The following is a 60,948-nucleotide window of genomic DNA, read 5'->3' as shown; positions in this document are numbered from 1 at the left end:
CCTAGAAGGACAAGGGCAGCAGATACATGGAAACACCACCCTCTGAGCCACTCACCATCCTGACTTGGAAATATATCACCGTTCTTTCACTGTCGCTGGGTCAAAATCCTGGAACTCCCTCCCTAACAGCACTGTGGGTGCACCTACACCACATGGACTGCAGCGGTTCAAGAAGGCATCTCACCACCACCTTCTCAAGCACAATTAGGAATGGGCAATAAATGTTGAACTTGCCAGCGACCTTCGTATCCCATGAACAATTAAAGTAAAAATCAGTCAACTTAATTAGATTGAAGTAAAATATGTAGCAATCTGTTATGGTAACAGGTACAACAGTTAATAAGTTAATGATCACAATGATGCTCATAAAGAACATTTATTTACAGCTGAGTCAAAGTCCTGATCAGGGAAAAATTCTATTGCAACAAATATTTTGCATAATCAGAACAGTACGTTAACATCAGGATGTTGGAAGTTAATGTTCGAAGGTTTGTGAAGACATTGGCAGTGATTCCGCAAGTTACATGTGAACTGCATCACTCCCGATCATTCCCATCACCAGGCAGGAAGAATCACATCACACTCCATGGTAACCTTCATCCTGAGGGTGAGTTTCGTCATTCCTGATCCTTCTCTTCACCGTGTGTGATAACATAGCACAGGTTTTTATAGTCGAGATTACCAGAAACATCAGGAGGGAAGGCAGAAAACATCTGCTCGCACTAGAGATACAAAAGTGAAAAGGAGAGCATGATATTCACACTAATCACAGGCTGAACCACTAGAACATTAGCTAGGTCACTGAAATTGAAACCTTCCAAGTCCAATGTGGCTTAGAATTAATTTTACCAGGTGGAGATTCACAATTGAATCTTGTATCATGAACTCACTACATCAGTGCCTCATTGTCATTCTGCCCATCAAATCCAGCTCATCACAGAGCAATCCAGTCAACCACACCCCCCATTCTATCCCTATAGCCCTGCAAGTTTATTTCCCTCAAGTGCCCATTCAATTTCCTTTTGAAATTATTGATCATCTCCGCTTCCACCACCTCGTAGGCAGAGTTCCAGGTCATTACCACTCGCTGCTTAAAAATTGCTCTTCACATCCCTCCAGCATCTCTTACCCAAAACCTTAAATCTGTGTCCCCTACTCCAATGGGAACAGCTTTTCCTTGTCTACCTTATCTAAACTTGCCATAAAGTTGTACACTTCTATCAAAGACAGCAAAGTCGGATACTGCAAAAGCTATGGGCCCTGACAACATTCCGGCAATAGTACTGAAGACTTGTGCTCCAGAACTTGCCGTGCCCCTAGCCAAGCTGTTCCAGTACAGCTACAACACTGGCATCTACCCAGCTATGTGGAAAATTGCCCAAGTATGTCCTGTACACAAAAGCAGGACAAGTCCAACCCGACCAATTAACACCCCATCAGCCTACTCTCCATCAACAGTGCTACCAAACAGTACTTGCTTCTTAGGGGAGGCAGTGGAATAGTGGTATTGTCACTGGACAATTAGTATTCCAGGGACCCAGGATCACCTGGGGACTAGATTTCAAATCCCACCATGGCAGATGGTGAAATTTGAATTTTTAAAAAAAATCTGGAATTCAAAGTCTGATGATGACCAAGAAATCATTGCTGATTGTTGTAAAAGTCCATCTGATTCACTAATCCTCTTTAGGGAAGGAAATGTGCTGCCTTTACCTGGTCTGGCCTACAGACCTACAGCAATGTGGTTGACTCTTAAAAATGCCATCTGAACAAGTGCAATTAAGGATAAATGTCAGTCTAGCCAGTGATGCCCACATCCCAGGAATGAATATTTAAAAAAAACTGCTCACTGACGCTCAGTTTGGGTTCTGCCATTCAGCTCCTGATCTCAAACACAGACAAAAGAACTGAACTCCTGAGGTGAGAGTGACTGCCCTTGACAATAAGGCAGCATTTGACTGAGCATCAAGGAGCCCTAGCAAAACTGGAATCAGGGGGAAAACTCCCCACTGGTTGGAGTCATACCTAGCACTAAGGAAGGTAGTTGTTGGAGGTCAATCATCTCAGCTCCAGGACATCACTGCAGGAGTTCCTCAGGGTAGCGTCCTCGGCCCAACCATCTTCAGCTGCTTCATCAATGACCTTCCTTCCATCAAGCCTATGTCTTTATCGATCGAGGCATAGATTACAAAAGTAGGGAGGTCATGTTGGAGTTGTATGGAACCTTGGTGAGGCCACAGCTGGAGTACTGTGTGCAGTTCTGGTCGCCACATTATAGGAAGGATGTGATTGCACTGGAGGGGGTGCAGAGGAGATTCACCAGGATGTTGCCTGGGATGAAACATTTAAGTTATGAAGAGAGGTTGGATAGACTTGGGTTGTTTTCGTTGGAGCAGAGAAGACTGAGGGGCGACCTGATCGAGATGTACAAGATTATGAGGGGCATGGACAGGGTGGATAGGGAGCAGCTGTTCCCCTTAGTTGAAGGGTCAGTCACAAGGGGGCGTAAGCTCAAGGTGAGGGGCAGGAGGTTTAGGGGGGATGTGAGGAAAAACGTTTTTACCCAGAGGGTGGTGACGGTCTGGAATGCACTGCCTGGGAGGGCGGTGGAGGCAGGTTGCCTCACATCCTTTAAAAAATACCTGGATAAGCACTTGGCACGTCGTAACATTCAAGGCTATGGGCCAAGTACTGGTAAATGGGATTAGGTAGGTAGGTCAGGCGTTTCTCACGTGTCGGTGCAGACTCGATGGGCCGAAGGGCCTCTTCTGCACTGTGTGATTCTGTGATTCTGTGACCATAAGGTCAGAAGTGGGGATGTTCACAGATAATTGCACAATGTTCAGCACTATTCATGACTCCTCAGATACTAAATCAGTCTATGTCCAAATGCAGTGAGACCTGGACAATATCCAGGCTTGGGCTGACAGATAGCAAGAAACATTCATGCCACACAAGTGTCAGGCAATGGCCATCTCCAACAAGAGAAAATCTAATCATTTCCCCTTGACATTCAATGGTATTACCATTGCTGAATCCCTCACTATGAACATCCTGTGGGTTACCATTGACCAGAAACTGAACTGGACTAGCCATATAAATACTGTGGCTACAAGAGCAGGTCAGAGGCTAAGAATCTTGCGATGAGTAACTCACCTCCTGACTCCCCAAAGTTTGTCTATCATCTACAAGACACAAGTTCAGGAGTGTGATGGAATACTCTACACTTGCCTGGATGAGTGCAGGTCCAACAACACTCAAGAAACTTGACACCATCCAGGCCAAAGCAACCCACTTGATTGGCACCACATCCACAAACATTCACTCCTTCCACCACCGACACACAGTAGCAGCAGTGTGTTTACCATCTACAAGATGCACTGCAGAAACTCACCAAGGCTCCTTAGACAGCACCTTCCAAATCCATGACCACTACCATCTAGAAGGACAAGGGCAGCAGGTGCATGGGAACACCACCACCTGGAAGTTCCCTTCCAAGCTACTCACCATCCCAACTTGAAAATATATCGCCGTTCCTTCACTGTGGCAGGGTCAAAATCCTGGAACTCCCTCCCTAACAGCACTGTGGATGTAAATACACCACATGGACAGCAGCAGTTCAAGAAGACAGCTCACCATCACCTTCTCAAGGGCAATTAGGGTGGGCAATAAATGCTGGTCCAGCCAGCAACGCCCATATCACGTGAATGAATGAAAAAAAAATTCCTCTCAATCTCCTTTGCTCCAAGGAGAACAACCACAGCTTCTTGAATAAGCTCTGACCTCTGAATAAAATCCCTCAGTGCTGGAACCAGGTAAAGTCTCCATTTATTGTCCATCCCTAAGTGCCCTTGAGAAAGTGATGGTTAGCCACCTTCTTGAATACAACTGGGTCGCTTGCTCAGTATTTCAGAGGGCAGTTAAGAGTCTATCACATTGCTGAAGGTCTTGACCCTCCCATCTTTCCTAAAGTGTGGTGACCAGAACTGCACACAATACTCTAGCTGGGGAACCAGAGCTTTATAAAGATTCAGCATAACTTCCTTACTTCTGTACTCAATGCCTCTATTTATGAAGCCAAAATCCCATATGCTTTGGTAACCATCCACTCAATATGTCCTGTCACCTTCAAGGATCTGTGCGCATGCAGCCCCAGGTCCCTCTGTTCCTGCGCACTCTTTAGAACTGGGCCAATAAGTCTATATTGCCTCTCCCTATCCTGTCTGCCAAAATGCATCACCTCACACTTCTCTGTATTACATTCCATCTGCCACTTCTCTGCCCATTCTGCTGGCCTATTCCCGTTGCAGTCGATTGGTATCATCCTCACTGTCTGCCACAGGTCAAATTATGTGGCAGACTGTGAAGATGAGAGTATATGATAATAATGAGAGATGAGAGTATATAACGATAATGAGAGATGACAGTATATTGCGCTGGGTAAATTAAGGGTGGCACCAACCCTGGTCAAACACCTTGCCCAAAACAGATTGGCCTAGAGGTTCTATCAACCCATGTGCCAAAATGGGGCACACCTGATATTGGGTGGCAGGGCCTCTGTTAAAATCGACAGTGAACTTGGGGAAGGAGTGATTGCAGGAGGGGTTGATTGGGGGGGAGGGGGATGATTAGAGGAGTGGGGTGATTGAGGGAGGGGGATGAGGTGATGAGGGATGATTGGGGAGGATGGGTGATTGGGGAGCGAGGGGTGATTGGGGGAGGAGGGGTGGTGATTGGGGATGGGGGATGGGGAGGGTGTGATTGCAGGAGGGGGATGCTTGGGGAAGGGGGTTGATTGGGGAAGGAATGATTGGGGAAGGGGGTGATTGGGGGATGGGGGTGATTGTGGGAGAGGGTGATTGGGGAAGGGGGTAATTGGGGGAGGGGTGTGATTGGGGGAGGGGTGTGATTGGGGGAAGGTTGTGATTGGGGAAGGGGTGGGATTGGGGGAGGGGTGTGATTGGGGGACGGATGTGATTGGGGGGTGAGGGGTGATTGGGGGATGAGAGGTGTTTGGGGGAGGGGTGTGATTGGGGGAGGGGTTTGATTGGGGGAGAGGTGTGATTGGGGGATGAGGTGTGATTGGGGGAGGGGTGTAATTGGGGGAGGGGTGTGATTGGGGGAGGGGTGTGATTGTGGGAGGGGTGTGATTGGGGGAGGGGTGTGATTGGGGGATGAGGGGTGATTGGGGGATGAGGGGTGATTGGGGGATGAGGGGTGATTGGGGGATGAGGGGTGATTGGGAGATGAGGGGTGTGATTGGGGGATGAGGGGTGATTGGGGAGGGGGCAGGAGGGATGATTTGGGGATGGGGGTGTTGCAGAAAGGGGTTACTGGGGAAGGGGGTAATTGGGGGAGGGCTGTGATTGGGGGATGAGGGGTGTCGGGGAGGGGGGTGATTGGGGGACAGGGTGTGTTGCAGGAGGGGGTGATTGTGGGAGGGGCGATTGGGAAAGTGGGTGATTGGGGAAGGGGAGTGATTGGGGGAGGTTTGATTGACAGAAGGGGTGATTGTGAGAGGGGTTGCTTGGGGGAGGGATGACTTCGTGGTGGCTGGTACAGCCTGGAGTTTCAATGTGGGGTCAGATGGAGGACTCTTTCTCCTACCAGCTCCACATTCAGCTGCTCCACTGGTTAGGCCAAATGTAAACATGGATTTCCTGAATGCAGACTGCCAAGTGCCTGCTGTGTTCAGGGCAATCCAACTTTACAAAGAGGGCCTCAGACAGGAGTTAGGCCCCTTATTTCCATACGAACTAACCCCTGGCCCCTGATTGTCCTTTTTTGATCTACACCAAAATGGCAGGCTTCATGTCCGCCATCTTGGAGGCTTAGACACTCTGAAACCTGAGTGAGGAGCCATCAAATTTCTAAACCATTAACTTCTATCATCAGGAAATGTGCATGAGCATGAACTGACCCCAACTCTCCAATCTGACTCCCTTGCTGTATCAGGAGGAGAGACAGGGAATCGGTGTAGGAGCAGTTGTGTTATTTGTGCTATATCAGTTCTTACTTTGTTATCAAACTGTGAGATGACCTGATTGCCAATCGAAGAGGGTTGATTGTTGCCAGTCCTTGGTCACTTAATGTTATACTGTTAGTGGTTTTGTCTGGGAATTGGGTTGTAACTGAATAATTTCATTTAATATAAAACCCTCACAGCCCTCATCAAGAATCTTATCCAAAGAAGTGAAATGACTGAGGATTGACTAAAATTCTGATGTAGTTACTGCCCAGTGATTCTCTGAGTAGGTATTCGGCAATCAGCGACATGAGGAGACAATAATGCTGCTTTGATCACTGCTGATGTTTGCCTTTCCAATGACACTGCTGCATCACTCACTGAGCTCACTCCACAGGATTCAGTTCACAGGAACTTTTAATCCTTTGGAGCTGCTGCTGAATGGCAGAAGGGAAAGTGGTCAGAGTTTCAATCAAAAAGGCCACAGTTAGGGAGTGTTCAGGTCAATAAATGATACCAGTAGAAGGGATGCCTCATTGTAAATTTTGCTGTAAATTTAGAAAATGTAGATGATAATGTACAATGACCAGTGCTATGACCAAAATAAACCTGAGCAACAACATTAAATCATTACCTCTTCTACATTAAATCTGTCAGCTTGGGTCATCAGCATAGTCTTGATGCTGAAACAGAAAAGAGATATGTTAGAATAAATGGATGGACAGATAGAAGGATGGATGGATAGACAGGTGGATAGATGAACGGATAGACGGATGGATAGATGGACACAGGGATGGACAGATAGACAGATGGATGGACGGATGGACAGATGGTTGAATGGATGGACGGGCAGATGGTTAGGTGTTGAATGACAATCCATATTCCACAATTTTAGAGCTGTTGAATATCTGTAAAGAAACAAGGCATCTGGAATGAGCTAGAGAATACCAGATCACCAGAACTGTGCTTGAAGGGATTTAGAGAGTGGTTTTAAAGAGTTTTTGACAAAATTGAAAGCCCCCCACATGTTAACAACCTTCTAATACATTTCTGAGTGATCCTGGTTACAACATAGAATTCATGAAAGTACCTTTAGAACTTTCTCTTTTCCATATTTCCCACATGGTCATTTTCCATTAGATCAGAAAAAGCTGTGTAGCATTGCTCGGTAACAGTAACAACTGCTGAGCCGCTTTCCTCATGGCTAGATTTTTTACACTCCTCCGGGCCCGAGCCCTCACACTCCCCCAGGCCCGAGCACTCACACTCCCCCAGGCCTGAGCCCTCACACTCCCCCAGGCCTGAGCCCTCACACTCCCCCGGGCCCGAGCCCTCACACTCCCCTGGGCCCGAGCCCTCACACTCCCCCAGGCCCGAGCACTCACACTCCCCCGGGCCCGAGCACTCACACTCCCCCGGGCCCGAGCACTCACACCCCTCCGGGCCCGAGCACTCACACCCCTCCGGGCCCGAGCCCTCACACTCCCCCGGGCCCGAGCCCTCACACTCCCCCGGGCCCGAGCACTCACACCCCTCCGGGCCCGAGCACTCACACCCCTCCGGGCCCGAGCCCTCACACTCCCCCGGGCCCGAGCCCTCACACTCCCCCGGGCCCGAGCTCTCACACTCCCCTGGCCCGAGCCCTCACACTCCCCCGGCCCCGACCCTCACACTCCTCTGGGCCCGAGCCCGCACACTTGTCCATCCCGAGCCCTCACACTCCTCCAGGCCCGAGCCCTCACACTCCCCCGGGCCCTCACACTCCCCCAGGCCCGAGCCCTCACACTCCCCCAGGCCCGAGCCCTCACACTCGTCCGTCCCGAGCCCTCACGCTCCTCCAGGCCAGAGCCCTCACGCTCCTCCAGGCCAGAGCCCTCTTGCTTATCTTGACCAGATCCAACTCAATCCTCTTGGCCAGATACTCCCTGAACTTCTTGGTTAGATTCCTCTCACTCCACTTAACCAGGTCCCTCCCAATAATCTTGGCCAGATCTTTCCAGCTCCTTTTGGCTAGATCCTCCTTGACTGGATCCCTCTCACTCCTCTTGGCAGATACCTCATGATCCTCTTAACCAGATCCATCCACCTCCTCTTGGCCAGATCCCTTATGTTCCTCTTGGCCTGATCCCTCATACATCTTCTTGGCCAAATCCTTCCTGCTCCTCTTGGTCAAATCTAACCAGTTCATTACCTCTTACCTTCTTCTTGGCCACTTTATTTCACCCAGTTAGGCAGGATAGTTTCACAGAGTAATGATCACCAGTAAAATAAATCTGGCCTGAATTCCAGTCAGGGTAGAACTGGCACACCTTCCACCTCCTCCGCCCATATTTTGTCAGGAAGTTCAGGGATCACCTAGTAATTCCACCTTTTACATTAACACAGCCAAGACCTGGCACAGATCCATTCCTAGGCTTTAGGAAGTCCCAAGACTCCCCTAAACAAAGCTAGCTGTAGAATTATTAAATCATACAGCATAGAGAGAGAAGCCATTCAGCACATTGTACCTGTGCCAGCTCTTTGATTAATTAATCATTCCCATAGCAGTACAGTAACCTTCAAACTGATGGCTGCTTTTTGCAACTTCCTGAAAATATTTCCTCCTTTTTGCCTTCTGGCCTTTCCGGGCAGGGATTTAAGTACTGAAGGCACTGTTAACTGTACATTAGCTGAATTTAATTGTTTGCAGATGGTGGACATTATCTGGGGGTTTGTGTGCACCTCAGTGTAAAGACAGAGACTGAAAATATGATTGTTGCATTAGGAAGCATACGCTTGTACTGTGTAAAGCTGTAAATAAAAGCGTTAAAGATTGGCCCCAGTTTTATCTTTCACCAATTGGCTTTCTGGGGTATAACATGGTAGCAGAGAATGGTCACCTAAAGATAAAGATTGGAAATTAAGAAAAATTGTTTCAAACAGAAGACTGCAATCCTGGGGGCAGAAAGCAAGTGTAAATTGTTGGGGTGTCATTATCCTCCGATGTTCTTGGAGTCTGAACCTTATGACCAGTGGAAGAATGAAGTGGAATTGTGGGCACGGGTTACATCCCCATGAAAGAGGAAACGAGGTGTGGCCTTGGCATTGTCACCTCCCAAAAGATGTAAAATCAGAGGTGCAATCTTTTGTGAGCTGAATGCTGGTCAATTAGATACTGATGAATGTTTGGAACTTCTATTAGAATTCTTGGATGAGATTTACAAGGGAGATGATTTGTTAATCTCAATGAGATCTGATTAGATTTTGGTAGATTTTGGGAAACAGCTGGTCAAACTATGGAAGAATGTATCATAGACTTTGACGATTATGTAAAAGATTAAACATTTTAATTTGGGGATCCCTGGATCAGTTCTAGTATTCTAATTGCTGGATTGTGCTAACATGTCTGTTGGGACTGGCTACAGGTTCTAACTGGTGTCTGGTCCTCTAAGAGGGAGGTCCTGGTGAATCAGGTGGCTATTGCCTTAAAAACAATTCCTGGGGTAACAGTCATTCCCTTTAGCCATCTTGAAACAAATGGGACATTCTGTGGTGACACAAAGAATCATTACCAGATTTCAAAATTGTTCAAATACTGAATACAGGCGTCAATACATTGTAAGGATTGAAGACATTAGAGAATGATGATGAAAGTACCTTTAGCAGATCTGACTATTACAGCAGAAGACAGAAATGGACCAGGAATAATAGAATGTCCAAGGAACAGTTAATAGGTGCTTCAGGTGTGATTCAAAGTATTATTATGCAACAAACTGCCCAAAATGAAGAAGCAAGGACCTCACAATGACATATTGAAGCAAAAAACCATAGAATCATAGAATTGTTACAGCAATGAATGAGGCCATTCGATCCACCGTGTCTGTGCCAGCCAGCTCTCTGTGAAAACAATTTACTTAATGCCACTCCTCTGCCTATATCCTTGTAGCCCTGCAAACATTTCTTCTCCAGATAATAATCCAATTCCCTCTTAAATGCCTTGATTGACCCTGCCCCTGCCACACTCTCAGGCAGTGCATTCCAGATCCTAACCACTTGCTGCATAAAAAAGTTTTCCTCATGTCGCCATTGCTTCTTTTGCCAATTATTTATATCTGTGACTTCTGGTTCTTGATCCTTCCACCAATGGGAACAGTTTCTCCCTATCGACTCTGTCCATATTTCTCACGATTTTAAAAACCTTTATCAAATCTCCTCTCAGCCTTCTCTTCTCCAAGGAAATCAGTCCTAACTTCTCCTATCTATCTATGTAACTGAAGTTCTTCATCCCTGGAACCATTCTCCTGAATCTTTTCTGCACCCTGTCTAATGCCTCACATCCTTCCTAAAGTGAGGCACCCAGAACTGGACACAATACTCCAGCTGAGGCCAAACAAGTGTTTTTATACAGGTTTAACGTAATGTCCTTGCTTTTGTACTTTATGCCACTATTTACAAAGCCCAGGATACTGTATGCTATATTAACTGCACTCTCAACCTGTCCTACCACCTTCAATAATTTGTGCACATATACACCCAGGTCCCTTTGCTCCTGCAACCCAGTTAGAATTCTATTCTTTCTTCTATAATGTCTCTCCATATTCTTCCTACCAAAATTAATCACTTCACACTTCTCTACATTAAATTTCATCTACCACTTCTCCATCCATTCCACCAACCTGTCTCTGTCCTTCAGAAGTTCTGCACTATCTTCCTCACAATTCACAATACTTCCGAGTTTCATGTCATTTGCAAATTTTGAAATTGTGCCCTATACACCAAGGTCTAGGTCATTAATATATATCAGGAAGAGCAAGAGTCCTAACAACGATCCCTGGGGAGCTCCATTGTAAACCTTCCTCCAGTCTGAAAAACTATTCACGAATGCTCACCATTTCCTGCCACCCAGCCAATTTCAAATCCATGTTGCTACTGTCTCTTTTATTTCATGAGCTCTAACTTTGCTCACAAGTCTGTTGTGCACATTGTATCGAATGCCTTTTGGAAGTCCATGTACACCACATCAACAGCATTACCCTCATCAACCTACTCTGTTACCTCTTCAAAAAACTCCAGCAAGTTAGTTAAACATGATTTTCCCTTAATAAATCCATCCTGGCCTTCCTTAATTAATGTACATTTACCCAAGTGACTTAATTTTGTCCTGAATTATTGTTTCTAAAAGCTTTCCCATCAACCAGATTAAACTAACCAGCCTGTGGTTGCTGGGTTTACCCTTACACTCTTCTTTGAACAAGGGTGTAACATTTGCAATTCTCCCATCCTCTGGTGCCACTCCCATGTCTAAGGAGGACTGGAATATGATAGCCAGTGCCTTCACAATTTCCACCCTTACTTCCCTTAGTATCCTCGGATATACCTGATCTGGCCGTGGTGACTTAGCAACTTTAAGTTTAGACAGCCTATCCAGTAGTTCCTCCTTACTGATTTCAAACCACCAAGTGTCTTGACTGTCTTCTATTTCACCATGGTCTGGACAGCCTCTCCTTCCTTGGTAACTTACTTAGACTTTGTTCCTCTGGTCTCATGCGGGATAATGGGCAGCAAGACTCCGCCCCCTTCCCCAGTCCATCGCAATCTCTTTCACTCCAGCCCAGCTGGTGTCCCACTCTTGAAGGTCCTCCTTAAATGTAGCTCACCAGGTCTTCTTTGGCCGGCCCCATCTTCTCCTTCCTTCTGGTGGGGCGTCTGGGAGGTGAAGGACATGTCCTGCCAATCTCGGTCGTCTCTTCATCACAATGTCCTGCAGGTGCCTCTGACCAGTCTTCTGCAGCACTTCTCCATTTTTGATGATGTCTCTTCATGTGATGCCCAGGATCTTACATAGGCAGCATTGGTGAAAGACATCCAACTTATGTGAACCTTTGCTGTTCTCTTCCATGTCTCGCTGGCACAGATTGCAGTTGGCATTGCATATGGACACGTAGAGTCGCAGCTTCATGGCCATGTTGATGGTGTTGGCTGCCCAGACTGTGTGGAGTCGCTGGAAGACTGATGTTACTTTGTCTTGTGTGGGCATCGGTCTCCCTGGAGATGTTGATTCCTCGTTAAGGGGAGTGGTTGACATCCTTGATGTTCTGTTACCTGATGATGATGGGAGGGGCTTGTTGCTGTCCAATCATCATTGTCTTCCTTGGTAAAGACAGATACAAAGTAAGACCTAATATCTCAGCCATGCCTCCTGCTTCCATGCAGAAATCCTGTAATTGACCCCACTCCTCCTTTCACCACTCTTTTATTACTTACATGCCTGTACAAGATTTTGGGATTCACTTTAATGTTGGCTGCCAGTCTCCTCTCATACTCTCTCTTTGCTTCTCTTATCCATTTTTTAAATTCCCCTCTGAACTTTCTATGTTGATCCTGGTTCTCAATTGTAGTATCCACCTGTCATCTGTCGCCCATGGAACTCTGGATTTGTTTTCTCTTCCTCTCCCCCTCTTGGGAATGTACCTTGACTGTATACAAAGTATTTCTTCTTTAAAAGCTGCCCATTGTTGTGTTACAGCTTTTCCTGCCAATCTTCCAGTTAGACAAGTATTTATGGTATCAAAGAGAAAAAAAGAATCAAATTGTCTTAAAGTCCCAAAGACAATTTGCTCCCCGACTTGTCAAAGGTTAAAAATCTGGCAAAATGATGCAGGTGTTGATGATGAAGAGTGTTTGAGGCTCATTGGAGGGATTAATGAGAAGTGTGAAATCTATAAAAGCTATTGGAGGGCACCAGCATGTCCTCTTGTAAGCTTTCCATTAGCATGTGACTTTAATGTCATGGATCTAAACGTATGGGATATGAATGTCTTCATTCTATATTTTGTAGACCTGGCAACCAGATTTAGTCTTTTCTACTATGAATACATAGGCACAGGTTCTCATCCCGGGTCGGCTTCGCAGAGTTGGGAGATTTCCCTGCTCAACAAGCCAGACATAGAAACATGCCCCGCTGGTTGGAGTTTTGCTTTTGGGGAGTTGGAGGGGGAGGGCAGGGATTGGGTGGGGTGGCAGTGGGCTGAAACAGGAGTAGGGACAGGTGATCCCAGAACAATGGCAGAAGCTGTCGGTCCCAGAGGCAGGCTGGGTGCAAGGCCTGGCTCTCTGCCCTGGCACTGTGTTTAAATAAGTAAAAAATAATAAAACAAAAGAATCCCTCCAGCCCTCAGCCGCCATACACTCCCTATGCCTCATCCACGCCAACCTATGCCAACCCATGCTCCCCACCCATGTCCTCTCACACACCTTTGCCAACTTAGTGTCTGTCTACCCAACCTTCATTGTCTTTATACCCTCTGTGCCAACTTAGTGTCCCTCTACCCACCCCCCAGTGCCCCTTACCCCATGCCAACTCATGCCAATGCATGCCCCACAACCACATTCCTTTGCCTTTACCCCCTCCATGCAATCTCACCCAGTATCCTTGGACAGTTCCTTGACAGGTTTGACACTTCCTAGATAGCTTTGAACAGTTTTAACACTGGATGGACAGGTTTGACAAGATTGACAGCTGGACAGCTCTTTAATAATGTGACCCCATCTCTTTAACAGTTCCTTGACAGTTGGACAGTTCCTTAGTAAATGGACAGTTCCTTGACAGCTGGACAGTTCCAATGATTTTGTGCGTAAAAAGTGGATAATTATGTTCACTTATAACAATCCCAAAGGGTGCCTTACCTCTCCCAAAGGTGTCCCAGTAGCCTATTCAAAGGGGTACCCTGGCTATCCAAATGAATCCACCAAGTTCAGACCTCCTCTTACCTGTTCTGATCTGTATACTCTGGGTTCCACACTCCTGTTCTTCCAAAGTCCCACTTCGGTGGAGGCAGCTGGTGACTTAAATGGTCCGCTGCCTCTGCGAATCACACATGCGTGAACCCGGCCTGACTCCAGTCCCACCCCCGTGAATATCAAAATGCTTGGACTTAGAATTTTTGGCCATTTCTGGGATTTTCTCCACAATGGAGAGGTTCTCCACCATGGCAAAAATCCGGGCCATAGTCAGGAAAAAAGTGCTGAATGTAGACAAAACCATGGAGAAATGAAGAGAGGCTGGATTGAGGACAGCAGTGAGGTTTCTGAATGAAAATAGAGGGGAATTTTCCAATGACGTGTGAAAATACAAACATCATGATCATGAACATTATACCTGATAGACCTTTCAGCAATGGACTCTGTGAAAGGAATCACATGGTGATCGATGAAACGCTGCATAAAATCTTAGCAGATTAGTCAAACTCCAAGTTGACAACTGCACTGGCATGGGCGGTTCAAGCAAAGAATTCACTTCAGATGGATGGAGTAAATAGTCCCTAGGAATTTATGGACAAAATCCCAAATTGCTCTCTATGCTGTGTGATGATCTCCTGCTCTAGATGGGATTTGATAAAGTGCCACATCAGAGGTTATTGCGTAAAATAAAAGCTCATGGTGTAGGGGGTAACATATTGGCATGGATAGAAGATTGGCTGGCTAACAGGAAGCAGAGAGTTGGCATAAATGGGTCTTTTTCAGGTTGGCAAGATGTAACGAGTGGTGTGCCACAGGGATCAGTGCTGGGACCTCAACTGTTACAATTTATATAAATGACTTGGATGAAGGGATGGATGGGATTGTTGCCAAATTTGCTGATGACACAAAGATAGGTAGAAAAGTAAATTGTGAAGAGGACATAAGGAGGCTACAAAAATATATAGATAGTTTTAGTGAGTGGGCAAAGATCTGACAGATGGGGAAAATGTGAAATTGTCTATTTTGGCAGGAAGAATAAAAGAGAAGCTTATTATCTAAATGTTGAGAGATTGCAGAGCTCCGAGGTGCAGCGGGATCTTCCAGAACTAGGAGGCACTGTTTTAAAATTAGGGGTCGCCCTTTTAGGACAGAGATGAGGAGAATTTTTTTCTCTGAGGGTTGTGCGACTTTGGAACACTCTGCCTCAGATGATGGTGGAGGCGGGGTCACTGAATACTTAATGGCACAGGTAGATAGATTCTTGTTAGGCAAGGGAATCAAAAGTTATCAGGGTTAGATGGGAATGTGGAATTCGAAACACAGAAGATCAGCCATGATCTTATTGAATGGCGGAGCAGGCTCGAGGGGCTGAATAGTCTACTCCTGTTCCTATTTCTTATGTGCTTATGATCTGGGTGTCTTAGTGCATGAATCGCAAAAGTTTAGTATGTAGGTACAGCAAGTAATTAGGAGAGTTAACAGAATGTTATCATTTATTTGAGGGAAATTGAATACAAAAGTAGGGAGGTTATGCTTCAGTCATACCAAGCACTAGTGAGACCACATCTGGAGTACTGTGTACAGTACCTTATCTCCTTCTTATAAAGAAAGGTGTAAATGCATTAGAAGCAGTTCAGAGAGGTTTACCAGACTAATACCTGGAATGGGTGGGTTGTCTTATGAGGAAAGGTTGGACAGACTAGACTTGTATCCACTGGAGCTTAGAATATTAAGAGGCAACTTGATTGAAATATATAAGATCCTGAGGGGTCTTGACAGGGTGGATGTGGAGAGGATGTTTCCTCTTGTGGGAGAATCTAGAACTCCGTCACTGTTTAAAAATAAGTGTCACCCAATTAGACAGAGAAGAAGAAAATATTTTTCTTTCACAGGGTTGTGAGACTTTGGAATTCTCTTCCTCAAAAGGTGAGCGAGGCAGAGTCTTTGAATATTTTTAAGGTAAAACTAGATAGATTCTTGATTAACAAGAGGGTGAAAGGTTATCGGGGGTAGACAGAATGTGGAGTTGAGGTTACTTTCAGATCAGCCATGATCTTACTGAATAGCAGAACCTGTTCCTAATTCATATGTTTGCATGTAACACAGGTTCACAGAGGGAGACACAGGACCACACAGAGGGAGACACAGGACCACACAGAGCGAGACACAGGACCACACAGAGCGAGACACAGGACCACACAGAGCGAGACACAGGACCACACAGAGCGAGACACAGGACCACACAGAGCGAGACACAGGATCACACAGAGCGAGACACAGGACCACACAGAGGGGGACACAGGACCACACAGAGGGAGACACAGGACCACACAGAGGGAGACACAGGACCACACAGAGGGAAACACAGGACCACACAGAGCGAGACACAGGACCACACAGAGGGGGACACAGGACCACACAGAGGGAGACACAGGACCACACAGAGGGAGACACAGGACCACATAGAGGGAAACACAGGACCACACAGAGGGAAACACAGGACCACACAGAGGCAGACACAGGACCACACAGAGGCAGACACAGGACCACACAGAGCGAGACACAGGATCACACAGAGGGAGACACAGGATCACACAGAGGGAGACACAGGACCACACAGAGGGAGACACAGGACCACACAGAGGGGGACACAGGACCACACAGAGGGAGACACAGGACCACACAGAGGGAGACACAGGACCACACAGAGCGAGACACAGGACCACACAGAGCGAGACACAGGACCACACAGAGGGGGACACAGGACCACACAGAGGGGGACACAGGACCACACAGAGGGGGACACAGGACCATAAAGAGGGAGACACAGGACCACACAGAGGGAGACACAGGACCACACAGAGCGAGACACAGGACCACACAGAGCGAGACACAGGACCACACAGAGGGGGACACAGGACCATAAAGAGGAAGACACAGGACCACACAGAGGGAGACACAGGACCACACAGAGCGAGACACAGGACCACACAGAGGGGGACACAGGACCATAAAGAGGGAGACACAGGACCACACAGAGCGAGACACAGGACCACACAGAGCGAGACACAGGAGCACACAGAGGGAAACACCGGAGCACACAGAGGGAGACACAGGACCACACAGAGCGAGACACAGGACCACACAGAGGGAGACACAGGATCACACAGAGCGAGACACAGGACCACACAGAGCGAGACACAGGACCACACAGAGGGAAACACCGGAGCACACAAAGGGAGACACGGGACCACACAGAGGGAAACACGGGACCACACAGAGGGAAACACGGGACCACACAGAGGGAAACACGGGACCACACAGAGGGCAACACGGGACCACACAGAGGGAAACACAGGACCACACAGAGGGAAACACAGGACCACACAGAGGGAAACACAGGACCACATAGAGGGAAACACAGGACCACACAGAGGGAAACACAGGACCACACAGAGGGAAACACAGGACCACACAGAGGGAAACACAGGACCACACAGAGGGAAACACAGAACTCCATAGAAAAAGAGGATTACGCTGAGGAATAAAGATGTTTGTAGAGAAAGTAAAAAACGTTAATATTCTGGAGACTTTGATTATATGGTGTGGATAATCCCCTCTGTTTTCATCTACATCAAGCAGAAAGAACAGAATGTTTATTTTATACTTACTAGTCTGCTTTGATATATCCGTTGGCGTCTGGGTCAAAAATCTTGAAAGCATTTAGAATTGTTTCTTCAGGGTCAGCACCTGGAGAAAACCACAGGAACCAATAGATCACTCACTGTTATGTTTGGGTGTCAGGGTACTAAATGTAATGTTGTGGTTATTACTTACTTTTGGCTTAAATTTGAATATTGTTTTCATGCTTCCCTCTACATGAGATCATTCACTTACAAGTATTCAGTGGTATTCCAAATTGAGAGAATTAGGAGAGGTATCCAATGGCATGGATGAATTGCCCATTTTGCAGATGCATTTGAAAATGAAGAGAAATGTAACAAAGTGATGACCTTCACTTGAACAAAGTGGAAGCTACACTTAAAGCTCTGGATGAAGCCATCCCTGTTTCCCACTGCATGGGGTGAGAAAGCATCACACTGCTGCTCTGGGCCAATAACCCCGAAGGCACCAAGTAAGGTCAAGAATTCTGTGTGGGAACAATCATGGGCACATGATAGAAACATAGAAATTTTACAGCACAGGAGGCCATTCGACCCATTCTGTGTGTGCTAGCCAAAAAATGAACCAACCCAATCCCACTTTCCAGCTCTTATTATTTTTGCCAAAATGTATCTGTAGATGGTTTTATTTTAACACTACTTCTCAAAGTCTTCCTCACTCTCCCACATCATATCCCATTCTCCAGTTGAGATAGTATCCAGCTGAATTCCCATCATACTTTTAATGAGTTTGTTGTCTATCTAGTAATGAGGATCTGCTGTGGAGTACACTGAGTGACTCCTTGGGCGGAATCATTCCAGATTTGCACTAAGTGCGGTAGTGGGCGGGAAAAAGGACATTTCACCCACTGGCCGCAATGGTGACTTATCGCGCCACATCGTCCCAATCCTGCCTCATTAATCATGCATTCCTGGGAAACACGCCAGGTCAATGGCAGAATGGCCTCTCATTCACCTGTCCTGCCATGACAGTAAACTGGTCACCATATTTAAAGGCTGCCCCTGCACAGAGCTAGCACTCTTCAAAGGACAGGAAGCTGTGAGCTGATGGCTGCCAAATGGAGGAAACATGCTGCCCCCAGATTTAGGGATGCCTCCCTCGAGTGCCTACTGGATGTAGTGGAGGCCCCCCACGATGTCCTCTACCCCCGCTCTGGGCAAAGACCAGCAAGCAAAGTCACCTCCCAGCACGGGAGGTGGTGGCAGCAGTGGTCAGCGCCAATGCCCTGCAAAAGAGGACAGCCACCCAGTGCCGCAAGGGGATCAATGGTCTCATCCGTTCCACCAGGGCAACTCATTCTTCTCATCACTCTCAACTCACACACTCACAAACCCATCACACATCCACAGAGACCTCACACCTCAAGGGACAACACCACTGACTCTCACACACACCCTCACATCTTTCTCAGGCTCATATCCTCTCGAGCTCACATCCTCATCCTGTCCATGGCTCCACTCACCACACAAACATTCCATCGAGTGCCATGTGTCCTGCCCACACACTCCCTCCATCTGTTTTCATGCAGGAGACGCTGACACAAATCAGCAGAGAGAAGTCCCAGACTGTGGGTGGAGTGGCCCACATTAGGCCCCTCACTCACTTTGAGGAGTGTGCCATTGCGCTGACGGGTGAGGACATGGACTGTACCAGCAGCGACAGTGAGGTCAATGGCAAACACCCACCTGAGGATCCTGCACCACATCATCCCTCTCTCAACACAACTGGTACTGCTCCCTCTCCTGTTTTAGACTCTGCTGCCATGCACTAATTATCTCTATTTCGGTTCACAGGGAGCTCTGCCAAGTGACCGACATCCTCAGCCAGCCAGTCCCTCAGCTCCATCCACATCCTCACCTCCAGCCAAGAGGACACCTCCTCCATTGAAGAGCTGGAAATAAGCAGCTGGAAGACCAGTTACAGCGCTTACCCACACCCTCCACCAGCGCAGAGACACACACCTCGGTGGGACCTAGATCTAGAGCAGACTCAGGTTCACAATCTGGTGGTGACCGCACGGACACGTGTTCGCAGCAGGAGGAGGCAGGTTCATGTGAATTCCGGGCACTCGGAGGACTGCTGGGGAAGAGGCACCTGTGACGTCCGAGTCAGATGATGAGCCTCTGGATTCGGCCTTCCAACTCAGAAGGCGGGGGAACATCACACAGAGCTGTTGGAAGCCCTCAACAGAGTTGCACGAGTCAGAGGAGTGCGTCCGCCTGCTCTCTGATGAACTGGTGCCCACATGTACGTGTATGGAGGTCTCCATGGGGAGGACGGCGGACACCATGCAGACCCTGGTCCAACAGAACGTGGAGATATGCGCAGACCTGCACTCCATTGTGGGAACCATGGGTAAGTTCCTGCAGTGGCAACGCGAGAGAAAAACGGGAAACCTCGACATCCCTCCAGGTGCTCCTTCCCCTCAAGGAGTCAGGCCGAAGCCCTCAAGCACCTGAAGGGAGGAGCAGCAGATGGACACCCCTGGGTCATCCGCTCAGGAATCTCAGATGCTGTCCACTCCCTCCAAGTCCTCTTTGCCAGTGACCTCCTCAACCTCATCCTCTGTCACTGCAGAGGGAGTAACCGGCCCACAGGAGGACCACCAAAGCAAACCGGGGCCCCCAAGGCCTCAGCTCTCCGGAGGACCCACATCGAAACATCAGAGGCAACAGGGCCAACCATTGCACAGGCTGTCTCCACCCCTGCTGCAGATGTCAGGGTAGCACCTAGAAGCCTAAGGCCTAGAAAATGTAAGAATTTCTGATCACAAATGGCTGCACGGGTGAACACAATTTGTTACTTAATAATCTGAAAATATATTTACTCTCATTGAATAATGTGTAATGGTGTCTTTCAGCTTCATTGACAGACATCATGAGTCCTCCCCCTACATCCCCCCCATCCTCCCTCCCCCCCCCCCACCTCCCCCTTCACCTCCCCCCACCACTAGCAGTTCAGTTGCACGTAGCTGGCCCACGGGTGATTCTGGAGGGAGGGGTGTGTGTTTGGCAGGGTCTTTCGGAGCCTCGTGCAATCACACTCCCACAGACGCGGATCCTTCCCGCATTACACTCATCTCACTGTCCCGAGCATTTTCAATGCTGCCTGCTGGGGTTCTCGTTCAATTGTCCATCTGAGCTGCATCTCCGCCCACCCACTGATCACACTCCCATGCAGCACCTGTTCCCACCCAGCACGAGGCTCCGCTCACTTTCGATTTTAGAAACATGGTCGTAGGCAGATTTTGGCTCAATTCCCCATCCTTTCCCCTCCCCCAGTCACCCATGTCCCTTCCCCTATCACCCCTCTGGCATCACCTTCCACCTCCCCATTGTCATCTTCCAACCAGAACCCTTTTCTTTCCAGGATGTCCAGGTGAATGTGCACGTTCCCTAGCTTCCTGGGAATCCCAATCCCATCCACACGGACCACCCCAACTGTCTCCTTCCCACCCCGAGGGTCCGTATCTGCCTCTGAATCCCACCAGCCACCCTCGCTGCCCCTTCTACCGCTACTGTCGCACCCTCAGCCTCCCACCCTATCGGCTCACTCTGCCCTCGGTCATTCTGACCATTCCATCCTACCACACCCACCCTCAGTTCGCTCCCCAGGAGGCAGTCATTGAATACACAGACTCCTCCCTTGCACATTCACCTGGACACCCTCCTACACCCCTCTGAACGCCTTCCCTTACACCTTCCTCACCCCCCCCCCACCTTAAACCTACCTTCCCAGTTGCTGCATTCTCCCCATCATACCCTCTTCCCTCTGTGCTTGTTTCCTCCCCCAAATCCCTGGTACACCTTCCCCTCCCAGTCAAACCTATACCTTCCTCTCCACCCCCTCGACAATCATCTGTAGCAGACCACGGCCAAGACACTGATGACCCGAAGCAGACCCTCAATGGTGACCTCCCACCTTCCATGAGCTGCATCGTGGTGGAGCCATGTCCATGAGAATCCACCCAGCAGGTGATGCACGTGTTCCTCCAGGGTCCAGTAGCTGCTGGGCTCTAGCATCTTCTGCTCTCCGGACGTCCGCGATGTGAGCAAGGCCCTGACGGAAAGTCCCGACTTTTGCACGTTACGCTTGTCAAAATGTTTTCTGCACTAATGTTTTCCCACCAACATGGGTGGTGAATTTGACATGGGGGGGATGATTCTGGCAAGCAGGTGTATTACAAATGGAGGTTGCCAACGTGCAGTGGTGGGAATGCAGCCATTGATGGGCGGAGCAGACATTTGCAAACGTGTTTCAGAATGGCATGAAACTGATTTCTGGCCTTCCCACCATATTGTCCGCTCACACCCATCCTGACTCCTGACGCCTGACACCAGCGGGCACGGAAAATTCTAACCCTTGTCTGTCAGGACATAACTGCCCATTGCTCATTTGCCCTATTCCTCTCCAATGTCAATTTTCCACCAAAATTCCTCCATTTTCACAAATAAAATATTTGATAAAATACTCATCACTCACCTGAATAAGTGCAGACACAAGAAAGTTGACAATATCCAGGAGAAAGCAGTCCACTTGCTGAGCGCCCTGCCACTGAAGTCAATTTCTAATCCCACACCACATACACTGCAGCTGCCAGTATGAACAAGATGCACTGCAGCAAAACCTAGGAAGTTATTCCCTCACCAAATACAGCAGTTCACATAGTATTGGGCAGACTTTCCCTCCCCAGTAATCTCTAACACTGAGAAGGACAAAGGCAGCATCATCATGGGAACACCTCCAGGTTCCCCTCCAAGTCACACAGCAACCTGACCTGTACATATATCATTGTTCCTTCATCATCGCTGAGTCAAAGTCCTGCAATTCTCTATTGAACAGCACTGTGGCAGTCCCATCACCTTGTGGCCTGCAGTGACCCAAGGAGAAATCCCATCACAGCTTTCTCGAGGTAACTAGGAATGGGAAATAAATGTGGTCTTGTCAACATTACCCATCCAGGAAACCAAGAAAGAAATAAACTCAATGAGAGCAGGTTGAATTGATGTCACAAGTGTGCAATTTGTTTGTAAACTGGTGATTACCTCTAAAGATATTGAAGTATTATGTGATTCTCATGTAGAAACACTTTGGTTTGATACTGCGATAAAGAGGAGCTGGTCAAAATATAAGCCAGGCTGATTCTTCAATCAAAGCCATTATTCAAGAATAGAATCCATGTTCAGATATTCATCCATCAGCAGTTTGATCTCCTTAGCATGTAGCCTTTTTTACAGAATTCACCCTGAAAACATTTGGCTTCATAAATTAGTTTCTGGGAAAACAGGTTGTGCCTGACAAATCCTGACTGACTTTCCTGAGGAGGTAACAAGGAGAGGCAATGAGGACGGCACAGTTAATGTAGTCCACATGGATTTAAGCAAGGCTTTTGACAAGATCCAGCATGGCAGACTGATTTGAAAAGTAAAAGCTCATGTAAAGTAAAGCTCATAAAAAGTAAAAGAGCAAATGTCAAGTTGGATCCAAAATTAGCTCCAGTTGTTTTCTTTGAAGCAGAGGCAGGTTGATTGTTCATTTTATTCCTTTGATCATCTTACCCAGAGATATTTATCCCAAAAGCCTCTCATATTCTAAGACTGTGATTGAAATATAGAGGAGTTGCTAAGAGCCATCTATCTGCTAAAGATCAGATCGTGATCTGCAATAAGTTTCATTAAAACATCAGGCCCTCTTTCTACTTAGAAGTATTTTACTCTTTGTTAAGAGAGATTTTGATATTTTATTTCATGTAATTTGAAGTAACTTCAGAGGGAGAACTGAGGTTTTTATAACACACCTCCTGCAAGTCTCAAGATCTTCGCAGCCAATCAATCTTAGGTCTGAAGTGCAATCATGGGCGGAATTTTACGGCCCTATCGCGGCGGGGGCCGGGCTGTATAATGCAGTGAGCCGTTCAAAAGTCCAATGACTTCAGCGGGAAAAACCCCGCCAGCGGGAGGTGCCTTAAAACTCCACCCCATGTTGTTTTGTAGATAAAATAACATCCAATTCCGACACAGAAAGATCCCACAGAGGGAAAACGAGAGGATTGACAAGCCAGGCTGTTTATTTTGGTGCTGTTCGGGGAGGGAGAGATGTTACACCAAGAGCACTGTTTGCTCTTGTACCAGTAAAATTAAAATAGAAGTTTTCATACCTTATAATTCCAAAATGAAGGCCTGGAGATAAATTGTCTATGAAACAAGACCAGGTCAGTTGATCTGGGAATTCATCAGGATGCCATGCTTTTGTTTTAGGTTCTAATTAAACTGTACACAGTAAAGGCATTAACAGCTACTTGGAAAGTAATCACCCAGGAAATAACTCTTTATTCACAGCTGGGTAGCTGCCTTGATTTCGGAGGCCTTGGAACTGTGTTGGTATTGACAAATTATCTGATCAATTTTTGTTCCAGTGAGAAATCTGAACTCTGAATGAGCTGCAATTTGCAGCATTTATAAACAACATGACATCTGAAAGGCCACTAATCTGCTAATCTGTTACATCCTTGCTGTTTATTCCAAAGAATAATTTCTCATGGACTGATTCCAGCATTAATTTTTCAAATAATTGTTGGGAATTTTTTTGAGGTATCTCCCAGTCGGCTGTCTTAACTTTGACAGATCCAGATAGATTGACTAAATAGAGTTTCTGCTAATTTTACACCAAAGTTCCAGCTGTCTATCAAGAGAAAGCTCAAGGGAATTCTTGGTGACTGTATTAATTGTCATTTTTAAAATAAACCTGACCATGTAATTTTAGTCTATATACATCAGTGGAAGCTTTTCAGATTTTGGGTGGGATGGGGAACATGCATATGAACATACATAATAAGAGCAGAAGTAGGCCCCTCGAGCCTGCTCTGCCATTCAATAAGATCATGGCTGACCTGTTTGTGTTTCAAGTTCCACATTCCCATCTACCGTCGATAACCTTTGATTCCCTTGCCTAACAAAAATCTATTTACTACTTTACTACTTAAAAATATTTAGTGATCCCGCCTCCACTGCCTTCTGAGGCAGAGCATTCCAAAGTCACACAGCCCTCTGAAAGAAAACATTTCTCCTCATCTCCGTCCTAAAAGGGTGACCCCGAATGTTAAAACAGTGCCCCTTAGTTCTGGATTCACCCACAAGAGGAAACATCCTTTCCACATCCACCTTGTCAAGACTACTCAGGATCTTATATACTTTATCAAGTCACCCCTCACTTTTCTAAACTCCAGTAGAAACAAGCCCAGTCTGTCCAGCCTTTCCTCATAAGACAACTCACTCATTCCAGGTATCAATCTAGTAAATCTCCTCTGAACCATCTCCAACACATTTACATCTTTCCTTAAATAAGGAGAACAAAACTGCACACTGTATTCAAGATGTAGTCTCACCAATATAACTGAAGCATGACATCCTTATTTTTCTGTTCAATTCCTCTCATAATAAAGGATAGCATTCCATTAGCCTTATTAATTATTTGCTGTACCTGCATACTAACTTTTTGTGACTCATGCACTAGAACACCTAGATCCCTCTGCACCTCAGAATTATGCAGTTGTTCTCCATTTAAGTAACACTCTGCTTTTTCAATCTTCCTGCCAAAGTGAACAACTTCACATTTTCCCACATTAAACTCCATTTGCCAGATCTTTGCCCACTCACTCAACCTATCTGTATCCATTTGCAACCTCCTTGTATCTTCTTCACAACATACTTTCCTACCTATCTTTGTGTCATCTGCAAATTTAGCTACCATGCCTTTGTTCCCCTCATCTAAGTCATTGATATAAATTGTAAAAAGTTGAGGCCCCAGCACAGACCCCTGCAGACTCCACTCGTCACCTCCTGCCAATCAGAAAAAGACCCATTTATGCATACTCTCTGCTTTCTGCCAGCCAGCCAATCTTCTATCCATGCTAATATGTTACCCACTACACCATGAGCTTTATTTTCCTATATGATGGCATCACTGGCTTTCCACATGATGGCTTCCATGTTATACAACATTTATCCTCTTCCTCCTTCAGGTCCCAAGCCCAAGTGACCATGGACTTCCATTGGATTGGTCCATGATTATACTTGGCAAAGCACTGTAGTGGTTACCTCACCAGGAAACTCCCACCAGGTGTATTGGAAGGATTTACAAGCTAACATGCACCCTGTTTGGCCATGTTATGAACACGCCTTCTGTGACCATCAAATTCTGACATGCGACTTGAACCCAGAGCATCTGGCCCAGAGTTAGGGACACTACCCACTGCACCACAAGACCTCCTCACAACAGTTATAGAGTCATTATTAATATCGGGCACCTGATTGAATTCACTGCACATAGAAACCACACAGGTCTTAGACTACAAGCGGCTCAAACTGCTTCTAGAATTTCCTTTATACTGTGGCACAAAGTAAGGTTTTGAGGAAAAATGCCATCTGTAACACCAAAATCCCCATGGAGTCAAACTCCAATCTTGAAACTCCACTTGATCAACAGAAGGATGAGGACCTGTTGAAGAAAGAGTGCCTCTGTTGATTATAAGGCATTTACTTAATTTATCTAGTAAATGCAAATCCCCAAAGCCAAGCAATAGCCCCCTTATTTTCTGAGTTTAAGGTGATCAGTCAGTGCTTGGTCTGTAGAGGGGACACTCCTCAGTAATGTGCAGCATTGTTTGTGTCTCTCCACAAATGCATAAGGGGTTTGTACTGAGGCTTCAGTGATGGGGAGTGGCCGCTCATGGGCCCTGACCATTTACAGAGCAGTATAATTAGCCATAGAAGCAGATCACCTGCACCCTAGTCCTTCACCAAGAGATTTTTCCTACCACTCGCAGAGACAAGTTGAGATAAGGGAGGCCATTCAGCCCACTTAGTTCAATCTTCCACAGAAATCTACACTTCTCCTATTGTAGTATCTAACCACCAATACTGCAACTGGGAAGAACTATGTGGGATAAACTGGAAAGAAGGGAAAATAAAAAACAGCTTGATCAAGAAGAGAACAATAAGTAACATTGCCCTTATTCTTGGATAAAACAAAAGCAAAATACTGCAGATGCTAGCAATCTGAAAGATAAACCAAAAATGCTGGAAATACTCAGCAGACCAGGCAGCATCTATGGAGAGAGAAATATTTCAGGTCATTGGGCTTTCATCAGAACTGGGAAAAGATAGAAATAATAGGATTAATAGGAAATAATAAATTAAATGATAGGATTAATAGGAATAATAGAACTAAATAGGATTTTAAGCAAGTGAAAGGGGGGAGGGGTAAAAGAACAAAAGTGAATGTCTGTGATAGGGTAGAGTGAAGGAGCCATAAGATCATAAGATGTCGGAGCAGAAGTAGGCCGTTCAGCCCATTGAGTCTGCTCCACCATTCAATGAAATCATGGCTGATCTGATAATCCTGAACTCCACCTTCCTACCTTTTCCTCGTAACCCTTGATTCCCTTACTGATTAAAAACCTGTCTATATCAGCCTTGAATATACTTAATGACCCAGCCTCTACAGCCCTCTGCAGTAAAGAATTCCACAGATTGACTACCCTCTGAGAGAAGAAATTCCTCCTCATCTATGTTTTAAATGGGCAACCCCTTACTTTGAGATTATAACCTTTCGTCCTAGACTCTCCCACAAGGGGAAACAACCTCTCAGCATCTACCCTGTCAAGCTCCATAAGAATCTTACATGTTTTAATAAGGTCACTTCTCATTCTTCTAAACTCCAATGAGTACAGGCCCAGCCTACTCAACCTCTCCCCATAAGAAAATCCCTCCATACCTGGGATCAACCTGGTGAACCTTCTCTGGACTGCCTCCAATGCCAGTATATCTTTCCTTAGATAAGGGGACCAAAACTGTTCACAGTATTCTAGGTGTAGTATAACTAGTGCCTTGTACAGTTTTAGCAAGACTTCCCTATTTTTATACTCCAATCCCTTTGAAATAAAGGCCAACATTCCATTTGCCTTCCCTATTACCTGTTGAACTTGTATGTTGCCTTTTGGGATTCATGCCCAAGGACTCTGAAATCCCTCTGTGCTGCAGCTTTCTGCAGTCTTTCTCCATTTAAATAATATTCAGCTCCTCTATTCTTCCTGCCAAAGGGCATAACCTCACATTTTCCCACATTATATTCCATCTGCCAAGTTTCTGACCACTCATTTAACCTGTCTATATCCCTCTGTAGACTCTTTGTGTCATCCTCACCACTTGCCTTCCCACCTATTTTTGTGTCATCCGCAAACTTGGCGATAGTACATTCATTTCCCTCATCCAAGTCATTAATATATATTGTAAATAATTTAGAGATGAATGAGAAAATGGTTAGTGTTGCAGGGCCAAAGGGAGGGGGAATGGGACAAGTAAAGAAACAAAAGATGTGTCTTGAAGAGGTGTGAATGGCAGAATGATGAACAGATGTCCTCCGAAAGCAAAAATAAGAGCAAAACAAGAGTAAGAGCAAAAATTGCAAAGAAAAGGAAACAAAATTGGGACAGAATTTATGGTCTGAAATTGTTGAACTCAAAGTTGACTCCTGAAGGCTGTAGATTGTCTAATCGACAGACGAAATGCTGTCCCTCAAGCGAGCATTGAAGTCATTGAAACACTTAAGCAGACCAAGGACAGAGCTGCGGATAACAGGGCAGGCGTTACATCTCCAGAGTTTTCACGAGAAGGGGGGAAGGTGTTGGAAGTGATTGAGGACTGGGGTCAGGTATCACAGAATGCTGAACAGAGAGGGGAGGGGAAGATGTATTTGGTGTTTGAATCACACTGGAGGTGACAGAAATGGTGGAAAATGATCAGTTGAATGTAGAGGCTGGTGGAGTGGAAGGTGAGAATAAGGGGAACCCTATCATGATTCTGATTGGAGCAGAAGTGCAGGAAATGGTATGGACACAGTCCAGGTCCCTGTCAAATACAGTGGGGGGAATCCTCAATTGAAAAAAAGGGAAACATATCAGAAGCACTGGTGTGGAAGGTTGTATCATTAGAACAAATGCAACAGAGACAGAGAAACTGGGAGAATGGAATGTAGTCCTTACAGGAAGCAGGGTGTGAGAAAATGTAGTCGATGTAGCTGTGGGAGTCCATGGGTTTGTAGTGAATATTAGTTGATAGCCTATCTCCAGAAATGCTGACAAAGAAGTCAAGGATGGGATGGGATGTGTCAGAGATGGACCGGGTGAAGGTGAGAGATGGGTGGCAATTGAAACAAAGTCAATTAAATTTTCCAGTTGATGGTGAGAGCAAGAGGTGGCACCGATACAGTCATCAGTATACTGGAAAAAGGGTGAGGGAGGGGGCCTGAGTAAGACTAGAATGATGAATGTTCCACACAACCCACAAAAAGGCTGGCTTAGCTAGGATCAATGGGTCTTAACATATTTCATTTGGAGGAAGTGCGTCAAGTTAAAGGAGGAGAAGTTGGAATGGGTGAGAACAAGTTCAGCCAGGAGGAGGTTTGTGGCGGATGGAGATTGTTCGGACCTCTGTTCAAGGAAAAGACCAAGGCTCCTTAGACCATCCTGGTAGGGGATGGAGGTGTACGAGTGATTGGACGTCCATGGTGAAAAGGAGTGGGTAGGGCCAAGAAATTGAAACTGTTAAAGTGAAGAACGGCATCGGAAGCGTCATTGATGTTGGTAGGAAGAGGCTGGACAAGGGGAGAAAAAATGGAGTTGAGATAGGAAGAAATCTGTTCAATGGGGCAGGAACAGGCTGAAATGATGGGTCTACCAGTGATTGGGGAACTATGAGGTTGAAGGCCATGGAGGGACAATCTCCGGAGGAGATGAGGTTAGTGACAGTTCTGGAAACAATGGCATGATGTTCAGTGGGAGGTCATGGTACAGGTGGAAGTAAGAGGAAAGATCTGAGAGAGTTGGCAATCAGGCTCTGCCAGGAGAAATTAGAGAATTATTGGAGCAGGGAATGATTTGGCCCAGGGTGGAAGCTGAGGCAGCAACCGCTGCATATTTTAAGTGAAAATGAAATAAACGTTAGAAATAAAGATACAAAGTTTTGGGGAGACAGGGAGATGGTGACATACACCCATTAGCCTCTTTCTGTAGCCTTCAATCCTTTTATATAAGTTCTTGCAGTTTCAGCTCACTTTATACTGAACACAAGAGGGTTAACAATTCACAGCGATTTAATACTGTAGCCTCGAGGTGACTTGTGGTAATATTAATGGTTCAATGCTTAATGTGTTTGTAATGACATTCCACAATGGAACAGAGGATTTATCTCTATTTAAAATCATAGAGTCATAGTCATAGAGTCATAGAGGCCTACAGCACTGAAAAAGGCCCTCTGGCCAATCGAGTCTGTGCCGGTCAAACAAGTACCTAACTATTCTAATCGCATTTTTCAGCACTGGGCCCATAGCCTTGTATGCCATGGCATCGCAAGTGCACATCCAAATACTTCTTAAATGTTATGAGGGTTTCTGTCTCTACCACCCTTTCAGGCAGTGAGTTTCAGATTCCCACCACCCTCTGGGTGAAAAAATTATTCCTCACATCCCCCCTAAACCTCCTGCCCCTTACCTTAAATCTATGCCCCCTGGTTATTGATCCCTCCACCAAGGGGAAAAAGTTCCTTCCTGTCTACCCTATCTATGCCCCTCATAATTTTATACATCTCAATCATGTCCCTCCTCAATCTCCTCTGCTCCAGAGAAAATAGCCCCAGTCAATCCAATCTCTCCTCATAACTAAAACTCTCCACCCCAGGCAACATCCTGGTAAATCTCCTCTGCACTTTCTCTAGTGCAATCACATCCTTCCTATAATGTGGATTCCAGAACTGCATGCAATACTCTAGCTATGGCCTAACCAGCTATACAGTTCATGCATAACCTCCCTGCTCTTATATTCTATGTCTCGGCTAATAAAGGCAAGTATCCCATATGCCTTCTTAACCACCTTATCTACCTGTCCCGCTACCTTAAGGGACTGGTGGACATGCACACCAAGGTCCCTCTGATTCTCGGTACTTCCCAGGGTCCTACCATTCATCGTGTATTCCCGTGCCTTGTTTGTCCTGCCCGAGTGCATCACCTCACACTTATCCGGATTAAATTCCATTTGCCACTAATCGGCCCATCTGACCAGCCTGTCTATATCCTCCTTTAATCTAAGCCTATCCTCCTCACTACCACCCCACCAATTTTCGTGTCATCCGCGAACTTACTGATCAACCCTCCTACATTCAAGTCTAAGTCATTTATATATACCACAAACAGCAAGGGACCCAACACCGATCCCTGTGGAACCCCACTGGACACAGGCATCCAGTCACAAAAACACCCCTCGACCATCGCCCTCTGCTTCCTGCCACTCAGCCAATTCTGGATCCAATTTGCCAAATTGCCTTGGATCCCATGGGCTCTTACCTTCATTATCAGTCTCCCATGTGGGACCTTATCAAAAGCCTTGCTGAAGTCCAAGTAGACTATGTCAAATGCATTGCCCTCATCTACACACCTGGTCACCTCTTCGAAAAATTCAATCAAATTGGTCAGACATGACCTCCCCTTAACAAAACCATCCTAACTGTCCTTGATTAATCCCTGCCTCTCCAAGTGTAGATTAATTATATCCCTCAGAATTGCTTCCAATATTTTCCCCACCACTGAGGTTAGACTGACTGGCCTGTAGTTCCCTGATTTATCCCTTCCCCCCTTCTTGAATAACGGTACCACATTGGCTGTCCTCCAGGCCTCTGGCACCTCTCCTATGGCCAGAGAGGTATTGAAAATTGTTGCCAGCGCCCCTGCTACCTCCTCCCTTGTCTCACTCAACAGCCTGGGATACGTTTCATCCAGACCTGGAGATATATCTACTTTTAAGCCTGCCAGACCACTTAGAACCTCCTCCCTTTCTATGCTAATTTCTTTAATTATATCACAGTCCTTCTGCCTGATTCCTATACCCACGTCATCCCTCTCACCTGTGAACACCGACACAAAGTATCCATTTAGAACCCTACCTACGTCTTCCGGCTCCACACACAAATTACCACTATGGTCCTTAATGGGCCCTATTCTTTCTCTATTTATCCTCTTACTCTTAATGTACTTGTAAAATAACTTTATTTTACCTCCCAATGTTTTTTAATGCCCCCTTTTTGCTCTCCTAATTTCCTTTTTAAGTTCCTCCCTACACATTCTATACTCCTCTAGGGCTTCTGCTGTTTTGAGCCCTCGATATCTGCCATAAGCCTCCCTTTTTCTCTTTATCCAATCCTGTATATCCTTCGACATCCAGGGTTTCCTGGATTTGTTGGTCCCACCCTTTGTCATTACTGGAATATGTTGGCCCTGTACTCTCCCTATTTCCTTTTTGAATGAGTCCCATTGCTCTGATGCAGAATTACCTAAAAGTAGCTGCTCCCAGTCCACTCTGACCAAATCATATCTGATCTTATTAAAATCGGTCTTCCCTCAATTTAGAACTCTGATTTCTGGCCCATCCTTGTCCTTTTTCTTAACAACCTTGAATCTTAAGGAGCTCTGATCACTATCTGCCAAATGCTCCCATGATATCTCTACCACTTGCCTGGCTTCATTCCCTAAAATTAAGTCCAGGACCAAAATCAACATGTAAACACCTCCGGTACAAGAATGGGTAAAGGAAGATCACATAATCCGATTGCTAATATAGTCAAGTTATTTTACTGATATTATCAGTTAGTGAGGATGTCGAATTCCCCCTGAAATAGTGTTCTTTCTAACACAAGAACATTATTGGACTAGAAAAAAGTTCTTTTACTCCGCATTAAATCAGAATGACTGTGGTGTCAAAATGTGAAAAATGCTAGACTGCACTTTGAGCAAAAACTAATGAAACAATTACAGAAATGGGGGCAAGTATAGATTCTGATGAGCAGTCATCGGCCTGAAACATTAACTCTGTTTTTCTCCACACATGTTGCCTGACCTGCTGAGTACTTCCAGTGTTTTTTTTGTTCTTATTGTAATTATGGACACTGTTATACTGAACATACAGGATAACGTTAGCAATAGTGACAAATATACTCAATGTCAGCACTTTATTAAACCTTTGTCACATCCTGTAATTTATCATGAGGTCTCCAATTGTAGTAACTATGGTTTTATTTAGTGTGTAATGTATCTTTAAGAATAATACCTGATAATGAAGATCCCATGATCTGTAATAGCCAATAGGAGAGTAGCACATGCTACCACCCCCCCCCCCCCCCACCCTCCAGCAGTCAGTGTAGAGTTGGAGTTGAAAGTAGAGGTGTAGTTGTTGCTGAGTAAATTGTAAATAAACTTAATGTTTAATGACACTCAAGAAGTGTCTACAGATCAACTCCATCATTAATAGCACAACTCGGCCACCCTACATCACCAATTATTTCTCATTCTTCTTACCTTTCAGTTTCTCACCGAACATGGTCAGAAAGACTGTGAAGTTTATTGCTCCCGGGGCCTCACCCAACATCGCGTCCAACTCTTCACTTTTCTCCGTGCGGCCTGGTGGTAAACCAGTTGTTTGTCATTAGTTATTCTAAACTTTAAAACATGAATGCACTTGACAGACACATATTTTATAAAAACCCTCTGAATTGCAAAGACATGGTTCCTTACCCAGAGCAGCAAAGGTGCCTCTCAGATCCTCTTTATTGATGAAACCGTCTCTGTTCTGATCCATGATAGTGAAAGCCTGTAAGAAAATTGAGGAGATTGGAGTGTGGGCCAGCAGAAAGCTGAGAAAGACACCTGACAGGTACTTTGTTAGACATTGACGCTTTATATTTTACAGGACCAGTATTGTCAAACCAGTGGACACCGCCTCATGTAGCCTTTTCCCTAACCATAGCGTACATTGAAATTGAAAACGGGAGGCTCTTATCAGAACCATAAGGCGTGCAGAAAGGAGCAGATCACCTCTATAGTATTGTCAAAGCATAACACAGCTCAGACTTTTAACCTGTTTTGTGCTGCAAAGCGGAATTTGCCATGCCTCTTTTCATGACTGGTGTTTAGGATGAGAGCTATAGGGGCTGATTCCCAGCTTCTGGTCAGGCACGGTCTGATGTTCGAGTGTAAACTGACTGAGGAATCTGGTTTCTAGGTTCTGGTTCTGCACAGGGCAATCTCATACTCACCTCTTTGAACTCTTGGATCTGCGTTTGGTCAAACATTGAGAAGACATTGGAACTTCCCTCCAACTTCTTCTTGGCTTTCTTTGGAGACTAGAAAACAGATGAATGAAAACACGGACAACTTCAAACTCTCAGATAAACAGGAAGAGGAATAAAGTTCAGGATGAAGAGAAAAGAGCAGAAAGCAGGGAAAAATAGAAAACAGGGTTGGTGTGAAACTAGAAAACAGCAGTTATACTCTAAGATGGTCACTAGAGGTGAAAAAGAATCGGAAAGATTACAAGATCCTGGCTGCCTACCATCTTGATCTCTGTATCCCCTCAACAGTGAGACAATCCAGACAAAAGAAGGTGCGACTATTCTCTTATATATAGATTCTGTGGGAGTAAAAATATACGTGTTCCAAGTTTAGATACTGGAGCTAACTATGGCAAGTGTTCAGGTCGGTAATCTAATAGGCTCGCTATCTGAAACACGCCTGACCTTCAGACCACAAAGGGAGAATGGTGGAGCCTTTCAGAGAATTCGGCACATGGGGTGGTCCCGGGACACCGGCTCGCAACGTGTCACCCACTAAACCTCTAAGCTGAGCAGACGAGTGAGGGACGAGGAGGAGAAGACCCGGCCATGCACTTCCAGCCACCTTGCCTTTGGTTCAAGGCCGAGTGGGAGTGCAGCATCCCCCAGGATGGCCGCTGGAGAATGCCATTCCTTTATTCACTGGACATTTCCTCTCTCCAGTTTCTTCATTCACTCTTTCAGATCTCAGGTTGAGCCTCTGCAATGTGGCACTCAGTGTACCAGGTGAGATCTCCGAATCATTGCCCCCCCCCACCCCCCACATCCCACCCCCCACATCCCTGTCTATTTCCAAAATAACTTTATAAATATCACATTTCAACTAACAAAGTAAAATGAGTATTTCCTGCTGAACTGGAAAAAATAACTTGAAACTTAAAATAGCACAGCAGGAATGAGCCATGTGCAAATGTGTAATGTAATATCTGATAGGGATTCCATTCTATTGTTCTCGAAAGGACTTTGTTACCGAGTCCTTGACCACGGGAACAGCGCCAGGAGCCCAATATCCAGCGCCTAATATAGTCAGAATAGGGATGGTCAATGTGTTTGTAAACCAACTGTGTCTGAATGATGTAATTAATATAGAATGTAGACAGACCGGTAAAATCAGCATCTAAATGCAAGCATGCATCAACAACCATCTGTGTAGTGCCAAGTGCCAAATTAGACAACATGTACCAGGCTTTTTTATCCTTCGTAATTTAGTTTGAGATTTCCTAAACAATTCCTTGATATTTCTGTCTCAATGATTGCACCTCATGGTTCTATTCTGCAATGATGACATCCCAATGTCTCAGTCATCTGTCTAAAACGACTGCTAGTTGTCAATTAGGCAGCCTTTCATGCAACTGAGATCCTGCAAAAATGTCATGTTTCTTCAGGATTTAGATGATATCCCATAGTTTCTGATGTTATCTGAACCTTCAGTTGTAACTAAAGGCTTTGTTACCTTCTGTGGACTGTTTAATACACTGGTTAATGTAAATGTGTTTCAACTGGTTTGGAATTAAGAATAATAAACTATTTTGCAATAACAGAATCTTTTCATCTTCCTGCTTTCCTCATCCTTTCCTCTATCATAAAGCGGAGACTTGCTACCTGAGCACTATCAGGTCTCCCACACCCAGCCACATTCTCATTCTTTATGCCTAGGCCTGTACAGTGGAGCCCAAAGATCTGTATGTATGATTGGAGTGAGAAGTGTGAGGCCAGGGCAACACCATTTACAGGCTTGTAATTCCCTGCAAGACCATTTCTGCCATTGCTCCACTCTGTGTCCTCCTGAAGTGTTCGGTCCAGGTGCCAGGTCCCGGCCGCAACATCCACCCTCTTCACTGGCACCATATCTAAATGAGTTGGTAAAGGAGTGAAGTTTCTGGGACGTGCCTTCTCTCCATGAGATCATTTACACGTGGATAAAAGAGCCGGCACCCAATTGGTAGATGTGAACCATGGGGTAAATATGATGGCAACTAGTGTTCAGTTACCTGCACCTTTCCAGAATCTCCTTCTACTCTTTGTCAAAGCTGATCACCAACACCTTTTCAACTCCAACCACAGCAGGAAATATCAAACTGAAAAAGGGGTTTCCCTACGGGGATTTCCATCATTTGTTCTCCTAATGGAGGAAAATAGAAGGACCAGAGGAAGAGGGAACTCAGCAGGGCACATTTCTCCACCACATCGTGTTAACTCAAAGTTATTACAATGACACAGCTCTTTCTTGAGGCTTTTCCCTGCCTAGTTGATGCTTTGCAACTACAAAGCTGAAAATAAAATCTTTTTATTAAGAGCTTCCATCTCACTGAGGAGGCTTCAGGCCAATTCACATCCAACAATCTGTTCTGAAAACTCTGCTCACATTATGATAGCTGTGACAAATTGCACTGAGCAGTTGAGACAACCCGCAGCATTTTTAAAAAGTCAGTTCGTCGTGTCGCCCAATGTCCTTTTAAAAATTCCAAGATGTGGATCCAGATCCAGATCAGCATCTTCACCAAAAACAAATCAGTTCTGCCTTAACCATGTACCCTATCCATGTACCAAGTTTGAATGAAATCCATCTGTTAGTGTTGGAGATATATTGTTTACAGACAAACAGACTAACAGAGGCAAAAAACATCACCTCTGCCCACCTTCAGTGGTGAAGGTAACAAAGGAATATTTTATTATCCATTCTTGGGAGAGTGGCAACACTAGCAAGGCCAAAATGTATTGCTAATCACAGAGCTTCCCTTGATAAGATGGTGGTGAGCTACCTCTTAAACTGCTGCAGTCTATGTGGTGAAGGTGCTCCCACAGTGCTGTCAAGGACTGTTAGGAGTTCCAGGGAGCAATGCAGCCCAGAAGTCATATAGTCCTGGCAGACATGCAGATGAGGTAGTTACGCAGTTCAGGAAGACATGTAGTCCAGGAAGCCGTGCAGCTCAGGGAGCCGTGTAGCCCAGAGAGCTTTGCAGCTCAGGGAGCCATGTAGCCCAGGGAGCCGTGCAGCTCAGGAAGCCATGTAGCCCAGGGAGCCATGCAGCTCAGGGAGCCTTGCAATCCAGAGAGCCGTGCAGTCCAGGGAGCCTTGCAATCCAGGGAGCCGTGCAATCCAGGGAGCCATGCAGTCCAGAGAGCCGTGCAGCTCAGGGAGCCGTGCAGCACAGGGAGTTGTGCAGCCCAGGGGGCCATGCAGTCCAGGGAGCCGTGTAGCCCAGGAAGCCATGAAGCTCAGGGAGCTGTGTAGCCCAGAGAGCTTTGCAGCTCAGGGAGCCATGTAGCCCAGGGAGCCGTGCAGCTCAGGAAGCCATGTAGCCCAGGGAGCCATGCAGCTCAGGGAGCCTTGCAATCCAGGGAGCCGTGCAGTCCAGAGAGCCGTGCAGCTCAGGGAGCCGTGTAGTCCAGAGAGCCATGCAGTCCAGGGAGCTGTGCAGTCCAGGGATCCGTGTCACCCAGGGAGCCATGCAATTCAGGGAGCCGTGCAGTCCAGGGAGCCGTGCAGTCCAGGGAGCCATGCAGTCCAGGGAGCCGTGCAACTCAGGGAGCCGTGCAGCTCAGGGAGCCGTGCAGCTCAGGTAGCAGTGTAGCCCAGGGAGCCGTGCAGTCCAGAGATCCATGCAGTCCAGGGGACCATGCAGCTCAGGGAGCCGTGCAATCCAGGGAGACCTGCAGTCCAGAGATCCATGCAGTCCAGGGGACCATGCAGCTCAGGGAGCCATGCAATCCAGAGAGCTATGCAGTCCAGGGAGCCATGCAGTCCAGGGAGCCATGCAGCTTAGGGAGCCGTGCAGTCCAGAGAGCTATGCAGTCCAGGGAGCCATGAAGTCCAGGGGACCATGCAGTCCAGAGAGCCATGCAGTCCAGGGAGCTGTGCAGACCAGGGATCCGTGTCACCCAGGGAGCCGTGCAGCTCGGGGAGTCGTATAGCCCAGGGAGCCGTGCAATTCAGGGAGCCGTGTAGCCCAGGGAGCTGTGCAGCTCAGGGAGCAGTGTAGTCCAGGGAGCCGTGCAGCTCAGGGAGCAGTGTAGCCCAGGGAGCCGTGCAGTCCAGAGATCCATGCAGTCCAGGGGACCATGCAGCTCAGGGAGCCGTGCAATCCAGAGAACCCTGCAGTCCAGAGATCCATGCAGCTCAGGGTGCCATGCAATCCAGAGAGCTATGCAGTCCAGGGAGCCATGCCTGAATATTATTTAAATGAAGAAAGACTGCAGAAAGCTGTAGCACAGAGGGATTTGGGGGTCCTCGTGCATGAATCCCAAAAAGCTAACATACAAGTTCAACAAGTAATAGATAAGGCAAATGGAATGTTGGCCTTTATTTCAATGGGATTGGAGTATAAAAATAGGGAAGTCTTGCTAAAACTATACAAGGCACTAGTTAGACCACACCTAGAATACTGTGAACAGTTTTGGTCCCCTTATCTAAGGAAAGATTTACTGGCATTGGAGGCAGTCCAGAGAAGGTTCACCAGGTTGATCCTGGGTATGGAGGAATTTTGTTATGGGGAGAAGTTGAGTAGGTTGGGCCTGTACTCCTTGGAGTTTAGGAGAATGAGAGGTAACTTTATTGAACCATATAAGATTCTTATGGGGTTTGACAGGGTAGATGCTGAGAGGTTGTTTCCCCTTGTGGGAGAGTCTAGGACCAGAGGGCATAATCTCAGAGTAAGGGGGCGCCCATTTAAAACAGAGATGAGGAGGAATTTCTTCTCTCAGAGGATGGTCAATCTGTGGAATTCTTTACTGCAGAGGGCTGTAGAGGCTGGGTCGTTAAGTATATTCAAGGCTGAGATAAACAGATTTTAATCAGTAAGGGTTAGGGGGAAAAGGCAGGAAAGTGGAGTTCAGTATTGTCAGATCAGCCATGATCTCACTGAATGGCAGAGCAGACTGGATGAGCCGAATGGCATATTTCAGCTCCTATGTCTTATGGTCTTATGGTCAGTCCAGGGAGCTCTGTAGTCCCGCTGACATGCAACCAGTGATTCCGTTCAGGCCGTGATTAAGTTTAGGAAGACTTGCGGTCCAAGAGCCATGCACTCGAGGGAGACACGCAGTCCAGGGATCTGTGGTTGCCAATACTATACTTAAAAGAGCTGGGGAATTCATCCATCCAGGATGAGTCCCAGACAGCAGCAAGACAGGGCTGTCCCATTCTATCATATTGCTCATTGCCCTGGTTTTAAGGACAATATATGGTTGCCCATGATGCACTGGTCAGCCACTGAATTTTCTGAATGAAAAGGGATTCTACTTTCACTTATCAAAATGTCCTTGACCAGCGACAAGGAACGTTGCATGTCAATGCCACGTTCACAGGCCGGGGTGGGGCCCTCCACCGGGGATACGCCGGCCCAACCAAAAGTTCATTGACGTTTTGCAGGACCAGAAGATCCCAGCGGCAGGCGGGCCAGAAAATCATGGCCTGTGAGAATTATCATGACACTATCATGAGGAACCGCAGTCTCTCAGCTCTATTTAGGGAAGATTGTGGTGTGTCAGGGTGGCTTCTGGGAGGCAAGGCATGCTCGTGAGGTCACTTTGACTGTAAAGATTCACTAGCAGAACCTTACTACAATGTGGTCTATGCATCCGCTTCCTTCTATTGTTTATTCTTTCGCAGGATGTGGGTGTCGCTGGCTGGGCCACCATTTATTGCACATCCCTAACTGCCCTGGAGAAGGTGGTGGTGAGCTGCCTTCTTGAACCGCTGCAGTCCATGTGGTGTAGTACACCCACAGTGCTGTTAGGGAGGGAGTTCCAGGAAATTGAGAGAGGGGAATGTGCAACGAAACCTGGATGTCCTCGTACGCCAGTCACTGAAGGTAAGAAGGTGGTAAAGAAGGCAAATGGTATGTTGGCCTTCATAGCCAGAGGATTCGAGTACAGGAGCAGGGATGTCTTGCTGCAATTGTACAGGGCTTTGGTGAGACCACACCTGGAATATTGTGTGCAGTTTTGGTCTCCTTATCTGAGGAAGGATGTTCTTGCTATAGAGGGAGTGCAGCGAAGGTTTACCAGACTGATTCCTGGGATGATGGGACTGACATATGAGGAGAGATTGAGTCAGTTAGGATTATATTCGCTGGAGTTCAGAAGAATGAGGGGGGATCTCATAGAAACCTATAAAATTCTAATAGGACTAGACAGGGTAGATGCAGGAAGGATGTTCCCGATGGTGGGGGTGTCCAGAACCAGGGGTCACAGTCTGAGGATATGGGGTAGACCATTTAGGACTGAGATGAGGAGAAATTTCTTCACCCAGAGAGTGGTGAGCCTGTGGAATTCGCTACTACAGAAAGTAGTTGAGACCAAAACATTGTATGCTTTCAAGAAGGAGTTAGGTATAGCTCTTGGGGTGAAAGCGATCAAAGGGTATGGGGAGAAAGCGGGAGCAGTTTATTGAGTTGGATGATCAGCCGTGATCATAATGAATGGCGGAGCAGGCTCGAAGGGCCAAATGGCCTACTCCTGCTCCTAGTTTCTATGTTTCTATTTTGACCCAGCGACGGCGATATATTTCCAAGTCAAGGTGGTAAGTGGAGTTCTCTGGTTCCCTTGTCCCGCTGCCATTGGTTTACCTTGGAACTTGAAAGCATAGTCCTTGAAACCTGTCCTCGTCCTCATGACCATGTTTCCCCCACCCCCACTCTAACCTCTCACAGGCAGTGAGTACCAGTCTTTCCTGAAAGCAGTACTAACTGTAGGTGCAGATATGCTCCTGAAGAGATGAGCTCCAAGGTAGCAGCAAGCAGTTAATGTAACAGGGAGGTCGAGTGTTACAATGACGCTGTAAGCTGAGATGTTTAAGAAGTGAGGGGCTGTATACAAGAAGAGATTGTGAAGAGAATTCCAAACAATAGTCCCAGGTACAAGCATTAGATGATCATTAAATCATATTGTAACGTGACTGGAGACCTGGCTTCCACTTAAGGGGAAAATAGTGATCAGGGAGGGAATCCTGATTCTTCGTCTCATCCGACGCCTCAACAAGAAACTTTTTCTTTCTCTCAAGTGCTAAGGAACGCAAGCTCCTACAACTCATCGACACCAACACCCATCTAGGACCCTCCACCCCTGCCTGTCCCTCCGTCTCCACCCCATCTTCCAATCCCAGCCCCGGCCGTGTATTCACTATACCCCCTGACCTTCCCCTCTCCGATGCTGAACGTTCAGTGCTTAGCAAAGGACTTAGGCCTTACGCCCTGATCTCAATGAATTTCGGGCTCGGCACGATGCTGAACTCTTCTTCCGCCGCCTTCATCTCCGTGCCCACTTCTTTGGGCAGGAATCCTCTCCCCGTTCAACGGATCCTTTTACCCACCTCCAATATTCTCCCTCCACCTGGACCTCTCCCTCTGGATTCTTACCTTCTCTTGATCTTTTCATTGAGAACTGTCGGCGTGACATTAGTCTTCTCAATTTCTCTGCTCCTCTCACCCATTCTAACCTGTCTCTCTCTGAACTTACTGCACTCCGTTCTCTCAGGTCCAACCCTAACATTGTCATCAAACCCGCTGACAAGGGTGGTGCTGTTGTTGTCTGGCGCACTGACCTCTACCTCGCAGAGGCTGAGCGTCAACTCACAGACACTTCCTCCTCTCCCTGGACAATGACCCCACCACTGAACATCAAGCCATTGTTTCCAGGACTGTTACTGACCTCATCTCCTCTGGAGATCTTCCTCCCACAGCTTCCAACCTGATAGTCGCCCAACCCCGGACGGCCCTCTTCTACCTCCTACCCAAAATCCACAAACAGGACTATCCCGGCAGACCGATCGTGTCGGCCTGTTCCTGCCCCACGGAACTCATTTCTCGTTATCTTGACTCCCTTCTCTCTCCCCTTGTCCAGTCCCTTCCCACCTACATCCGTGATTCCTCTGACACCTTACGTCACATCAACAATTTCCAGTTCCCTGGCCCCAACCGCTTCCTCTTCACCATGGACGTCCAATCCCTCTACACCTCCATCCCCTACCAGAATGGTCTGAGGGCTTTCAGCTTCTTCCTCGAACAGAGGCCCGAACAATCCCCATCGACCACTACTCTCCTCCGTCTGGCTGAACTTGTTCTCACACTGAGCAATTTCTCCTTTAACTTCTCTCACTTCCTCCAAATAAAAGGTGTGGCTATGGGTACCCGCATGGGCCCCAGCTATGTCTGTCTCTTTATGGGGTATGTGGAACATTCCTTGTTCCAGTCCTACTCCAGCCCCCTCCCACAACTCTTTCTCCGGTACACCGATGATTACTTCGGTGCTGCTTCATGCTCTCGTCGGGACCTGGAAAAATTTATTAATTTTGCTTCCAATCTCCACCCCCTCCATCATTTTCACATGGTCCATCTCTGACACTTCCCTTCCCTTCCTTGACCTCTCTGTCTCAATTTCTGGTGATAGACTGTCCACCAATATCCATTACAAGCCTACCGACTCCCACAGCTACCTCGACTTCAGCTCCTCACACCCCGCTTCCTGTAAGGACTCCATCCCATTCTCTCAGTTCCTTCGCCTCCGTCGCATCTGTTCTGATGATGCTACCTTCAAAAACAGTTCCTCTGACATGTCCTCCTTCTTCCTTAACTGAGGTTTTCCACCCACGGTCGTTGACAGGGCCCTCAACCGTGTCCGGCCCATCTCCCGCGCATCCGCCCTCACACCTTCTCCTCCCTCCCAGAAACATGATAGGGTCCCCCTTGTCCTCACTTATCACCCCACCAGCCTCCGCATTCAAAGGATCATCCTCCGCCATTTCCGCCAACTCCAGCATGATGCCACCACCAAACACGTCTTCCCTTCACCCCCCCTGGTGGCATTCCTTAGGGATCGTTCCCTCCGTGACACCCTGGTCCACTCCTCCATCACCCCCTACACCTCAACCCCCACCTACGGCACTTCCCCATGCATACGCAAAATATGCAACGCCTGCCCCTTCGCTTCCTCTCTCCTCACCGTCCAAGGGCCCAAACACTCCTTTCAAGTGAAGCAGCACTTCACTTGCATTTCCCCCAACTTAGTCTACTGCATTCGTTGCTCCCAATGTGGTCTCCTCTACATTGGAGAGACCAAATGCAGACTGGGCGACCGCTTTGCAGAACACCTTCGGTCTGTCCACAAGGATGACCCAGACCTCCCTGTCGTTTGCCATTTTAACACTCTACCCTGCTTTCATGTTCACATGTCTGTCCTTGGCTTGCTGCAATGATCCAGTGAAGCTCAACGCAAACTGGAGGAACAGCACCTCATCTTCCGACTAGGCACTTTACAGCCTTCCGGACTGAATATTGAGTTCAACAACTTTAGATCTTGAACTCCCTCCTCCATCCCCACCCCCTTTCTGTTTCTTCCCCCTCCCTTTTGTTTTTTCCAATATTTGATATAGATTTTTCTTTTCCCACCTATTTCCATTATTTTTAAATCTATATCTTTTATGCCCTTTTAGTCTTATTTCACCCCACCCCCACTAGAGCTATCTGTACCTTGCATGTCCTGCCATCCATTCTTAATTATCACATTCTTTTAGATAATAACACCACCTTCAACACCTCTTTGATCTTTTGTCTGTGACATCTTTTGATTATCTGCTCCTATCACTGCTTGCTTGTCCCTACAACCACCCCCCCACCACTTCTCTCCCCCCACCCCCCACCTTAAACCAGCTTATATTTCACCCCTCTCCTATTTTTACTTAGTTCTGTTGAAGGGTCATAAGGACTCAAAACGTCAACTTTGTTCTTCTCCGCCGATGCTGCCAGACCTGCTGAGTTTTTCCAGGTATTTCTGTTTTGGTTTTGGAATCCTGATGTGTCAGACTTGGCTCAGCAGTAGTGCTTTTGCCTCTGAGTCAGGAGGTTGTGAGTTCAAGTCCCAGAAAAGTCCAGCTTTTCTGAATGGAGAGCTGTGACTAGTGGTGTTCTGCCAGGACCTTTGCTGTTTGTAGTATATGTAAATGATTTGGAGGAAAATGTAACTGGGCTAATTAGTAAGTTTGCAGATGACACTAAGGTTGGAGGAGTTGCAGATAGTGAAGAGGATTGTCAAAGGATACAACAGGATATAGATCGGTTGGAGACTTGGGTGGAGAAATGGGAGATGGAGTTTAATCTGGACAAATGCGAGGTAATGCATTTTGGAAGGTCTAATACAGGTAGGAATTATACAGTAAATGGCAGAACCCTTAAGTGCATCGACGGGCAGAGGGATCTGGGTGTACAGTTCCACAGGTCACTGAAAGTGGCAATGCAGGTGGATAAGGTAGTCAGGAAGGCACATGGCATGCTTGCTTTCATCGGCAGGAGTATTGAGTATAAAAGCTGGGAAGTCATGCTGCAGCTGTATAGAACCTTGGTTAGGCCACACTTGGAATATTGCATGCAATTCTGGTCGCCACATTACCAGAAGGATATGGAGGCATTGGAGAGGGTGCAGAGGAGGTTTACCAGGATGCTGCATGGTCTGGAGGTTATTAGCTATGAGGAGAGGTTGGAGAAACTCGGATTGTTCTCACTAGAGCGACGGAGATTGAGGGGCGACTTGATAGAAGTTTACAAAATTATGAGTGGCATGGACAGAGTAGATAGTCAGAAGCTTTTTCCAAGGATGGAAGTGTCAATTACTAGGGGACATAGATTTAAGGTGAGAGGAGAAAACTTTAGAGGAGATGTGCGGGGCAAGTTTTTTACGCATAGGGTAGTGAGTGTCTGGAATTCGCTGCCAGAGGAGGTGGTGGAAGCAGGTACGATAGTGGTGTTTAAGAGGCGGCTTGACAAATACATGAATAGGATGGGAATAGAGAGATACGGACCCCGGAAGTGCAAAATGTTTTAGTTGACGGGCAATATGATCGGCGCAGGCTTGGAGGGCCAAAGGGCCTGTTCCTGTGCTGTACTTTTCTTTCTTTGTTGTTCTTCATTTGAATCCTGCTACGGCAGATGGTAGAATTTGAATTCAATAAAAATCTGGAATTAAAAGTCTAATGCTGATCATGAAACCATTGTCGATTGTTGTAAAAACCCATCTGGTTCACTAATGCTCTTTAGGGAAGGAAATCTGTCGTCCTAAATCTGGTCTGGCCTACATGTGACTCCAGGCACACAGTAATGTGGTTGACTCTTAAATGTTCTCTGAACTAGGGGGCAACTAGGGATGGGTAATAAATGCTGGCCTGGCCAGTGACGCCCACATCCCATGAACGAATTTAAAAAAATTTGATGCTTGCCTTCATCTGCCTTTAGTTTACTAGTTTTCTATTTCCTGTTACCAGTTTTGCTTCCATTCAATCTGAGCTCTCTCTCAGACTCCCATCTCCCTGCCAATCTGGTTTAAACCGTCCCCAACAGCATTAGCAAATTTCCCTGCGAGGATGTCAGTCCTGTTCCTGCTAAAGTGCAAATCAGCCACCTTGTATAAGTCCGACCTGCCCATGAACCAGTCCCAGTGCCTCAGAAATCTGATGATTTAAATCTAAGCAAAAACCAGGCAAAAACCATGAACTTGTTCAACGTTCTCTATAGGCTGGCAGGGAACTGTGATTATGGAACCTCAAAGGATGAGCTAATTCACGACAGAACTGTGGTCGGAGTCCTAGATGAAGCATTATCAGATCTCTTAGAGACAAGAGAGGATTTAATGCCAATAAAAGCAGTGCAGATTGTGAGGCAAATGGAACTCAGGGAATAGAAATGGGCATTTGTTCAAGGGGAAGGAGAGGTCCTGTGGAGAAGATGGAGTGAGACCATTCAGTTTGCTGGCCATAAAACTTTATAAAGTGTGCCAAAGCATCAGCCCACCAAAATGGGGATAATGCGCCATCCACCATTTTGAAATGTCTCCGGTGTAGCAGGAACAAACCATACAGGCGACAAGAATGTCCAGCAGGAAGGGCAGAGTGTCACAACTGTGGAAAGATAGGCCATTTTAAAACTGTTTATTGCTCGAAAACACTGACAACCTGTAAAAAGAGGGAGAAAATTTTAAAACACAGCTATGTACAAGGAGTGAGAGTAACCACAAGAACAGGAATGAACCCTCCTTGGGGAAAGCAAATATTGGAGTATTAAACTCAAAGTGGATGGACATCCCAGAGTTTAAACTAAACACAGGAGCAGGGGTTTGTGTTTTATCAGATGAAGTCAAATGGCTCAAACAGATACCTAACCCTAAGAACCCTCATCTATCAAATTACAAGGTCCTTGTGGGACAACTTTAAAAGTGAAAGGCCAACTCACGGCAAAGCTGAAATATAAAGACCAAGAAATGCTCAAACCTCCCTCTGTCATACAAAATCAACAGTGCTCTCTACTAAGCAGAAAGGCATGCCTAAAACTGAAATTAATCTATAAAGTGGATGAAGTTGCTGATAAGAACTACAGCAGTACATTTCAAAATGAATTTCTAATGTTGTTTACAGGCCCAGGGAAGTTAAAGATCGACCACCACATTACCCTACAGGTTGATGCTAAACCAATTTGCCTCTTTACACTGAGGAAAGTCCCTTACCCACGCTTGGACAAAGTCAAGGGCAAAATTGAAAAGATGCAGCAGCAAGGGGTTATTTCACCAGTCACCGTGCCAACAAAATGGTGTCAGGGATGATCACGGTCCCAAAGCCAAACAGCTTGATAAGAATCTGCTTGGATTTAACTCAACTAAACAAAACAGTGGAACTGAGACCCAGCCGATGGCCTCAGTGGATGAGAGTCTAGAAAAACTAACCAAGAGCACTTTATTCACCAAATTGGATGCAAACAATGGATTTTGACAGTTGCCTCTGGACAAAGAATCCAGATTACTGACCACTTTTATAACACCATTCAGGTGTTATTGTTTCAATAGATTGGCCTTTGGAATAGAGTCCGCCTCAGAAATTTTCCAGAGAACAATGTCTCACACGCTAGAAGGCATGGAAGGAGTAATATGCCATATGGACGACATACTCATATATGGCTCCACGGGAGAGGAGCATGATCGCAGGGTCAGAGCAGTCCTGAGATGCAGGCCTAGGATGCAGGCCTCACATTGAATGAAAAATGTGAGTTTGCCAAACCCATGATCAAATTTCTAGGTTACATGGTCCAAGCCACTGGAATTACAGCTGATCCACAAAAAATGAAGGTAATCAGAAAATTTCCACAGCCCAGGAACATAACTGAGCTTCAGAGATTCCTCGGGATGGTGAACCAAGTGGCCAAGTTCCTACCAAATTTAGCAGAGAACAATGAGCCTTTGAGACAGCTGTTGAGACAGGGTTAACAGTGGTGCTGGAATGTGGGCCAGCAAGATGCTTTGGAAAGGATTAAACAACCTTTAGTCTCTTCTGAAATCTTGGCACATTACAACCCAGAATTACTGACTATAGTAGTGGCAGATGCATCGTCTTAAGGCGTGGGGGCAGTTTTATTTCAAGTGCAGAGAGACAACAAGCTTAGACCAGTCTACTGTGCCTCTGGGTCACCAACAGGAAAAGAACAATGATACACCATGACAGAAAAAGAAGCATTGGCATCAATACGGGTGTGCGAAAATGTTTCAGATTGTTGTGGGATTGCAGTTCAAATTGAAACAGACCATAAACCACTAGTCACCCTTCTGAACGTGAAAGAAATTGCAAAGATGCCACTCAGAATCCAGTGGTTCAGACTAAGAGTGATGAGATATAACTCCATCACAGAGTATATGCAAGGGAAGTATCAAACAACAGTAGACCCACGAATACCATCAGAAGAAACTAAACAAGAGGATTTACCACCTATCTCGGTGTCATCAGCAGATTTGCATATGTGACTTTCTCTCCCATCACCTAAGTGGTTAATGAATACAGAGAAGAGTTACATACAGAGAAGAATGCAGAGAAGAAACTTACAGAATACTGAAAGGCCTGGATAGAGTGGACGTGGGGAAGATGTTTCCATTAGTAGGAGAGACTAGGACCTGAGGGCACAGCCTCAGAGTAAAGGGAAGACCTTCTACAACAGAGATGAGGAGAAACTTCTTTAGCCAGAGAGTGGTGAATCTATGGAATTCATTGCCACAGAAGGCTGTGGAGGCCAGGTCATTGAGCGTATTTAAGACCGAGATAGATAGGTTCTTGATTGGTAAGGGGATCAAAGGTTACGGGGAGAAGGTGGGAGAATGGGGTTGAGAAACTTATCAGCCATGATTGAATGGCAGAGCAGACTCAATGGGCCGAATGGCCTAATTTCTGCTCCTATGTCTTATGGTCTAAGAGTTGAGGCGCCAACAGATTCTTGCCGGATACCACAGGCAACATTTTAACTCATTCAAAACCTATCCACTTGCAAAGAGTTAAAATCGGGCCTCACTTGTCACCTGCTGCTAATCGGAGTTATCCCATTATTCTTATTCTCTGTCCCTGGCCACTCAATCTCCTAACTAGGTCAATCATTTTCCTTCAATTCTGCTTTTGTCACCTCTTCAAAAAATATAACTAGTTTCATCAGGTATGTCCTAATGTTTAAAAATCCCTGCTGACTCACTCTGAACAGCCTAAAAATTTCGAGGTGTTCAGTCACTTTATCTTAATTATATGTTAAGCTGACTTGTCTATAATTCTCTGGTTTCCCTCTCATCATTATTAAGTAACAGTGACGTGCAATTTTCCAATCTAAAGGAACAGCTCCCAAATCGAGAGAGCTTTGGAAGATTATAGCTAAGGTATATATAATGTCCCTACTTACTTCTTTTAAAACCCTGGGATGGAAACTATCTGTTCTGCATTTGTGACTGTTTAATACAATTCATTTTGTCATTAGTGTTAATTTGCCTACGTTAATTTTATGGATTCCCTTTCCCTGATTCAACATTAGTTTCCTTGAGATGTCTGATATGCTCATCTCTTCCTCTACTATAAATACTGGCACAAAGTAATTATGCAACATATTCACTATTTCTTCATTATCATTGACAACATTACTGTTATCCAACGGCCACTTATTAATGAAGCCTGCTGACTTAACCTGTAGGTAATGGTTGACACAAAAAACTGTGACGTGAGACTGCAGAGAAAAGCAGGCTCAGGGCCCCATCTTCTGGAAGCAAGAATTGGGCTGACAATGTACATGAATCTTTATCTCGTAAATTTATTCTGACACAGTTGTCTTAGCTTTCGATTTGATGTAATCGTATGTATGTAGATTTTGTCCTAGAACGTTAAGAGTAATGATTCACGCTTTCACAAAGCACAATTTAGGAAGACATTTAAATGAACAGATATGTACAACATGGGAACAAGATGAAACAGCCAGCAAGTAATTAAAAGGATTGATTAAAGGCAGACAGAAGATGTTATAGAATTGTAGAATCTTACAGCACGTAAGGAGGCCATTCTGCCTGTCGTCTCTGTGCCAGTTCTTTGAAAGAGCTGTCTGATTTCAACCGCAGCCTAGTTTTGTCCTTTGGAACCTTGCAAATCAGCCCTCTTCAAGTACCTGTCCAATTGCCTTTTGAAAGTTCCAATGGAATCTGATTCCATCATCCCTTCAGGTCATGTGCTCCAGATCAAACACATTACTTCTCCCCTAGCCACATTAAATTACATCTGCCATATGTTTGTCCATTTCATCAGTCTGTGCACAGCCTGTAGAGTCTGTGACTGTCCCGCTCACTATTTACAATGTTCCCAACTTATGTATCATTCACAACCTGAAATTGTATTTCACATACCCAAGCTGAGGTTATTTACATATATAATGAAGACCAGTGGTGACAATAGCAACTCCTAGGGAACCTCACTGTAAACTTCATTCCAGAGAGAAAGCCAGGGGACATAAATCTTAATATTAGAGCCAGGACATTCAGGGGTAAAATCTGGACACTTTTTTACACCAAGATTAATGGAAATCTGGAACTCTCTCTCCCCAAAGTAGCAGTTGATTCTAGGATATTTGGAGCTTTCAAGACTGAGGTAGACCTTTGTGAGGTAAGGATATCAGAGATTTGGAGCAAGGAGGCAGGGGGCTGTCAATGGAGTTCAGGTACAGATCAGCTTTAATCTAAGTGAATGGCAGAGCAAACCAGAGGGGCTGAATGGCCTCCTCCATTTTCTATGAAAGAGAATTTATTTGCAGAGGTAGATAAGGAAAGAAGTGGGATTGAAAAGAGGTAGGAGGCTTTGGCTGATACAAGGAATTGGTCAGCGATGGCTTTTTCAGCAACATAGACCATGGAAGTAGTGAGGACAGGAGAAATGGCAAAGTTGAGGGGGTGGCCATGGATGTGGGTATGAGAGATTAAAGGGTGAGAGGAGGGCAGTGAAATCAGGAGAGAGAGGACAAGGGGAGTTGAGATGGAGATTGAAATGACTGAGGGTGAGGAGTTACTGAGTCCAGAGGCTGAAGAAGGAAAGCGGCGAGGATATGAGAGTGAGAAACCGGGACTGGTAAATGTTGTGATATCACTTTAAGGGAAATGCAAATGAGCAAGTTGCCAGGATGTAGAGTAGCATGTAACCGTAGCTAGTGATGAGTGTGTGTGAGAATTACAGCTGTGCTGTCTTCGTGAGTAATGGTTGCTGAATCCATAAAGTTAGATCTGTCTGCTGAGTCATCCTGTACTATATCTTCAAATAAACAGAACCTACATGTAGTTTACCAGCCCTGGTGTGAGATTGTTGAGTTTGTGTAAAGCAGACACAGAAACACAACAGGAAATGGTAGAGAACAAGGAATTTAAAGGCAGAGATGAATGGAACAAGTGCTCTGATGTCACAATAACTTCCTCATAACATCATGAAGCAGCTTCGATCCCTTTGTAATTTACTTCCCATCAACAAATAAATAAAAACAGAAATTGTTCATTTACACAGTGTTAAATGTACAAACCCATAACTGTGTTTACTCAAGAATTGGAAAATCATTCTTCCTGGCCAAATGTAAATAGTATCTGAACCATTCCTTATTGAGATGCTCCCACTGGACTGAAGGAGCTGTATTGTTCTCCCATGTTACCTGTGCTGGAATTGATGCTTTCTCATTGTAACTCCAGAATGATCTCATGAACTTTTATTTCTCATGTATTTAAAATTGATTTTTGAGTCACATCAACGGCCAACTTTGGAGATAAATCTCTCCTTTCGACATCTTTGATTGCGTATACTGTGAGAGTCTATGGAGTGGTGAGTTCATTATTAGGAACAAACAGCTGCTCTAACCAATATGACTGCCAAGGGTTGCAAACGTTTTCAAGTCCATATGGTCTGTATCTCAGGTCTGGGCCTTAACCACCCACTTTAAACTGCCATGAACAGCTGACAGGGTTTATATGGGCACATGACTCAGGGCCACATCACAATTGAGGTGTTATGCAACCTGGCCTCACAATGAAAACCAAAGGGCTGGACAAAGCAGCACAAACTGTGCATTTGTGCATTGGAGAAAATGAAGGAGAGCTTAAATTCTAGTGGAGTCATCAAGTCTATCCGAATCCTGTGAGATGATTGAGAATGGATTGGAAGATTGGGAACAATGTGGAAAGAAACAGTGTTGATTATAAGAGAACAAAAGAGGAAAGAGCCCTCCAAACAGATATTGCAGACTGAGTGAGTGAGTGAATCACAGAATTGTTAAGATGCAGGAGGAGGCCATTCGGCCCATCGTGTCTGCACCGGCTCTCTGAGCATTTAACTTGGTGCCAATCTCCTGCCTTTTCCCCCTAACCCTGTACATTGTCACAAAGACTGTCTTTAATTGGTCATTATGGTTAAATTGGTCCATCAGATGGAAGAGGAGTAGAAATTAGATGAATGAGCAGGATTGATCTGCTGGGAGTGTATCAGGCAACTTTAGTAAGAGGGCTGTAAAAATCTCTAATAACAAAGGGAATAATACTAAACTTTCAGTAAATCCTGGACAGACTGAAAATGTACCTGGTTACACTGGTAAAGATGATGGATGAGGAAGATGCAATTTGTCAGTAGAAAATTTCAAAGGCTGTCCAGATACTTGGGTATTAATGCACCCAGAAATAGTGTTAATCAGCGCACCAGGACTATCAGCAGCAGTGCAGCAGAATGACCTGTGCCAGTACATGGGGATATAAAAACAGAAAATGCTGTAACAACTCAGCAGGTCTGGCAGTAGCTGTGGAGGGAAAAACAGAGTTAATGTTTCGAGTCCGTATGACCCTTCTTCAGAGCTAAAAAGAAGTAGAAATGTGATAAAATTTATACTGTTTAAGAGGGGGTGGAGCAAATAGAAGGTATGGGATAGGTGGGAGCTCAAGAAAGATTTGACAAAGTTGTCATAGACACAAGGCAAAGAGAGTGTTTTTTTTTATTCATCCATGGGATGCTAGCTGGGCCAGCATTTATTACCCATCCCTAGTTGCCCTTGAGAAGGTGATGGTGAGCTGCCTTCTTGAACCGCTGCAGTCCATGTGGTGTTGGTACACCCAGTGCTGTTAGGGAGGGAGTTCCAGGATTTTGATCCAGCGACAGTGAAGGAACGGCGATATATTTCCAAGTCAGGATGGTGAGTGGCTTGGAGGGGAACTTCCAGGTGGTGGTGTTCCCACCTACCTGCTGTCCTTGTCCTTCTAGGTGGTAGTGGTTGTGGGTTTCGAAGGTGCTGTCGAAGGAGCCTTGGTGAATTCCTGCAGTGCATCTTGTAGATGGTGCACACTGCTGCTACTGTGCGTCAGTGGTGGAGGGAGTGGATGTGGATGGGGTGCCAGTCAAGTGGGCGGCTTTGTCCTGGATGGTGTCGAACTTCTTCAATATTGTAGGAGCTGCACTCATCCAGACAAGTGGAGAGTATTCCATCACACTCCTCACTTGTGCCTTGTAGATGGTCGACAGGCTTTGGGGAGTCAGGAGGTGAGTTACTCGCCGCAGGATTCCTAGCCTCTGACCTGCTCTTGTAGCCACAGTATTTATATGGCTAAACCAATTCAGTTTCTGGTTAATGGTAACCCCCGGGATGTTGAGAGTGGGGGATTCAGTTAATGTAATGCCATTGAACATCAAGGGGTGATGATTAGATTCTCTCTTGTTGGAGATGGTCATTGCCTGACACTTGTGTGGCACGAATGTTACTTGCCACTTGTCAGCCCAAGTCTGGATATTGTCCAGATCTTGCTGCATTTGGACATGGACTGCTTCAAAATCTGAGGAGTCGTGAATAGTGCTGAACATTGTGCAATCATCAGCGAACATCCCCACTTCTGACCTTATGATGGAGAGGTTAATGATAGTGTTAAAGACTAAGGCAGGTGCTGATCGAGGTATAAAGGTAAGATATCAGAATGTGTTAATAGCAGAACAAGGGTCAGTGCTCTGTGAAAGCAAAACATAAAAAACAAGTGACAGATGGCTCTGGGGAGAAGGGGCGGCGGTAGGGTAGGTGGGGGAAGGATAAAAAAGATAAAATAATAATAATATTTTTAAAATTAAAATGAATAAATAAAAATAAATTTTAAAAAACAAATGAAAATAGATGTAAAAAATTTAAAAATGCGATTAAAAGGGTTAAGACAGTGGAGACAGTTCATGATCTGAAGTTGTTGAACTCAGTGTTAAATCCGGAAGGCTGTAAAGTGCCTAATCGGAAGATGAGGTGCTGTTTCTCCAGTTTGCATTGGGCTACAATGGAACATTGCAGCAAGCCAAGGACACCAGATGATCAGTCAGCATCAGCACACTGTGACGACCGGCTATAGCACACCGTAACATCCGGCTACAGCATACTGTGACATCCACCTATGGCACACCATGACATGCGGCTATGGCACACCGTGACATCCGCCTATGGCACACCGTGACATCCGGCTATGGCACACAGAGACATCTGGCTATGGCACACCGAGACATCCGGCAACGTCACACAGAGACATCCGACTATGGCACACCATAACACCCGGCGCCGGCACACTGTGACCATCTGTATCAGCACACCGTGACCATCTGTACAAACACAGCGTGATTTTCCGTACCAGCGCAACGTGACCATTGGTACCAGGTCACCATGACTATCTATACCAGAACATTGTGATTACCTCTACCAGCACACCGTGACTTTATGAACCAGCACATCGTGACTATGTGTACTAGCAAGCTGTGCCAATCTCTACCAGCACAAAATGATTATCAGTACCAACAATGCCCAATTATCTGTACCAGCACACCGGGACTATTTCTTCAAGCACACTGTGACCCTATGTACCAGCACACCATGACCATCTGTACCAGCACACCGTGGCCATTGGTACCAGCACACCGTGGCCATTGGTACCAGCACACCGTGGCCATTGGTACCAGCACACCATGACCATCTGTACCAGCACACTGTGGCCATTGGTACCAGCACACCATGACCATCTGTACCAGCACACCGTGGCCATTGGTACCAGCACACCATGACCATCTGTACCAGCACACCGTGGCCATTGGTACCAGCACACCATGACCATCTGTACCAGCACTCCGTGGCCATTGGTACCAGCACACCATGACCATCTGTACCAGTACAGCATGACGATCTGTACCAACACAACGTGATTATCTGTATCAGCACACCGTGACCATTGATACTAGCGCACCATGACCATCTGTACCAGCACACCGTGACCATCAGTACCAGGACACCGTGGCCATCTATTCCAGCACACCGTGACTTTCTGTACCAGCACAACGTGACCATCTGTACCAACACAGCGTGATTATCTGTACCAGCATACCATGACCATTGGTACCTGCACAGTGTGACCATCTGTGCCAGTACACCGTGACTTTCTGTACCAGCACAATGTGACCATCTGCACCAGCACACCATGACCATTGGTACCAGCACACTGTGACCATCTGTACTAGCAAACCATGACCATCTGCACCAATACAGCGTGATTATTTGTACCAGCACACAGTGACCATCTGTACCAGCAAACCATGACCATCTGCACCAACACAGCGTAATTACCTGCACCAGCACACAGTGACCATCTGTACCAACACAGCGTTATTATCTGTACCAGCACACAGTGTCCATCTGTACCAACACAGCGTTATTATTTGTACCAGCACACCGTGACCATCTAAAACAACACAGCATGATTATCTGTACCAGCACACCGTGACCATCTGTACCAGCAAACCGTAACAACCTGTACCAACACAGCGTGATTACCTGTACCAGCACACCGTGACCATCTGTACCAACACAACGTGACTATCGGTACCAGCACACCGTGACCACCTGCACCAGCATACTGTGACCATCTGTCCCAACACAGCGTGATTACCTGCACCAGCACACCGTGACCATCTGTACCAACACAGCATCATTATCTGTACCAGCACACCGTGACCATCTGTACCAACACAGCATCATTATCTGTACCAGCACACCGTGACCATCTGTACCAACACAGCATCATTATCTGTACCAGCACACCGTGACCATCTGTACCAACACAGCATCATTATCTGTACCAGCACACCGTGACCATCTGTACCAACACAGCATCATTATCTGTACCAGCACACCGTGACTATCTATAAGAGCACGCCATGACCATCAGTACCAGGACACCGTGGCTATCTATACCAGAACATTATGATTACCTCTACCAGCACACCATGACTATATGAACCAGCACATCGTGTCTATGTGTACTAGCAAGCCGTGCCGATCTCTACCAGCAAAAAATGATTATCAGTACCAACACAGCCTGATTATCTGTACCAATGCACCGTGACTATTTGTGCCGACACACCGTGACTATCAGTACCAGCACAAAATGATTATTTGTACCAGCACCCCGTGACCAACTGTACTCGCACACTGTGACCATTGGTTCCAGCACACTGTGACCATCTGTGCCAGTACACTGTGACCATTGGTTCCAGCACACTGTGACCATCTGTGCCAGTACACTGTGACCATCTGTACCAGCACATCGTTACCATCTGCACCAGCAAACCATGACAAACTGTACAAGCAAACCGTGACCATCTGCACCAGCTCACCGTGACCATCTGTACCAGCACACCATGCCCATCTGTACCAGCGCACCGTGCTCACCTGTACCACCGCACCGTGACCACCTGTACCAGCACACTATGACCATCTCTACCAGCGCACCATGACCACCTGTACCAGCACACTGTGACCACCTGTACCAGCACACTGTGACCATTTGTATCAGCACACCATGACCACCTGTGCCAGCACACCATGACCATCTGTACCAGCACACCGTGACTATCTGTACCAACACAGCGTGATTATCTGTACCAGCACACCGTGACCATCTGTACCAGCACACTGTGACGATCTGTACTAACACAACCTGATTATCTGTACCAGTACACCATGACTATCTATACCCGAACAGTGTGATTACCTCTACCAGCACACCATGACTATATGAACCAGCACAACATGACTATGTGTACTAGCAAGCCGTGCCGATCTCTACCAGCACAAAATAATTATCAGTACCAACACAGCCTGATTATCTGTACAAGTGCACTGTGACTATTTGTGCCAGCACACTATGACCATCTCTACCAGCACACCATGCCCATGTGTACCAGCGCACCATGCTCACCTGTACCAGTGTGCCATGCTCACCTATACCAGCGCACCGTAACCACCTGTACCAGAACACTGTGAACACCGGTACCACACACTGTGACCACCTGCATCAGCACACTGTGACCATCTCTACCAGCACACCAAGACCACCTGTACCAGCACACTGTGACAATCTGTACCATTGCAGCATGACCACCTGTACCAGCACAATGTAACCATCTGTACCAACTAAAAATAATTATCTATACCAGCAAACCATGATCCTCTGTACCAACAAATCATGATCATAAGTACCAGCACACTGTGACCATCTGCATCAGCACACTGTGACCACCTGTGCCACCACACCGTGACGACCTGTGCCAGCACACCATGACCACCTGTATCAGCACACCGTGACCATCTGTATCAGCACACCGTGATCACCTGTGCCAGCACTCTGTAACCATTGGTACCAGCAAACTTTGACCGTCTGCGCGAGCACACTGTGACCATGAGTGCCAGCACACCGTGACCATCTGTACCAGCACACCGTGACTACCTGTACCAATACAGCATGATAATCTGTACCAGCACACCGCGACCATTTGTACCAGTGCAAAATAATTATTTGTACCAGCACCCCGTGACCGTCTGTGCCAGTACACCGTGACCATCTGTACCAGCACACTGTGACTATCTGTACCAGCACACTGTGTCTATCTGTACCAGCACACTGTGACTATCTGCACCAGCACACTGTGTCTATCTGTACCAGCACACTATGACTAACTGTACCACCACACCGTGTATACCTGTACCAGCACACTGTAACAATCTGTACCAGCACACTGTGACTATCTGTACCAGCACACTGTGACTATCTGTACATGCACACTGTGACTATCTGTACCAGCACGTTGTGACTATCTGTACCAGCACACTGTGACCATCTGTACCAGCACACTGCGTCTATCTGTACCAGCACACTGCGTCTATCTGTACCAGCACACTGTGACTATCGTGCCAGCACACTGTGTCTATCTGTACCAGCAAACGGTGACTATCTGTACCAGCACACTGTGAATATCTGTACCAGCACACTGTGAATATCTGTACCAGCACACTGTGAGTATCTGTACCAGCACACTGTGACTATCTGTACCAGCACACTGTGTCTATCTGTACCAGCACACACTGACCATCTGTACCAGCACACTGTGACTATCTGTACCAGCACACTGTGTCTATCTGTACCAGCACACTGTGACTATCTGTACCAGCACACTGTGACTATCTGTACCAGCACACTGTGACTATCTGTACCAGCACACTGTGACTATCTGTACCAGCACACTGTGTCTATCTGTACCAGCACACTGTGACTATCTGTACCAGCACACTGTGACTATCTGTACCAGCACACTGTGTCTATCTCTACCAGCACACTGTGTCTATCTGTACCAGCACACTGTGACCATCTGTAACCAGCACACTGTGTCTATCTGTACCAGCACACTGTGACTATCTGTACAAGCACACTTTGTCTATCTGTACCAGCACACTGTGTGTATCTGTGCCAGCACACTGTGTCTATCTGTACCAGCACACTGTGACTACCTGTACCAGCACACTGTGACTCTCTGTACCAGCACACTGTGACTATCTGTACCAGCACACTGTGTCAACTGTACCAGCACACTGTGTCTATCTGTACCAGCACATTGTGACCATCTGTACCAGAACACACCGACAATTTGTACCAGCTCACTGTGACCATCTGTACAAGCAAAACGTGACCATATGTACCAACACACCCTGAACATCTAAACCAGCACAACGTGACATTCTGCACCAACACACAGTGACTATGTGTACCAGCACAGCAGGTCTATCTGTACCAGCACACCGTGACTAGCTGTACCAGCATATGCTGACTATATGTACCAGCACACCGTGACCATCTTAACTGGCACACCGTGACAACCTGTACCAGCACACGGTGACTAATTGTACCAGCACACCATGGCCATCTGTACCAACACACCGTGATTATTGTTTACCAGCGCACCGTCACGACCTGTACCATCACACCGTGGCCATATGTGCCAGCACGCAATGAGCATATGTACCAGCACACAGTGACTATGTGTACCTGCACACCGTGAGCATCTCTACCAACACAGCATGATTACGTTATCCAGCGCAGCTTCAACTTCTGTACTAGCACAGCGTGAGCAGATGTACCATCACACCGTGACCATCTGAACCAGCACACTGTGACCATCGGTATGAGCACGCTGTGTCTATCTGTATCAGCACACTGTGACCATCTGTACCTGCACTCCGTCTCTATCTGTACCAGCACATTGTGTCGATCTGTACCAGCACACTGTGACCATCTGTACCTGCACTCCGTCTCTATCTGTACCAGCACATTGTGTCGATCTGTACCAGCACACTGTGACTATCTGTACCTGCACACCGTGTCTATCTGTACCAGCACATTGTGACTATCTGTACCAGCACACTGTCTCTATCTGTACCAGCACACTGTGACTATCTGTACCAGCACACTGTGTCTATCTGTACCAGCACACGGTGTCTATCTATACCAGCACACTGAGTGAATTTGTACCAGCACACTGTGACTATCTGTACCAGCACACTGTGTCTATCTGTACCAGCACACTGTGTCAATCTGTACCAGCACACGGTGACTATCTGTACCAGCACACTGGGTGTATCTGTACCAGCACACTGTATCTATCTGTACCAGCACACAATGACTATCTGTACCAGCACACTGTGTCTATCTGTGCCAGCACACTGTGTCTATCGGTACCAGCACACTGTGACTATATGTACCAGCAAACTGTGTCTATCTGTACCAGCACACTGTGTCTATCTGTACCAGCACACTGTGTCTATCTGTACCAGCACACTGTGACCATCTGTACCAGCACACTGTGACCATCTGTACCAGCACACTGTGACCATCTGTACCAGAACATTGTGAACATCTGTACCAGCACACTGTGACTATCTGTACCAGCACACTGTGAATATCTGTACCAGCACACTGTGAATATATGTACCAGCACACTGTGAGTATCTGTACCAGCACACTGTGACTATCTGTACCAGCACACTGTGTCTATCTGTACCAGCACACACTGACCATCTGTACCAGCAAACTGTGACTATCTGTACCAGCACACTGTGACCATCTATACCAGCACACTGTGACTATCTGTACCAGCAGATTGTGACTATCTGTACCAGCACACTGTGACTATCTGTACCAGCACACTGTGACTATCTGTACCAGCACACTGTGTCTATCTATCCCAGCACACTGTGTATATCTGTACCAGCACACTGTGACCATCTGTACCAGCACACTGTGACCATCTGTACCAGCACACTGTGACTATTTGTACAAGCACACTGTGATTATCAGTAACAGCACACTGTGACTATCTGTACCAGCGCACTGTGACTATCTGTACCAGCGCACTGTGTCTATCTGTACAAGCAAATGTGACTATCTGTACCAGCACACTGTGACCATCTGTACCAGCACACTGTGACTATCTGTACCAGCACACTGTGACTATCTGTACCAGCGCACTGTAACTATCTGTACCAGCGCACTGTGTCTATCTGTACAAGCAAATGTGACTATCTGTACCAGCACACTGTGACCATCTGTACCAGCACACTGTGACTATCTGAACCAGCACACTGTGACTATCTGTACCAGCACACTGTGACTATCTGTACAAGCACACTGTGACTATCTGTAGCAGCACACTGTGACCATCTGTACCAGCACACTGTGACTATCTGAACCAGCACAATGTGACTATATGTACCAGCACACTGTGACTATCTGAACCAGCACAATGTGACTATATGTACCAGCACACTGTGACTATCTGTACCAGCACAGTGTGACTTACTGTACCAGCACACTGTGTCTATCTGTACCAGCACACTGTGACTATTTGTACCAGCACATTGTGTTTATCTGTACCAGCACACTGTGTGTATCTGTACCAGCACACTGTGTCTATCTGTACCAGCACACTGTGTCTATCTGTACCAGCACACTGTGACTACCTGTACCAGCACACTGTGACTCTCTGTACCAGCACACTGTGACTATCTGTACCAGCACACTGTGTCAACTGTACCAGCACACTGTGTCTATCTGTACCAGCACATTGTGACCATCTGTACCAGAACACACCGACAATTTGTACCAGCTCACTGTGACCATCTGTACAAGCAAAAGGTGACCATATGTACCAGCACACCCTGAACATCTAAACCAGCACAACGTGACATTCTGCACCAACACGCAGTGACTGTGTGTGCAAGCACAGCAGGTCTATCTGTACCAGCACACCGTGACTAGCTGTACCAGCATATGCTGACTATATGTACCAGCACACCGTGACCATCTTAACTGGCACACCGTGACAACCTGTACCAGCACACGGTGACTAATTGTACCAGCACACCATGGCCATCTGTACCAACACACCGTGATTATTGTTTACCAGCGCACCGTCACGACCTGTACCATCACACCGTGGCCATATGTGCCAGCACGCAATGAGCATATGTACCAGCACACAGTGACTATGAGTACCAGCACACCGTGAGCATCTCTACCAACACAGCATGATTATGTTATCCAGCGCAGCTTCAACTTCTGTACTAGCACAGCGTGAGCAGATGTACCATCACACCGTGACCATCTGAACCAGCACGCTGTGTCTATCTGTATCAGCACACTGTGACCATCTGGACCTGCACTCCGTGTCTGTCTGTACCAGCACATTGT

At 46.4% G+C, this 60,948-nt stretch overlaps 1 protein-coding gene across 1 annotated transcript; it reads right to left on the bottom strand.

The window, feature by feature from the left end:
• Nucleotides 1-362: 362 nt before the first annotated feature.
• LOC144684673 (myosin regulatory light chain 2B, cardiac muscle isoform-like) lies at nt 363-33,927 on the bottom strand. Its single transcript, XM_078548764.1, has 7 exons — nt 33,801-33,927; nt 33,505-33,591; nt 32,984-33,059; nt 32,768-32,869; nt 17,356-17,434; nt 6,600-6,648; nt 363-722 (listed from the first exon to the last, which is right to left on the bottom strand). The coding sequence occupies exons 1-7, from the start codon at nt 33,801-33,803 to the stop codon at nt 618-620; spliced, it is 501 nt and encodes a 166-aa protein (XP_078404890.1). The 5' UTR covers nt 33,804-33,927; the 3' UTR covers nt 363-617.
• Between the last annotated feature and the right edge of the window lie 27,021 nt (nt 33,928-60,948).

This window comes from Cetorhinus maximus, chromosome 9 (genome assembly GCF_964194155.1).
Source record: "Cetorhinus maximus chromosome 9, sCetMax3.hap1.1, whole genome shotgun sequence".
Classification (NCBI taxonomy): domain Eukaryota; kingdom Metazoa; phylum Chordata; class Chondrichthyes; order Lamniformes; family Cetorhinidae; genus Cetorhinus; species Cetorhinus maximus.
This window is presented reverse-complemented; position numbering and strand designations above follow the sequence as displayed.

What these genes read in the sequence shown, in the direction of transcription:
- LOC144684673 (XM_078548764.1), bottom strand. An exon ending in AGGCACCTTTGCTGCTCTGG is followed by an intron (nt 32,870 to 32,983) that starts GTAAGGAACCAT and finishes GTTTACCACCAG; the next exon opens with GCCGCACGGAGAAAAGTGAA. An exon ending in GTTCGGTGAGAAACTGAAAG is followed by an intron (nt 17,435 to 32,767) that starts GTAAGAAGAATG and finishes GGTTTTCTCCAG; the next exon opens with GTGCTGACCCTGAAGAAACA.